We start from the raw sequence: 72,089 nt of genomic DNA, 5'->3' as shown, positions 1-72,089 counted from the left end.
ACAACATCTAGACTGACACTCCAGTGCAGTACTGGGGGAGAGGAGGTGCCGTCTTTCGAATGAGACGTTAAACCGAGGCCCTGTCTGCCCTCTAAGGTGGACATAAAAGATCTCAGGGCACCATTTCAAGGAAGAGCAGGGGAGTTCTCCTTGTGTGCGGGTCAACATTCATCCCTCAGCCAACATCACTAAAAAAAACCTGATGATCTGGTCATTATCACATTGCTGTTTGTGGAATCTTGCTGTGCGCGTCTTGGCTGTCATGTTTCCTTCAGGAGAACAGTGACTACACTTCAACACGTACTTAATTGGGTGTACTCTTCTGGTTTTGGGTGATTAAACAAATGGACTGTAACGAACAAAACTTTAAAAGAACCTTAACAAATTAAATTAAAATTCCATTGGCCAGGGTGATGATGCACTCCAGTCCCTGCGGCGCCCAATGGTCGCGGAAGGCCTCAAGCGTGCCGGCGGACACCGCGTGCTCCATCTCCAGGGCCACCCGGGCGCGAACATGGCCGCGGAAAAGAGGCAGACAGTCGGGCTGAACGACCCCTTAATTGGGTGTAAAGTGCCTTAGGATGTCCTTTTATCCATTCTTTCTTTATGATTTGAACCAGCTACTGCTCTCACCAGATACAAAAAACTATTTCTAACTTTCAGTAGATAAAAAGCACACCTGAGGAAAGGAGCAGAGATTGAGGGTGCCCAAAACCCCAGCATTCAATTCAGAAGAAACCCATGAACCCTTAGCACAGAACACATATTCCAGGATTATTCTGTATCTCCTCTGTATTCCCCTTACTATCAGACCACAGACGGGGCAGCTCTTGGTTCAGTCTAGCAGGCTATCCCCAGGCTTGGTTTCCCTCACTGATTGCCTCAGGGACAATCAATCTTGGCGAGGGAGCCTCAAACAAGCATTAGGCTCCTTATTTTTATATGCAAAAGGCTTAATGCCAGTTTCAGGTGTAGGGAATGGACGCATATTTTTTTGTCCTTACCCAATACTTCTGGCTGGAAATGTGCACACGCTGCCTGCCTGCCATTCTGATGCCGTATAGTCTAAGTAGTGTCTGAAAAAGGGACCAATTTCTAGGCCTATGGCTTTATATTACGAGTTCGAGACTGAGACCAGTAAATATAGATAGTGGTGCACACAGACCAGAGTTCTACTTCATTGCTAAAAGACATGGAGATGGACAATTCTTGTTTAATGTAAAAATTTGCTGACGACGCAAATTATACAGTCATTTATAGAATCCAGGGGAACTTGACCAACTAAATAACATATGAATTTTAAATATGAATAGAAGTAAGTTTATGCACATTGGAAAAAGAAATGGTTAGGGGGATTAAATACGTGGGGTTACGGGGTTACGGGGATAGGGCTTGGGTGGGATGGCTGTTGGTGTAGGGACCGGGTGCTAGGGTTTGGATGATCAGCCATGATCTCGTTGAATGGCGGAGCAGGCTCGAAGGGCCGAATGGCCTACTCCTGCTCCTATCTTCTATGTTTCTATGTTTGACTGCAAGGATGTTCGTTATTAAGATAGAGTAAGTTGACCCTGATTATTTAGCCATTCACTGAAAATATCCAAACAAAATAAAATTGGTTATCAAGGCTGAAGGATCTCAAGGACATTTAATTATGGGCTAAAAGTAATTTACACTAAACTTGAATAGAGCAATGGTGAGACCTCATTGGGAGCATTGGGGTGGAGTTCAGTAGCGTTTTACCCAATTTTCAGGTGCCAAATGGATGTTCCACATGCAAATTTCATGATGGGATGTCCTTATTGGTTAAAATGCTCCTTAGGTGTCCCTTGCTGCCACCTGAAATGAACCCTGAGCTCATTAAAATATTTAAATAGGCGTCCTGCATTTGTATTAGGATTCATTGTGAAATTGGTGCCTGGGGCATTTGGTTCGATCATTCTTACCCCTGCCCAGCAAATCATGGCGGGAACATTCAGGAAGCAGGCTGCAGCAGTGGTATTTAAATGTGTGCCTCACAACTCTTGACCATTGTCCTTCATACTCTGCAGTTATAATTCTCAGAGCAGTAGTACAGAATAACTGCACCCTAACTGTATATCTAATTAAGTAGGTATGAGAGGTGAGTTGGCTAAGGTAGATTGGGAAACTACATTAAAAGGTATGACGGTAGACAAGCTGTGGCTAGCATTTAAAGAATTAATACATAATTTACAACAAATATACATTCCTTTAAGGCACAAAAACCCCACAGGGAAAGTGGTCCAACCGTGGCTAATGAGAAGTTAAAGATAGTATTAGATCAAAGGAAGAGGCGTATAATGTTACCAAAAAGAGTAGTAAAGCCTGAGGATTGGGAGAATTTCAGAATTCAGCAAAGGAGGACCAAGAAATTGATAAAGAAAGGGTAAATAGAATATGAGAGTAAACTAACTAGAGACATAAAAACAGACCGCAAAAGCTTCTATAGGTATATAAAAAGGAAAAGATTAGCGAAAGTAAATGTGGGTCCCATATAGGCAGAGACAGGAGAAATTATAATGGTGATTAAAGAAATGGCAGAGAAATTAAACAAATACTTTGTGTCTGTCTTCATGGAAGAAGATGCAAAAAACCTCCCGGAAACAGTGAAGAGCCAAGGGTCTGGCGAGAATGAGGAATTAGTATTAGTAAAAAAATAGTACTGGAAAAATTAATGGGACTGAAAGCCGATAAATCCCCTAGACCTGATGGCCTACATCCTAGGGTTTTGAAAGAGGTGGCTATAGAGATAGTGGATGCATTGGTTGTCATCTTCCAAAATTCCACAGATTCTAGAACGGTTCCTGTGGATTGGAAGATAGCAAATGTAACCCCACTATTTAAGAAAAGAGGGAGAGAGAAAATGGGGAACTACAGACTAGTTAGCCTGACCTCAGTAGTAGGGGAAATGCTAGAATCTATTATTAAGGACGTGGTAACAGGGCACTTAGAAAAGAATAATAGGATTGGGTAGAGTCAACATGGATTTATGAAAGGGAAATCATGTTTGACGAATTTGTTAGAGTTTTTTGAGGTTGTAATGAGCAGAATAGATCAGGGGGAACCAGTGGATGTGGTGTATTTGGATTTTCAGAAGGCATTCGATAAGGTGCCACACAAGAGGTTATTAAACAAAATTAGGGCTCATGGGATTGGGGGTAATATACTAGCATGGATTGAGGGTTGGTTGACGGACAGAAAACAGATAGTAGGAATAAACAGGTCATTTTCGGGTTGGCAGGCTGTAACTAGTGGGGTACCACAGGGATCAATGCTTGGGCCTCAGCTATTCACAATCTATATCAATGATTTGGATGAGGGGACCAAATGTAATATATCCAAGTTTGCTGATTATACAAAGCTAGGTGGGAATGTAAGTTGTGAGGAGGATGCAAAGAGGCTTCAAGGGGATATAGACAGGCTAAGTGACTGGGCAAGAACATGGCAAATGGAATATAATGTGGAGAACTGTGGAGTTATCCACTTTGGTAGGAAAAATAGAAAAGCAGAGTATTTTTTAAATGGAGAGAGATTGGGAAATGTTGGGGTTCAGAGGGACCTGGGTGTCCTTGTACACAAATCACTGAAAGTTAACAAGCCAGGTTTAGAGAGTGTTCAGGAATTCCTCCAACTCCTGGGAGAACAGCATTTCCAGCCAGGGCGGTACCGCCTGACTAGAACCCATTCTCAGAGCAGGCACTGCAGTAAAAATGCTGTTAAATTACACCAAACATTTCCATCCCTCAAATCCAACTACATGCTGGCCTAAGAAGACCCTAGAAGGGTGTGGATGCTCAGTCATTGAGTATATTCAAGGCAGAGATCGATAGATCTTTGGACATTAATGGAATCAAGGAATATGGGGATAGTGCAGGAAAGTGGAGTTGAGGTAGAAGATCAACCATGATCTTATTGAGTGGCTGAGCAGGCTCGAGGGGCCGAATGGCCTACTGTTGCTCCTATTTCTTATGTTTTTATGTTCTAAGGGGGCGAAATTCCCCTCATTAGCGTCTCCGATGGGAGGTGCTAACGAGGTGCAAATGGCTTTGCTCCACCCCAAGGCGATAACAGCGCCTCCAGCGAAATTCGGTGGGAGATTAGTGGTAGCGCTACTGATTTTCGGCTCGATCTTCTGCGCCCGGAGATCATGAGGTCATATTTGCGCTTCTCATGCAAAATTCCCCTTTTTCGCCTGCCTGTGCGCCTCTGTTTTTTAGTGACGGGTTTGGGAGGCGTTTTCCAGTCGGGAGGCCTGTGGAAAAGCGCTACTTAAAGGTGTCCACTTCCGGTTGTTGTTTATGTTGGCCAGGACATCGAACATCTTGCTGCTCAAAAGCAAAGAGCCCTTTTGATTATTGGAAGCATTTTTGAGATTTCAGAGTTTGCTGCTGAATAAGGAATCTTCATTTGCATTAGGGCGTGATTTGAGATTTCTATATTTCAATCTTTTGGTGGGGGCTGTACTGGCTCTGGACCTCACCCTCCGGCACCACTGTAGGAGGCATCTGAGGCACACAGAGAGAGTACAAAATGTGGCCAGAGGTAGGAAGGCCAACAGGGCTGTCATCAGGAGGCCTTAGCCACCCAGAGTGTACCGTCAGCAGTTCTCATACTTGAACTTCAGTAAGGAGCAGTGTCTTAGAAGGCTGCGCTTCAGTAAGGACGTGGTCACAGAGTTCTGCAACCTCCTGCAGCCAGACCTCAAGCCTCACAGCAGTATCAGCACGGCTCTCTCAGTGGCAGTCAAGGTCACCATCGTGCTAAACGTCTACGCCGGCTGATCATTCCAATCTTCCACAGGCAACATCTCCAACATCTCACAGTCTGCTCCATCCGCCAGGTAACAGATGCTCCGTATAGAAGGCGAAGGGTGTACATATCATTTCCCATGAGCAGAGAGAAACAGCCGGTGCGTGCATGTGGTTTTGCTAGGATAGCAAGGTTCCCCATGGCGCAGGGTGCCACTGACTGCATCCACATCGCTTTGCAGGCACCTCATGACCACCCTGAGATCTTCCGTAACCGCAAAAGATTCCACTCACTTAACGTACAGTTGGTATGTGACCATACACATCGAATCCTGACCGTCAATGCCCACCATCCTGGCAGCAGCCACAATGCCTTCATCCTACGCCAGACCGGTGTGCCAGATCTGTTCAAGCCATCACATAATGCTACTGGCTGGCTGCTGGGAGACAAGGGCTATGCGCTCTCCACCTGGCTCATGACTCCCCTCCGCAACCCCAACACTCCTGCCTAGCACTCATATAATGAGAGCCATGCTGCCACCAGTAACATAATTGAACAGATAATCGGGGTGCTCAAACAATGGTTCCGCTGCCTTGACTGCTTGGGAGGAGTCCTCCAGTACTCAGCTCAATGGGTGTTACTGTTCTTGGTCGTCCACTGCAGGCTGCACAACCTGGCAATCATGAGGGCGCAGGCCTTGCCACCAGGTATGACCGCACCACCTCGGGGAGGAGGACGAGGATCAAGAAGAGGAGCAGGAGGACCAGGAAGAGCAGCAGTGTGGACGGAGGAGGCACACACTCCATCCTCCATCTGGAAGGGAGGCCCATGACTGACTTATTTGAGATTGCTTCCAGTAATTTCCAGTCATCTTGCCGGTTGCTGAGCACATCGCCATCATGCCAACAGTTTGTCAATCCATTGCTGACCCCAAAACTGAAATGAGAAACTGCACCAAATGTGCAACAATACAATAATAAATTTACCATAATTCCATCTACACATACATACATCATCACCACTGACTACTCACCCTTGTGCAAACACTTACCTCCCCTCTTTACTGTCCCTTTAACTAGTCTAGTGTTCCTGCGTTGTGCCTCCCCAGTGGCTGCAGAATGGCTGGTGTAAGGCTCTGAGTGTCGGTGACAGATGCTACAGATGGCCGTGCTGGATGTCCTACACCAGCATTGTGCGTGGAAGGCCTGGCTGTACACTGCACAAACTCAGGCTGGGCAGTGCCAGTCAGGGCTGGCTGGATGATAGGCATCGCCAAGTGCAATGGCGGAGTGGCTGTGGTGGGATCAGAAATGCTGACATCCTGAGAGAGGACAGCAGCTTCCTGCTCCACTGACCCACTGGCATTCTTCCGGGGCAGCAGCTCAGGATCCCCACCAATCTGCTGGACCACAGATTGGTGGGCTGCTGTGACACTGTGATGGACTGTGGTGGACCCAGCTATGATGGTAGCAGTCAGAACTTGTGTGGCATCCAGCTGAGAGTGCATGAGAGCAGTCTGAGATTGGATACCAGCAACCAATGTCTCCATCGCAATGTTGGTAAAGCATGTAGCTCTCTCTCTATCTGTGGCTTGAGCCATAGATGGTGTTGGTTATTAGGCAATTCTTCTCAGAGCAATGAAAAGGGTCTGTGGAATGTGTCTGTTCTCCTCAAAGCAAGCAAAGCTGCAAATGAGCATCTGGTGAATGATCAAACCTCCCCTTTAAGAGCTGGAAAGAAGCAGCGTGAGCGATCAAATCTGTTTGGAACTCACCTGAAATTTGGCAGCTTTCTGGTGTTAGGGCCCCTGTAGCGCCCCACTGAGTACATTAGCACTTGATTTAGTGCCCCTCTCCCTTCCTGGGGCGATGTCAGGGAATTTAGGTGAGGTTCAGAATCATTAGCGCCAGGCGCTAACTTTTCAAACTTTTTGCAGTTAGCGCCCCAAATGGCCCTCTAGGGGAATTTCGCCCCCCTAAGTGTTTCTCTGTCCGTGTATAAGGAGGCATTTGTGTCTTTGTATCCGACCATGTGTGTGTGTGTGTGTGCGCGCGCATATGTCTGTGTGTGTGAGAGATTCTGATTGTGTAGGAATATTAGGATTATAAAGGACTCGAAAAGACCTTTGTACGCCACCTGCTCCATCCAAGGTTCAAAAATGTCATACTGTGCTCTAGCATTTATACCCCTCAGTCACCTGTTCTGGCAACATGTTTTCATATTCCCTCTTGAAATGATGAACACAATTTACCATTATTGTATGTATGTCTGTCTGAATCAGTATGTGTTCAAGTATATGTGCATCAATGTGTATGGATGTGTGTGAACATGAACATATATGTTGTTTATATCTGAGTCAGGTATTTCCTCTGTGTGGGGAAATCTGTTTATATAATTATATCTGCAGGTGTGAGAATATTTGTGTGTGTGTGTGTTCATGTGTTTATGCATATATATGTACAAGTGTAAGTTTGTATATATGTTTCTGTGGTTGTTAGCTGATTGGGTACCGTGTCTTGTCTTTAACTATAATTTGGGTTCAGGCCACTCAAATCAGACATGAATATACACATATACATATATATGAAAATCAATTTGATCTTTATTTAACACAAGTTCAAGATCCAGCCAAACATGCAATTTTTATTATAACAGCACGAGCACGTGCCACTGTGGGCAACCCTACATTTCAGGACAGTAGATATGTGTCCTGGGAGCATGACCATCATCTTGTTTGCTCTGATAATTCACAGTAGCTTCCCGCCTAGGTGCAGACCCTCTCATCACTACTACATGGCACCTTTACATGAATTTTATTACCTTTATCTGAGTAGATGGCAACAATTTTCTGAATTAACACTCACGTGTCCTCGCAATTAGCACCACTACCTTCTCACCCAGCTCATTCTTTCCATCTCTGATGACTATTTGCCCTTTGGCAGTCTGCTGTCGATTCCCAGGTCTACAGATCCCTATAGTCTTCCCAAGCTCAACACTTGCCACAAGGACATTAGTACACTCTCTTGTTTATTCTCACAGAGTTCACTTCCTTAGTCATTTCCCATGGAGGGCCATTTGCTCAAAAATACGGAAGAGTCCAGACATTGATTAGCTATTTCAAAATATTGTGGCTTTTAACTATATTATTATGCTTCTCAGGTGAAACATTCAAATTTTGCATAACTACAATATGCTCAGTATTCTTATATAATAAAACCAAGGAAAGCAAAACTAAACTAACAGATTCCACGGAAATAGTGGGAAGACCGAAGCCATTGTCTTCGGTCCCCGCCACAAACTCCGTTCCCTAGCCACCAACTCCGTCCCTCTCCCTAGCATCTGTCTGAGGCTGAATCAGATTGTTCGCAACCTTGGCGTCATATTTGACCCTGAAATGAGCTTCCGACCACATATCTGTGCCATAACTAAGACCGCCTCTTTCCACCTCCGTAACATCGCCTGTCTTCGCCCTTGCCTCAGCTCATCCGCTGTTGAAACCCTATGCCTTTGTTACCTCTAGACTTGACTATTCCAATGCACTCCTGGCTGGCCTCCCATGTTCTAATCTATGTAACCTTGAGGAAATCTCGGCTGCCCACGTCTTAACTCGCACCGAGTCCTGTTCACCCATCACCCCTGTGCTCGCTGACCTACATTGGCTCCTGGTTAAGCAATGCCTCGATTTTAAAATGATCACCCTTGTTTTCAAATCTCTCAATGGCCTCGCCCCTCCCTATCCCTGTAATCTCCTCCAGCCCCACAACCGCCCGAGATATCTGCGCTCCTCTAATTCTGGCCTCTTGAGCATCCCTGATTTTAATAGCTCAATCATTGCTGGCCGTGCCTTCAGCTGCCTAGGACCTAAACTGTGAAATTCTCTCCCTAAACCTCTCTGCCTCGCCTTCCTCCTTTAAGGTGCTCCTTAAGACCTACCTGTTTGACCAAGCTTTTGGTCTTCTGTCCTAATTTCTCCTTTTGTGGCTCGGTGTCAGATTTTTGTTTTCTAATACTCCTGTGAAGCCCCTTGGAATGTTTTACTATGTTGAAGGCGCTATATAAATACAAGTTGTTGCTGTTGTTGTGAATCAATCAGGCTGGCAGCTACTTGCCATTCTGATCTATTACCTTCACCCAAAGCTATTGTCCATTAGGTAGTATGTAGGCATATTTGTGTAAGTATGTGGGTGTATGTGTGTGAGAGAAATTGTGTATTTGCAAAAGCATATACATATATGTTTACAAGAGTACACTACGTGAGAATATAGGTCTGTGCATGTGTGTGCTTGGCGTGTGTATGATTGTGTACATGAGTGTGTTTGTTTGTATCTTAGAATGTGTGTATAAACATCTGTACATTTGTATCTGTGCCACAGTGTGCACTCCTGAAACTGATCATCCTACACCAGACATGAGTGCACCGACATCAGACCACACCCTGTTATCACTTACTTACTGTGCAAGTTCTCTTCCAAATTCTATAAATTCAATGAACCACACAGCTATCTAATTTTTCATGGCAGTAGCTGGTACCCCTGTCTGTGCCTCAAATTCAAGTTTGGATCAGTAATTCTTTGCTTTGTGTCCACTTTGTTGCATCTATAACGTTTGATTTCCCATGAATTATGCCTCTATAATCTGCTAGGTCACATCATCACAAGATCATAGAGTACTTACTTATACATATATAATAGGTTTGAGTGTTATGAAGATAGGTACAAATAGAGATTATTAAATACAATGATTCCTGAGCCACTGAAGTAGTGGGAATGTCATGCCGCGAGAGAATTAAACTCTCCTCAGGAGATGAAATGGGTTATGTAAAGTCTGTGATAGTGCATATTGTGCTCAGTTTGTCGAAAGAAGAAAGAAAAGAAAGATTGTATTTTATATAGTGCCTTTCATGACATCAGGTTGTCCCAAAGTACTTAACGGCCATTAAAGTACTTTTGAGTTTTAGTCACCGTAGTAGGAAATGTGGTAGTCAATTTGTGCACAGCAAGATCCCACAAACAGCAATTAGTTAATAACCAGATAATCTGTTTAATGATGTTGGTTGCAGGATAAATATTGTGGCGATAGGCTGTGGATTTTTGTCCCAAGCTTTCTTAGAGCATAACTAGAGACCATCAATATAAGATAGTCACCAAGAAATCAAATACGGAATTTAGAAGAATCTTCTTTACCCAAAGAGTGGTGAGAATGTGGACTTCACTACCACAGGGATTGGTTGAAGCAAATAGTATAGGTGCATTTAAGGGGCGGTTAGATAAGCATATGAGGGAGGAGGGAATAGAGGGCAATGCTGATAGAGTTAGATGAGGAAAGACGGGAGGAGGCTAAACGCTGGCATAGACCGGTTGGGCCGAATGGCCTGTTTCTGTGGTGTGTATCCTGTGTAATCCTATGCTATGTTCTGAGCAGCATTAATGGAATCAAACTAGCAGGCATTGTATGTGAAATCTCAAACATTCCTGACAACAGTGGTGAAACAACAAGTGAAGAAAGATTCTTCATTCAAACAGTTGAAGTGAGTGTTTATTGCATTTGTTTGAATATTTGTTACAGATGAAAACATAATCTGCACAATTAATTTACATGTCTGATTGATTCAGGATAGATGCTAAACCAAATTGAGGTAATTATGGCCGGATTTATAATTTGGAGGCGGGTAACCCGGGAGAATGGGTTTTCCGTAGGCTCTGTGAATTTAACGACAGGGCCAGATTAACCTTTCAAATCACTGATTCTCACCCACAGCCAGCCAAATGGAGAGGCTGGCTGGCTGCTGGCTGGTAGGCCTGGGGCATCAGGCTGCAGAGGGGAGGGAGGGAGGGATTGGTGGAGGGGGAATCGGAGGCTGGAGCGGGATCGAGGACTGGAAGAGGTCAGGTCAGAAGATGATCGGTGTGGTAAACCACTGTTACCGTTCACAACCGTTCACTATTGTTACACTTGTGGCGGTACCACCGGTTGTCCCTTACATATAGATATATATACATAATTCCCTTTAACTTACCTAACTGTATGTACTTAACTTACTTATGTATGTATAACTTACCAGTTGGGGCCGTTGCCCCTTTAACTTACCTGTTGGGCCGTTGCCCCTTTAAGAGGCGACCTAACGCGCTGACGTCACGCATCACGTGACGCACACGCGCCGGCGGCTGGCCCGACTCGGTCTTCCAAGACGGCCGCCGGCACAGCCCGGCATACCGCAACTTCGGCCGCATCGGCCAGCCGACGGGAGCGACGCGATCTCCCGCTCCCGCGGCAAGCACCGGCACAGCCTGGCTTCGCGACCTCGGCCTCAACGGCCAGCCTCCGTACCGGGGAGATGCACCGAAGCAATGGCGCAGGTCACGGGACCGCCTAAGCACACGCGAACGTGCTGACATCACGACGCGGTCACGTGACGCCCAAAGCGCGGGAACACACAGCAGAGCGTGATGATGTCATCACGCTCTCCACAGTGCTCCTACAGTTAGTCCTCATGGAGTCCCCGCTGGGACAAGACCTATACCACGGTGCTCCTACAGTCAGCCATCTTACCTGCCATCTTACCTGATGTAATTAGTCTGTTCCTGTAAATAAACAACTTGTTAATAGTTCGTCGAAGTCAAACTCTCTTATTTAGTGGCGATCCACTCGAACCGCTACACACTGTTGTTATCACTGTTTACACTGTTGTTATCACTACACAAGGTTACCTCTTGCCACGCACGCTGTTATACCTAGGCATACCTCAGCTGACTCCAGCCATGGCTCCGCCTGCTTGCCCAGGTATAAAGGTGACCGCTTGGCTAGTATTCTTCCTTGTTGGAACCGATCACCCACGAGGGTGGGCTCTGTTATTTAGCCAATAAAAACCTATAGTTACTATCTTAACTCGTCGCTTTTCATGGAATGAATTGATAGGTATATCAATTTTATTGGCTAAATTTTGAAATGAGTGGATCAGAGCAGCCAAACGACCAGCCAAACGGCCAGCTACAACAGCCACAGCAGCCGGCCTGGCTGCGAGCCCTCCGACCGCCGTACCTGGATCTAAACCCACAGGCAGCGAACTCAGCCCTCGACTTCGAACACTGGCTGAGCTGTTTCGAATCCTACCTGGGAGAATCTGGCGTGCCTCCGGGATCCAAACTAAGAGTTCTGACCGCCCAGGTGAGCCCTAAAGTATTTGCATTCATCCGGGACCTTGCTACATACGAGGACGCCCTCAACCTGCTAAAAGAGCAGTACCGGAGCCCTGTAAATTCTATGTATGCCAGACATCTCCTAAGATCCCGCTCGCAACAGCCAGGAGAGTCTGTAGATGAATTTTTACGGGTGCTACAAACACTCGGCAGGGACTGTGACTTTAAAGCTGTAACGGCTGCAGAAAATACTGAAGGAAATATCCGCGATGCCTTCGTGAAAGGCCTTCGGTCCGACTACTCACGGCAAAGGCTGCTCGAATCAAAGGACCTCGACTTGAATACAACTGCAGCCCTCGCTCGCTCCCTGGAAGTGGCCCATCGGGACCTCAAGGCGTACTCCAGGTACTGTGCTGCGCGACCCTGGGACTCGGGCCCGACTCCGGCCGCAATTCCCCTCGCACCGCCGCCCCTGGGACCCACCACGGCGTCGGTGTCCCGGAATCGATTGGGACCGCCACCCCCAGGACCCGCTGTGGCAGCGGACCTCCGCGATCGGGCCGCCAGCTGCTTCTTCTGTGGCCAGGCGAGACATCAAAGGGTGCGCTGCTCTGCAAGGAACGCGACCTGCTCCGGCTGCAAAAAGAAAGGCCACTTTGTAAACGCCTGCAGGGGGAAAGCCACAGACGCCAGCATTGCCTCATGTGAGTTGTGGGGGCGGCCATCTTTGATCAAGGCCACAGACACCAGCATTGCCTCAGGTGAGTCGTGGGGGCAGCCATCTTTGATCAAGGCCACAGACGCCAGCAGTGCCTCATGTGAGTTGTGGGGGCGGCCACCTTCTCCGCCATTTTGTCCAACTTCGTGGGGACCCGCGTCATGGGCGCCGCCATTTTGTTTGCCGCACTCGGCCACCGTTTTGTGTCCAGACCCGACCACCGCATCGCCTGCAGACTACAGCAGCTCGCTCAGCCATACACTGGCCTCTGTCACGCTTGACCAAGCTCTCCCGCATCATCTGTCCAAGTCCATGATGGACATCGAAGTAAACGGCCACGCCACGTCCTGCCTGTTCGACAGCGGAAGCACGGAGAGTTTTATTCATCCAGACACGGCGAGCTGCTACTCCCTCACTGTCCGGCCAGCGCGCCATCGGATCTCGATGGCGGCGAAGTCCCATTCAACAGACATTAGCGGCTACTGTGTAGTGACCCTGTTGGTTAGGGGCACGGAATATAAAAATTTTAAACTTCTCGTCCTGCCCCAGCTCTGCGCTGCCGTCCTACTAGGGCTGGATTTCCAATGCCACCTTCAAAGTGTCACCTTGGCTTACGGTGGACCCCTCCCCCCACTCACAGTCTACAACCAGCAAATTTTAAACCGCCCACCGCGTACCACCTGCGGCCTCTCCACCCTCAAAGTCCCGCCCCCCTCCTTGTTCGCTAACCTCACCCGTGACTGTAAACCCGTCGCTACCAAGAGCAGGCGGTACAGCGCCGGGGACAGAGCTTTTATTAGCTCTGAGGTGCAGCGACTCCTGAAGGAGGGCATCATCGAGGGGAGCACCAGCCCCTGGCGTGCCCAGGTCGTAGTCGTTAAGACCGGCGATAAACACCGCCTGGTCATCGACTACAGCCAAACCATAAACCGGTACACCCAGCTGGACGCATACCCCCTTCCCCGCATATCTGATATGGTCAACCAGATTGCACAGTACCGGGTATTCTCCACCATCGACCTCAAGTCAGCCTATCACCAACTCCCTATCCACCCAGGGGACCGCCAGTATACCGCCTTCGAGGCGAACGGCCGCCTCTACCACTTCCTTAGGGTTCCCTTCAGCGTCACCAACGGAGTCTCGGTCTTCCAAAGGGAGATGGACCGGATGGTCGACCAGAACGCGCTTCAGACCACGTTCCCGTATCTAGATAACGTCACCATCTGCGGCCGCGACCAGCAGGACCATGATGTTAATCTGGAGAAATTCCTCCGTATGGCCCAACGGCTGAATCTCACTTACAATAAGGATAAATGTGTGTTTAATACCTCGCGCCTGGCCATCCTCGGCTGCGTAGTAGAGAACGGAGTCATCGGTCCCGACCCCGAAAGAATGCGCCCCCTCATGGAGCTTCCCCTCCCCCACTGTCCAAAGGCGCTGAAGAGAACCCTGGGGCTCTTTGCTTACTATGCCCAATGGGTGCCGAATTATGCGGACAAAGCCAGACCCCTCATGAAGTCCACCTCCTTCCCCCTGACAGCAGAAGCAGGCGCAGCCTTCTCCCTCATAAAAGGAGACATTGCAAAGGCCACAATGCACGCAGTGGATGAGTCCATCCCTTTCCAAGTGGAGAGCGATGCCTCCGACTTCGCCCTAGCGGCAACCCTTAACCAGGCGGGGAGACCTGTGGCCTTCTTCTCAAGGACCCTCCAGGGCCCTGAGATCCGACACTCGTCTGTCGAGAAGGAGGCCCAGGCGATTGTGGAGGCGGTACGACGCTGGAGGCATTACCTGGCAGGCAAACGATTTACCCTCCTCACCGACCAGCGTTCGCTTGCTTTTATGTTTAATAACAAGCTGAAGGGCAAAATCAAGAACGACAAGATCTTGAGGTGGAGAATTGAGCTCTCCACCTACGATTACGATATCTTGTACCGGTCTGGTAAACTCAACGACCCCCCGGATGCTCTATCACGAAGTACTTGCGCAAACGCGCAAGTTGATAGACTACGGACCCTCCACAACGACCTCTGCCACCCCGGGGTCACCAGACTTTACCACTTCATTAAGGCCCGCAACCTGCCCTACTCCATCGAGGAGGTCAGGACCATGACCAGGAACTGCCAAACCTGTGCCGAATGCAAACCGCATTTCTATAGGCCGGACAGAGCAAGCCTGATCAAGGCCACCCGCCCCTTCGAGCGCTTGAGCATCGATTTTAAGGGGCCCCTCCTGTCCTCTGACCGTAATGTGTACTTCCTCAACATTATTGACGAGTACTCCCATTTCCCCTTTGCCATCCCCTGCCCAGACATGACCAGTACCACGGTCATCAAATGCCTGAACGACCTGTTCGCCTTGTTCGGGTTCCCGAACTATATACATAGCGACCGGGGCGCATCCTTCATGAGCGAGGAACTTCGCCAGTTCCTGCTCGCGAGAGGTATTGCTGTGAGCAGGACCACCAGCTACAACCCCCGGGGGAACGGCCAGGTGGAAAGAGAAAACGCGACAGTTTGGAAGGCTGTCCTCTTAGCCCTAAAGTCTAAGGGCCTCCCAATCTCCCGCTGGCAGGAAGTCCTCCCGGCAGCACTCCATTCCATCCGGTCACTGCTTTGCACTGCCATTAACGCCACCCCCCATGAACGAATGTTTGTTTTCCCCAGGAAGTTGACTACGGGAACCTCGCTACCAACATGGCTGACTTCTCCGGGGCCCGTCTTGCTGCGGAAGCACGTGAGGGCCCATAAAATGGACCCCCTGGTCGAGAGGGTGGACCTCCTGCACGCCAACCCCCAGTACGCCTATGTGGCATACCCAGACGGGCGGGAGGACACTGTCTCCTTGCGAGACCTCGCACCCTCGGGCACCCCTGAGACACCACCGTTACCCCCCACCACTCCCCCAAATCCAGCTCCTGTAGACGGCATGCTGGAACCCCAGGAGCCTTCGTCGACCACGCAGACACCAGCATTAACATCGGATACTGCACCACCGCCGCCGCTGCTGCGCCGATCAGAAAGGCTTACGAGGCCTCCTGAGAGACTGACATACACGAACTGGTAGTACACTTCACCCCGCCGGACTCAATTTTAAACAAGGGGTGAATGTGGTAAACCACTGTTACCGTTCACAACCGTTCACTATTGTTACACTGTTGTTATCACTGTTTACACTGTTGTTATCATTACACAAGGTTACCTCTTGCCACGCACACTGTTATACCTAGGCATACCTCAGCTGACTCCGCCCATGGCTCCGCCTGCTTGCCCAGGTATAAAGGTGACCGCTTGGCTAGTATTCTTCCTTGTTGGAACCGATCACCCACGAGGGTGGGCTCTGTTATTTAGCCAATAAAAACCTATAGTTACTATCTTAACTCGTCGCTTTTCATGGAATGAATTGATAGGTATATCAATCGGGACCAGAGGGGGAGGTTGGAAGGGGGATCAGGGGCTGGAGCAAGGAGGTCAGAAGGCCGGATGGGGGATCAAGTGCCAGAGTGGGACGGTCGGAAGGCTAGAGGGTGAATTGGGGACTGGAGGGAGGAGATTGGAGGCCAAGGGGGATATCGGAAGGGTCCGGGGGTGTCAGATCGAGGGGGTTTGGTGAGGCAGGGATTCTGGATCCAGCAGGTAAGTGGAAAGGCACTTACCTCCTGGATCCAGCAGTCCTCGCCTCCCTTTAACTGACGGTTTCCCGAGGCCCAGGAAACCCGACCAGCCAGAGTTAAATTTAAAATGGTGATCACCATGAGGCACAGAGCCTCATTAATAATATTTCAAGTGCCAACCCGACTCCTGGGAGCGGGTTGGCTGCCCGCCCCTTGTCCCGCCTCTGTTAAAACCGGAGCTGGGCGGGTTGGGGGGTTGAGATTCAGATTTTTAACTCTTTCACCTCCCACCTGACCCCCAATCCACCCATTTTGGGGGATTTCAGAAAGCCTAAAAGGTTAAAGGAAGTTGTAAAGATTCTTGGAAGCAAATCTTCAAAAGTTGAAAAAGTGTTGAGTGCAAATTGGAAGGGTACAACAAGTTGTATTTAATTGAACAGAAGTAAACTACAAAGTGAGTCACAACTTTTAGTTAACAGTTTAAATATCTGAGCACAGACATGATAATACAGAGAAATAATGTATTCTCACTTGACATTCTGCTATACTTTAAAGAGGTACTACCTGTTAGATAACCTAACTTTCCACAAGGACTTTCGTTGATCAGATGAAAATCCAAGCAAAAATCCAAGCGCCTGCCTTATGCACAATGGACCTGGTTTCAGTTAATAGCCACAGCCCCACGTTGGGCGCCAATCTGTAGCTTTTAAAAGCTCTTTAAAATAATTTGTCCGTGACTACACAAACCACTCTGGGTCCAGGTATATTGTGTATAAATAAAACAGGTTTATTAATCATTAAACATCCAGTACAAAGAAGTAATACTTAACAAGAAGATAGTCGCAGTCTGTTCATTGAACCCCGGCGTTCCTTCCGAGTGACTGTTGTGCGGTCTCTTTATTCTCTTGCTGTGTTCTGTTGACTGAAGCTTCTCACCCTCTGGTTTCGCGCTGCCTTCAGTGTTCAATAGCTGTTCCTTTATACCTTTTTTTCCCTTCAAAATACATAGCAACTTGCAGCTACTTGGGCTATCTCACCATTCTGACCTTCACAAGTACGGTCTATGATTCCCTCCCCTTTTCTGCTGTGAGCTTTACTATGAGAAATTTTACATAGCCAGACTTCCCATGAATTACGACAGGTCTTTTGCCTTTCCCATAGCCCATTATCTAGACTGGTCTGAAACTTCAGCGACAAGGGGTGTTAGGTATTGAAAACCCTCTATCTTACTTTGAGACTTAATTAATGTTTTGTCCTTCACTGGCTTCTTGTTTTTAATATAACAGAAAATCTACACTACCTCAGCACTATTCTCGCAGTTAACTTAATGTTGGCTTAATTTTACCACCATGCTTTGCTTCTCAGCCATTCACCATTGTATACAGGCTTTTTAGGTTTTTAATATAATGAGCCAGAACTTTGGATCCCCACGGGTGAGTACGCGCTGGGTACTCACGCGTAGGCCCAACAAAAGTGCTGGCTTCGTGCATGCACTGCGCATGCACGGGAAACCGGAACTTCCGTTCCCTTAAAGGAAGGGGATCACAGGTTGAACGCGTGCGCCGGAGAGGCAGCGCGCACGCCTAGAACTTCCTTTTTTTTGCAGGTTTCTCTGGGAAGGTAAGTCTCCAGGAGCTACGCTTCTAAAAAGCAGTCGCAAGCAATGCTTTTAACAAGGTAAGTGGTGAATTAAGTAAAATTAAAACATTTTTTCCACAGGTTTATTATTTTTAAATACTTTAAAGAAAGGTAAGTTTATTTTTAGCACCGTTAGAAACTGTAATTAATTTTTTCAAAAATTTAAATTATTATTTAAAATAGTTAATTTATGTAATTTATAGTTATTTTAAAAATGTGATTTAAAAAAAATGTATTTGAAGTTTTAGTTATGTTTTGGGGCTGAATTGTATTCATAGATTTGACAGCTCTTCCTGTCAATTTTATGAATGGGCATTTCCCTGCTATCATTGGCTCTCCATGGCCCACGTGATCCCAGGGGACGCTTCGAACTAACTGCACCCCTGGGATACGCAAGCACTGCGCACCAGCAGTTGGAGGAGGCCCAGGATCGGAATTCCACGGGGGCCCACAGCTCAACGGCCGGCGCGCTGGGTAAGTGCAGGTCGGGGTCTCGCACAACGGGAAGCCCCCGACCCGAATTTCTGGGCCACTATTTCACATATTATAGTTATTCAATAATGGTTACAAAATCTTAACAATGTTTACTAAATCCTATAGGTACACCCTATCCTACATAATGTGCATAAGGTAGTTAAGCTGGCATGAGTAGAAAGTAACCGAAGGATGATGACGATGACCATGGATAATGACTTGCTGCAGGCCTCCCCAGAGGTGAAGCCCAAGCATCCCCGAGGCAGGCATAATTGACAACACCACAGCAGACAAACTACTAGAAAGGATGAGGCTATATATAACGGGCCTGAATTTGTGGTCGGAGGCTTCCCGCGGGCGGATGCCTCCGAACCCCAATAAAACTACGAACCTACCTGATGGTCTTGGATCCACAGAGACTTGCGCTCCTGGACCTCTACGTGTAGGCCTGCGTAGAGGCCCACGTATCCCGGGGCACATGCAGTTCGCAAGCATCTCTGGGATCACGTGGGCCGGCCCAACCATTGAGGAAGAGGATTCCCATTATGCTTATGGGGATTCTATTTACGTACGGAATCCCCATAAGCTTAATAGGAATCACCCAAAAAATACATTTTAATAACACTGAAATTTAAAAAAAAAATCATTACATCTTTAAAATTAATTAAAATACAATTTAATTAAACATTTAAAACAAAAATTTAATTTTTTGAAAAATAAATTTAAATATTTTTCAAGGGGCCCAAAATAACACACATTTATTTTACAGGTTTTTGAATGTTAAAATGATTCAAAAAATGTATTTTAATATTTATTTTAACCCTTACACTGGTAAAAGAAGGCCTTACGCCTGCTTTTACCAGGTGTAAGAGTTTCATGGGCATTCACTAGGCAGTAGTTGGGCAAATAGCCCAACTCTCCACCAGCGAATGTCCATTTCCCGGGGATTCGAAGGATCTGTCAAGAAGATTCTTGGCAGATCGCAAGTTCTGGGTTTTCAAACATGTGTAAACCCAGAATTTGCGAGGCACTTACGGCCGCGTACGCACCACGTACATAGTCATAGGCCCCGGAAAATCCACGCCCTTATGCTCACATCATAGAGGGATACCCTGAATACTGGGACACCACTGTGATATATTAAATTCAGACTGTAAGCATGGCCTTCCTAAGCTGTACTGTAATCTTCAAAATTGAATATTACTCTGTTACTCTCATATTGAGTAAAACCAGCCAATACTGAAATATTGCAATACCCCCTCCCTAACTAACAGGGTTCTGCCTAGTTCTACGTGCTTAGATAAAGCTTGGCAATACAGTGACATCAGATTCTGTGTTGTTCAGTGATGGGTTTGCTTCTTGGAATTATTGCTGAAGAATTCTCATGGGCCATAACACAAAGTAGGTCAGAGGTCAAGTCACTCACAATCAGTACAAAACAAATTATTTTCTAGAAGTTGAAATTTACTGGATAAAGGCTACTGAGACCATATTAGAGCATAGGATTATAAAGGACTGGGAAAGACCTATGTACTCCACCTGCTCCATCCCAAAGTCCAAAAATATCATGCTTTGCTCTAACATTTATGACCCTCAATCACCTGTTTTGGCAAAATATTTTCCTATTCCCTCTTGAATTTACTAACATTGTCTACCATTAATTGTATGCATGTTTGCCTAAGTCAGCAAGTCTTTATGTATATGTGTATCAATATGTTTGAGTATGTGTGGTTTAAGTCTGAGTCATAGAAATTCGGTATTGCGCCGGTTGGGGAGCTAAATTTTAAAAAGTTGGAGAATTAGCACCAGGCACTAATCCTTCTGACCTCCTGCTAAATTGATTGTTAGTGTTCCAAGAGACAATTGATCATCATCAACTTTATTGTCATTGTTAGTGCACAAGTGCAGTACAACGAAATGTAGGCTTGCGGCTCCCGAGAGTGTACATTTAGATTAAGACATTTAAACATTCAACATTCATTTGTCTTGTAATACATTAACATAAACATAACCATAATAAAGTGCATTGGCAGATGTGCAGGCTTTAGAGTTTATTTGTGGAGTTCAGTAGGATGACAGCCCTGGGAAAGAAGCTGCTCCTAAATCTGGTCGTTCGGGTGCAAATGCATCTGTAGCGTCTCCCAGATGGCAGGAGGGCGAACAGACTGTGGCTGGGGTGGGTAGGGTCTTTGATGATGGTCCGTGACCTCCGTAAACAGCGTTTCTGGTATATGTGCTCTATGGTCGGTAGCCGGGTGCCGGTAATGCGTTGGGCAGTTTTGCCTACCCGATGCAGGGCTTTCCAGTCATAGTAGCTACAGTAGGTCCAGCATCTCGTGAAGTGGTGCGCCGATAACAACCTGGCCCTTGACATCAAGAAAACCAAAGAAATCATTGTGGACTTCAGGAAGTCTAAAGGCGGAAGTCACACCCCCATCCACATCAATGGGGCTGTGGTGGAAAGGGTGGACACCTTTAAGTTCCTCGGAGTCCACATCACGGAAGACCTCTCCTGGTCCCTCAATACCTCCTCTCTGGTGAAGAAGGCCCAGCAGCGCCTATATTTCCTAAGGAGGCTGAAGGGATGTAACCTGTCACCCCTGATCCTCTCTAACTTTTACCGCTGCACAATAGAGAGCATCCTGACGAACTGTATCACAGTATGGTATGGCAGCTGCAGCTACTATGACCGGAAAGCCCTGCAGCGGGTAGTCAAAACTGCCCAACGCATTACCGGCACCCGGCTACCGACCATAGAGCACATATACCAGAAACGCTGTTTACGGAGGTCACGGTCCATCATCAAAGACCCTACCCACCCCAGCCACAGTCTGTTCGCCCTACTGCCATCTGGGAGACACTACAGATGCATTCGCACCCGTACGACCAGATTTAGGAACAGCTTCTTTCCCAGGGCTGTCATCTGAACTCCACAAATAAACTCTAAAGCCTGCACATCTGCCAATGCACTTTATTATGGTTATGTTTATGGTTATGTTTATGTTAATGTATTACAAGCCAAATGTATGTTGAATGTTTAAATGTCTTAATCTAAATGTACACTCTCGGGAGCTGCAAGCCTACATTTCGTTGTACTGCACTTGTGCACTAACAATGACAATAAAAGTTGATTTGATTTGATACTGTGATACAGTTCATCAGGATGCTCTCTATTGTGCAGCGGTAAAAGTTAGAGAGGATCAGGGGTGACAGGTTACATCCCTTCAGCCTCCTTAGGAAATATAGGCGCTGCTGGGCCTTCTTCACCAGAGAGGAGGTATTGAGGGACCAGGAGAGGTCTTCCGTGATGTGGACTCCGAGGAACTTAAAGCTATCCACCCTTTCCACCACAGCCCCATGGATGTGGATGGGGGTGTGACTTCCGCCTTTAGACTTCCTGAAGTCCACAATGATTTCTTTGGTTTTCTTGATGTTAAGGGCCAGGTTGTTATCGGCGCACCACGTCACGAGATGCTGGACCTCCTCCCTGTAGGCTGACTCATCGTTGTTGGTGATCTGGCCTACTACCGTGGTATCATCCGCAAACTTGATGATGGAGTGCTAAATCAAGCACTAATCACCTAACTTAGGGCGCTACACACAGAGAGTGGGGCACAACCCGCAGAGCGATAACCAATTTCAGGTGCAGTCCAATCAGGACTCATCATTCACACTGGCTCCTTCCAGTTCTTAAAGGGGAGGTTGAATCATTCTGCACAACCTCAATCTCAACATTGCTGGCTCTGAAGGCGAGCGCCAATCAACTCAACAGCTACACTTCTTATCCTCATGGCTGATCCGAGTCCCAGGGAGAGAGCTCGCCGTTTCAGCGGCCAGGCATTGGAGGTATTGGTTGCGCCAGTCGAAAGAAGGAGGACAGTGCTGTTCCTGGCCACTGGCAGGAGGCCATCACCCCATGTCTTCAGGGCAATGTGGAGGGCAGTGGCCCAGGATGTCTTGGCCAGCAGTGTGGTCATCAGGACCCTCACACAGTGCCGTAAAAAATTCAACGACCTCACTCGGGTGTTCAGGGTGAGTACCTGCTTCAACAAGTCCTACATACCATCATCTGAACCTCAGTCTGTACACACTGCAGAAACCACCATACCCCCACCACTCACCCACCAAGCATCTCCACCTACTAAAAGTCACATTCACATCTCACGCCTTGCCGACAATCACAGCTATTCAACTATGGCAGGCACATCCCCCAAACACATAGCTGTACACACACTCACACACTTTCCTTTTTCTTGCAGGCCAAGCTAGCAGCAATGAACAGGCAGGGATGAAGCAGACATCCAACAGCTTCCAGACCTGGAGGAGTGAGTGTTGAGAATTATTGGGCGCCAGGTGGTGGGCACTGTGGCCATGGCCGTCACCCCCCAGGTGCTAATGGGAGGTGCTAACATGCCGAATTTCTCCCCCTGTGTATTTGCAAAAGCATATATGCATGTATCTATGTGTGTATTGCACTACATGAGATAGTGTGTGCTTGGTGTGCATATTATTGTATGCATGAATGTGTTTGTTTGTACCTTAGAATGTGTGTATAAACATCTGTATATTTGTATCTGATTGGCAGTGTGCACTGCGAAAACTGATCATTCTACACTAGACGAGGGTGCACCAGTATCAGACCACACCCCATATCACAATAGTTTTATATTTGCTGCTTACTTACAGTGATCAAGTGTAAATTCTCTTCAAAATTCATGAAATTCAAAGATCCACACAGCAATCTAAATTTTCATGGCAGCATTTGGTATCCCTGCCTGCACCCCAAGTTTGGTTCAGTAACTGTTTGCTTTTTTGTTCATCTTATTGCATCTATAACATTTGATTTCCCTTGAGTTGTGCCTCGATATGTGTGTGTATATCAGTGAACTGAAGAGTTGGTGCAGGAGGGAGGGCTTTAGTTTCCTGGATCACTGGGTCTGCCTCTGGGGAAGGTGGGACCTGTACAAGTCGGACGGGTTGCACCTGAACTGGAAAGGAGCCAACATCCTTGTGGGGAGGTTTGCTAGTACTGTTGGGGGGGGGGGGGGTTAAACTAACTTGGCAGGGGGATGCAGTATGGAGTGGAGCTATAGTAGGGGGTGATGCACAGCCAAATATAGAGGAAAAAACAAGTCAGCCTGGAAGGCAGAGCAAATATGTAATGGCACAAGGGAGTATGGCAAGGTTGGATGGCATTTATTTTAATGCAAGGAGCCTTGCGAGTAAGGCAGATGAATTGAAGGTGTTGATGAACACATGGGAGTAATGATATTGTTGCTATCACAGAGACATGGTTGAGGGAGAGGCAGGACTGGCAGCTGAATATTGAATCTTCAGGCGAGACAGAGGGGGTTGTAAAAGAAGAGGGGGTGTCGCAATATTAATCAAGGAGTCAATTACTGGTGTAAGGAGGGATGATATCTTAGCAGGTTCCTCTAATGAGGCCATATGGGTAGAACTTAAAAACAAAAAGGGGGCAAGCACTTTGCTGGGAGTGTAATATAGGCCCCCAAACACTCAGGGGGAGATAGAGGAACAAATATGTAGGCAAATCTCAGAGAAGTGTAGAAATAATAGGGTAATAATAGTATTGGATTTCAACTTCCCCAATAGTAACTGGGATAGTCAGAGTGTGAAAGGCTTAGAGGGTGCGGATTCTTAAAGTGCATCCAGGAGAGCTTTTTGAGCCAGCATGTAGAAAGCCCTACAAGAGAGGGGGTGGTACTGGACCTAATTCTAGGGAATGTAGCCGGGCAAGTGGTAGAAGTGTCAGTAGGAGAGCATTTTGGTGACAGTGACCATAATTCGGTGAGATTTAAGGTGGTCATGGAAAAGGACAAAGATGGACCGGAAATAAAGGTTCTAAGTTGGGGGAAGGCCGATTTTAATATAAGGCAGGATCTGGCCAAAGTGGACTGGGATCAGCTACTTGTAGGAAAATCCACATCAGAGCAGCGGGAGTCTTTCAGAAAGGAAATAAAGGGAGTACAACGCCAACATGTTCCCATAAAGGTCAAAGGTGGGACCAAGAAGCCCAGGGAACCCTGGATGTCAAGGGATATACAAGAATGGATTAGGAAAAAAGGGAGGCTTTTAGCAGATACAAAGGACTAAAATCAGTGGAAGCCCTAGAGGAGTATAGAAAGTGCAGTGCGGTAATTAAAAAAAGAAATTAGGAGAGCAAAGAGGGGGCATGAAAAAACATTGGCGGGCAAAATAAAGGAAACTCGCAAGGTGTTTTATAAGTATACTAGCTGGGGGGACCCGGTGTTGCCAAGGCTTTTTTGTAAAACGGCAGTTTACAGGGCCGCGCGGTTTACGACTGGCCGCTGCCGCTCCCCCGCTCTGTGTCTCGGGTCGAGCGGTTGTGAGGCCCGGCCCGAGTGACCCCAACTCACCTCCCGCTCCGGCGGCCCGGGAGCGGGATACTGTGCCGGAGCCGCACTGTGGGGGTTTGTTTTGCTGGTGCTGTTGCTGTTGGTATTAAAAAAATGGCGGCGACGTTTCAGGAGGCTGCAGGATTAGGCCCGCCCACGCATGGAATGAAACAGCCCCTGTGATGCAAGAGAGAGAGAGAGACTGGGGGGAGAAGAGAGAGAGAGAGAGGGAAGGAGAGAGAGGGAAGGAGAGAGACAGAGAGAGGGAAGGAGAGAGAGACAGACAGAGGGAAGGAGAGAGAGACAGAGTGAGAGAGGGAAGGAGAGAGCGACAGAGAGAGGGAAGGAGAGAGAGAGAGAGGGAAGGAGAGAGAGACAGACAGAGACAGAGAGGGAAGGAGAGAGAGAGAGACTGGGGGGAGAGAGAGAGAGATGGGCAGAGAGAAAGATTAGAGACTGGGGGGGAGAGGGAGAGAGAGAGAGACAGGGAGATAGATAGAGAGAGAGAGAGAGACTGGGCAGATAGAGAGAGAGACTGAGGGGAGAGAGAGAGACTGGGGTGGGGAGAGAGAGAGACTGGGGTAGAGAGAGAGAGACAGGGGAGAGAGAGAGAGTAGAGAGACTGGGGGGAGAGTGAGGAGAGAGACTGGGGAGAGAGAGACGGGGGAGAGAGAGAGAGAGACCAGGGGGGGAGAGAGAGAGAGACTGGAGGAGAGAGAGAGCGACTGAGGGGGGAGAGAGAGAGAGAGAGACGGGGGGAGAGAGAGAGAGAGCAACTGAGGGGGAGAGAGAGAGACTGGGGGAGAGAGAGAGAGACGGGGGAGAGAGAGAGAGAATGGGGGGATAGAGAGAGAGAGAGAGAGAGACTGGGGGAGAGAGAGAGAGACTGGGGGAGAGAGACAAGGAGAGAGACGGGAGAGAGAGAGAGAGACTGGGGGAGAGAGAGAGAGAGAGAGATGGGGGAAGGGAGAGAGAGACTGGGGAGAGAGAGAGACTGGGGAGATAGAGAGAGGGAGTGAGAGAGAGCGAGAGAGATACTGGGGGAGAGAGAGCGAGAGAGAGACTGGGGGGGAGGGAGAGAGAGAGAGACTGAGGGGAGAGAGAGAGTGATGGGGAGAGTGAGAGAGAGGCTTGGGGGGAGAGGGAGAGAGTGGAGGGAGAGGGAGAGAGTGGGGGAGAGAGAGAGACTGGGGGGAGAGGGGGAGAGTGGGGGAGTGAGAGAGAGAGACTGGGGGGAGAGAGAGACTGGGGAGAGAGAGACTGGAGGGGAGAGAGAGAGAGAGAGACTGGGGGGGGGGAGACTGGGGGAGAGAGAGACTGGAGGAACTCTGCTCCAACTTGATGTTCTGAACTCCCTTTGCTGCAAGGGACTCTGTTGCTCTGCTAGGCCTGCATTAGAAATTGCTGACTAGCCACAGATGTGACACAGATGTGACTACAGCAACACCGTTTTAGCCACATACACGAGTTTTTGTAAAAATGCCTTACACACACTAACAATATAGGTAAACGTACTTCACATGTGTATATTTACTTAACAAACATCTACCACTATTCAGTAACCAAGAAAATAAAGCCATCACAATGTTCAAAAAACACGTGCACACTCTGCTTTTCGTCTTACCGTTTTATCAACAAACGCACATGCCATGTAAATATGCATTTTTGGATCACTTGCCCACCGACCGTGGCTATTGCTCATTTTTATTTACTAATCAGAAATGCAATTAGCCACATGTGGCTAGTGGCTGTTGTATTGGACATCACTGTGCTGGACTACCTGGGACTCCGCTGCTGTCGAGACTTTGTTACTGGCCAGGAGTCTCTGCTTGCCACAAAAAATATCTCAAACTTATTTGACCTTCCTTATAGGTGTCAGACTCTTCGATCCTCTCTCCAAACCCAGACATTTCTGACCTTCCTTATAGGTGTCAGACTCTTCGATCCTCTCTCCAAACCCAGACATTTCTGACCTTCCTTATAGGTGTCAGACTCTTCGATCCTCTCTCCAAACCCAGACATTTCTGACCTTCCTTATAGGTGTCAGACTCTTCGATCCTCTCTCCAAACCCAGACATTTCTGACCTTCCTTATAGGTGTCAGACTCTTCGATCCTCTCTCCAAACCCAGACATTTCTGACCTTCCTTATAGGTGTCAGACTCTTCGATCCTCTCTCCAAACCCAGACATTTCTGACCTTCCTTGCAAATGTTGGACTTCTCCGATACGCCTCTCACGTTCTGGACTTTTCTGTGCTTCCATGCAGAACCTGGTCTTCTACTGTTTCTTCACTGGTTCCACCATCCTCTGAGCCACCCCATGGATTCTTGACCAATCTCACCTCCTTTGAATTCTGTAGATGTCACCATCCTCCTTGCACACTCTCGGTTTCACCAACTTCCCTTGCTAATTCTGATAAATCCCAGTGTTGGTTAACTCCATTCATCAGTCCTTCCTTTATATATTTCCTTGTTATGCTTAACTCTTTGCCTCTTGTTTGTGTAATCTAAGGTTTTTGCTCTCTCTGCCTAATGAGCCCCTGGCCTCCTTCTGCTACCCCCTTGGTATTCTCTATAATCCCATCATTGCATCCAATGCTGGTTCTTCCAGCAGAGCACCCCAATATGCCTCATGCCCTTGTCACAGTGATCGCCTCGTCTGTCACATTCCCTGGGATTAACCTCTCGCACCTCCTTCCCATCTTTCAGCGGTCTCAGCCCTCGTAGAGGAGTTTGAGGATGGAAATCCATTTGGGATTTCCTCCCCAAACCCGTCCACTTCTGTGCCTCCCTTCCCCTCCGTTAAAAATATTCTAAAAACGCATCTCTTAGACCACGCTTCTCCCAACCCCATCCAAAGGCTCGCCGCCCACTCCTTGTTCTATGATATGCTTTGGGAAATGTCTCCACATTAAGTTGCTATATAAACGTTCGCTGTTGCGTTTGTAAGCATGCTTTTAATCTTTACAAATCTTTATTCTGATTCACGCGATAACACAAAACCTTCAATTCTGTCCTTTACCTGGTTCTGATTAATTTATTTATAACGGGGATAAATTCATTACCATTAGTTTGATTTCGAAGCTGTTATATTTAAATGAACAAATGAGGCTCGCGGGAACCTTGCTCACTGTGCAAGTATAAAGAAGCAGTGTGAAAATACTTTGAATGTCCAAATGTTTATTTTAGTCTGGTGTTGCAACAAGATGACGACGGAGAAGCAAATACATTTTGGTACAGAAGGAAGCCATTCGATATAAGGAGAGGATATACTTTGATTCACCAACTATTTACAAATATAAAGAAAAGTATGTCACAGCCAGCAATGATGGTTAACAAAGATCTCGCCAGATGAGATAATTGTCACAGCTCACCGCCAGCAGTATTCTTCTGCTACAATTTTGAAATATAGTTGGCCTTGAAATTAATCTGTGCCAATATCAGCATACGGATGATTAACGTGTTAACTTTAAACGGGGTAACATATCTGTTAAAATAGCATATCAATGAATTTCATATAAATACGCAAATATTCACAGAGCATAACCTCAATGCTCTAAATTGTAAACAACTCGATGTCTCTAAGTGTCGAAATATAGCAATTACCGCGATATGTCTGAACCCAGCTCTTTGGTGGGATGTCCTGAGGTTGTGGAGCTACACTGTTTATTTGGCCATGTGCTGAGAGAAACATTTCTCCCAATGCTTTCCTTGCAACTTTCAAACCTCTCTCTGATTCGTTATTATGAAAGATCCTTATTACCTGCACATACTGTACTTCCGTCCAATATATACAACGAATACAGGTAAATTAATTATCTACAATACAGTAAAATACACCTTAGTAATAGCAGGCAAATATGGTTAAGATGTCAATATGTCATGCATAGCTCGTCATTACTTTTACTAACTGGCACTAATAATTTATTAATTATGATAAACTGCACCAGTTGTTTAAGTGAAATCTTAAATGCACGAATCCAATGGGATGGATAATCCGTGTTGCGGCTATGTGCTGCTTACAACGTGTGACCTGCTTCTGCAAATATTGCTCTGGTTTTATGAGCACATGTTACCCCTCGCTATGAACGTGCCAATGATGTGTTCTTGTTTACAGCCCACTCCTGGTGTTTGATGATGTTTGAAAGTGGATGTGAGGCGGCTGCCGCAGCCTCTTTCCCACGCGTTGGAGATTAGCAAAGGTCGAGTCTAACAGCTGCACCGTCAGTACAAAAGCACCGCACTTAGATGGAGTTGAAAGGCACTGACACACTCTGATATATATGATTAGAGTTTCGTAAAAGCGTCAGTGCTGCATTTGGTAAACATCTGGGAAATATACTGTCCACGCCATCTTACACCAGGGACTTACAGCTATCCTCTCTCTCTCTATGCAATGGATAACGAATAGTTCTTACAGTGAATCCCTAACAAATGATGTCCAATGCCTTTGAATTTCTATTGAATTGACAAAGATAGTTATCAGTTTCCCACACAACAGCATGTTAGAAAACTTGAGAGTATTGCAGTTTACTACTGCTTAAAGTTGGTCACATAGGTGGTAATAGTAGAATGTTAAATGTACGTGGACGGGTATTATTTGATGGTATACAGTCAATACATATCTTGCTTATTTGAGACAGTGTGTAGTTTATTGTGTCCCGGTGGGTTGTCCAACATACTGATAAATTAAACACAATCGATATTCGCTACTAAATCTAATATAAAAATATTGAAATAGAAGCCAGGGGTGAAGAGTACTCGGGGATTCACATTTTTTTCCCAGGCGTCAGTCAATTGTTCCTGAAAGTTTCCCACGTGTCGACTTGAGGGTACAAAGTGTGACGGGTCAATGGTACAATGCAAAGCACAATACCCAAGCATTACTTGGAAACAGCTGTCCCTGCTTGTGCTCCTGCCGTTCACCAAGCTTGTCTGACTCATTTTCCTCGCAAGAATTTAAATTGCTAAACATCTGGAAGACAAGTCGTTGTGATGACACATCTGTTACCACTTCAGAAATAGGTGACTCCAGAGAGAAAATCCCGCGCGTTGTGATTATTATTTAGACTATCCCTTGAAGTAGTGTCATCATAACACAAGGGAGCGAGGGTGACATACCTAAATCTGAATGTAATAAAAGGCACGAGAGAAGCATCAAAGGAATAAGTAATTACATATAATCATTTGGTGATTATATCGCGATATGTTAATAATCAATATATCGTCATATTTTCATGTTTAATTTACATCGCAGATCTATTTATATTGTCAATCAGGGGAAAATAGCCAAATATTTTTGAATTGTGTTTGTAAAAAAATAGTTAACACGGTACTTCTCGTGAAGGTGCATTTTCTTTTGTCATATATTCTGTCTCAATAATAATTCTGGTGCAGTTCATTATTTAAAGTAAGAATGGGTATTTAAGTCTGTTTTAAAACACATTACTTAAGTTAGATGTCAAGGTGGCATTTTGCAGTGTAATATGATTCTCTGTCAGGAAACATGAAATCAACTTTCTCAGATTCTCATAACTCGAGACGTGACTAATTGCCCCCGGGTTTGCTCTGTCACACGGACTGTCCAGATGGTCCTCAGAGATTCCCACGCAAAGCAATGTCAAAGCCCATCATTAGTTTGGCATTTACAAGGCAGCGATTCGGCTATTGTCCTCCTGAAAGCGCTCGTTGGGCAGAGAGTGTGGGAAACCTCATGAAACAACGACTCACGCTTTTCTCATGTAAATTCAGCGGTATAAATAGAGGAGGGAGCGGGTTCCCGCCTGCAGTATCGCACCAGACGCCAATTCCGCTTCAGCCTGTTTCAGTTGTCAAGCATGGCTCCTACTAATGCTGCCGGCGTTATTACCAGGGAATACTCGGAGGAAAAGTTCACAGCCAAACAGAAAAGCAAAGCAAGCGTAAAGACGAGCTAAAAAAAAGAATTTGCGTTAAATAGAGCGGTTACTTAGCAAACTCAGTGTTTACCGTCATATCAAAATTCTTAATTCGTCTTATTTTCAGATAATGAAGATAACGATAGAGAAAAGGCGCCGAGATCGGATAAACAGCAGCATCAACCAGCTGAAGACTTTACTGGGGAGGGAGTTTCAAACGGAAGAACCGAACATGAAACTGGAGAAAGCGGACATCCTGAAAATGACAGTCAACTACCTGAAGTATCACAACCAGCAGCTCCGAGGCGAGGGTTGTGCTCTTTGACATGGTTTGCTTTACTTTGGCGAGGTTACAGGTCGTTCCCGGTAAATCTAACCTGCATTTTCCTCTCTTTTGCAGCAAGCTGCCCGACCGGCAGTCCGGAGCGTGACTACAACGAAGGATACTCCCGGTGCTTGCAGGAGGCTCTGCGCTTTTTCTCTGCCCAAGAAGGCAAGAACGACATCCAGAAGAAGCTGGTGACCCGTTTCCAAAGAACACAGCAACAGTGTCCGGCCAAGGGTCTGCCTTATTCCGTATCTCTTCCGTACTCTGCTTCCTGTCAGACCGGCAACGAGCACACAGCTCAGCCCAACCCTGCAGCACTCTGGAGACCCTGGTAGTGGTGGAACTACAGCGTGTGTGAGAGACTCTTCCTCGTTTACAGGGTGTTGGTGAAGACGATGTAGGAGAATCGTTCTCCAGTGTCAGTAATAACGATTTCCTGATAAGATTGGAACTGTAGTAAGTTTTTCTTCATATTGAAGAAGGTGTATTTCCCTGAATTAGGGAGCGCGTCGTTTTGCAAACACTATCCTGACTTTACCTTATCAGTAGATTAGCCAGACTTTTTATTGCAATCATTTTCATCAACTTAATTATAATTAAAAAGTGACTTGTGTAGGAGGAATGTTTCTCCGCTCTATTCTCGCAGATCCTAAATAGGGATCATATTTTTCTTCATGGTGAAGAGATGCTGCAATCCTTGGGGTAAATTGTACGAGGATTGGCGGGCGGGACCCTGAGGAGATGCTTGCTGTCAGATTACTTATGAATCAGCGACAAGACCAGGGTAGATTACTTCTTCATCTCTTTCGCCATACTCACCCCTTGCCCCCCTTTGACACTCTCTTTGCCCCCGCCCACTCCCTGAGGTTGGGGAGGGGCGGCCTTCCCCGCACTCTCTCACCAGTGCCCTCTACAGGTCCTATGCCCCTCTCCTCTGGACCACCTGCTCAGTAACTGCTTTCCCTCTATCTCCCATGTTTTCACTGTCACCTGGTCCAGGGTGATGTCCTATCCCCGCCACTTCCCTGGTACAACCACCAGAACCAAGTCTCATGTCAGTTAGACGGAGACTGGAGTCATGGCATTCGACTGACCTGACTGTCCATCAACAGATCTGGATTGACCACCTTAATTAATACCTCCCTTTCCACAGTCCCATCCCCATATTAGACCGGGATAATCTTCCCCATAGTACAGTTCCGTGACACTGTGCTCTCGTGGTTCCACTCCTACCTGCTCCCAACGGATTCAGGACATATCCGCAAATGATATCCCTTTTTGTGCCCTTACAGCTATCTCGGGCGTATCCCATTTCTCCATCCTTGGTCTCTACTCTTGATTATTTACAATCTATCCCTCAGTGACTTCTTCTACTCCCATAGGGTCGGCTCCGCGTGTAGTCAATGACACCTAATTGTGCCTCTCCACCACCAGCATTCACTGTTGCTGTATTATCTGACTACCTGCCGAGTGTTGAGTCTGGATGAGTCATAACTTCCTACAGAGCAATGTGGCAAAGCTGAAGCCATCATGTTGGACTTTCACCAGTAGTTAGGTATCTCTGGTGCAGGCTTCACCAACTTCCTTGGCTTCTTGCTCAGGCTGGTCCAAGTGGTCAGAAACCTTTGTGTTCTGTTCGATCTTGAGCTCAGCCTTTACCCCCTAATTAGTCCATTACCAAGAGCGCCTTCTTACACCTCTGGAATATACTTTGCCTTTTCATTCGCACCCTTCCTAAATTCCTTTAGTACACGTTGGGCGCCCACCTTTGCTCCCTGTAAATGGCTCTGAGACGTTTACTTTTCTTTATGTAAAGAAAGCTATATAAACGCAGTTTTTGAATGGAAGATGTTGATGTTATTCAGTTAAGTGGTGCAGTGTCAACATAAATACCTTGAATGTACACGAAGCCTTGTATTATATACATGCAACAGTGAATAAAAATCGATTAAAGCGATATTAACATTGGAAGAGTGTTTACAGTTTTTTTTGTAAAACTGATTTTGCAAATTGTTTGTGTAATGTATCTAAATGGAACTGGCGTAAATCGTCATTCTGACCCGAATAACTGCTTGTTACGTTGATATAATTATCACTCTTTCTTCTTTACCCATGTGAACACGGTTCTATTGTAAACTAATATCTGGGATTAAAATTGCAACCTTCTAATAGCTAGACGCTGATAAACTTGTGCAAACCCCGGCAAGTCGTTTAAAAAAGACAACCTTTTTTTAATCTGTAAAAGGGAACTGGAATAGACTGAAATCGATTGGTCTGCACTATCACAGCGACTTGCAAACAGTGCAAAACTGGAAGGACCTTTTCAGGATCATCATTCATTGGCGTATGTATAAATGAGTAATGGAAAGTTAAGTGTCGATAAACAAGAAACTACAAGATTAATAAAAAGTAAAATAGTGTATATATTTAGAATATTTGAACCTTAGACCATTTCGTAACTGCAACGGATTCCAATCAAGAAACATTGTTACAAAAAACACCAGGCACTCCCTTAATGTCCGACAATTTTACTTGCAATGCACCCCCTGTTTTAGATGAACTACTGCATAGCGATTATTGACAACATTCAATGTGTTTGGTTATTAAGACAGGAGTTAAGGGTTGTTGGAACAGACACAAAGCAACAGAGAAGTTCCCTCTTGCCATTTGGTGAACGAGTCCAATTCCTTTAACCCGGCCATGCTGTATCCCTACCAATCACTAGATGCGAAAATCAAAGTCACGATGAATCTGTGCCTCTGACTGATGTCCCAGGTTCCACTTATAGATAGTGGCGATGTAATGAGAGTATATACACAATCCAGCTTTATGTTATTCACTAGTCTATTCAATGAGAACTGATATACACAGATCTATTGAGTGGGAAGTAATCTATACAATGTCAGCTACTATGAAGTGATTTGACCCATTTAATCATAGTCAGTCAATGGGAAGTGATTGAATCCTTTGTAATTCTGTTTAACCGAGTGATTGAGAGGAGGGTTCTATATTGCGCTAGACTTCTATGTAACTGGAATATTGAGAACTTGATTGCGAATAATTTAATGCCATTCTATACACTTTGAGTTATTGGGTCGTTGCACAGTATTGTCACCCTGGATGAATGCAGTGAATGTCAGGAGATAGGCAGGAAGTTATAATTCCAAAATGCATAAGCAGTCTGATTCTACTCGGGTTCTCACCCCAGTGCCGTGCCAGCCCGAATTTTAAAAAAATGCTCTGTGTCTCCACTCGGCCTGTTTGGCTCTTTTTAAACGTACTTGGCGTTGATTGAAATACTTGGAGCGCTTGAACACTGGCGCGTATGACGTCAATACATTTAAAATGTAAGAACGAGGACAGGAGCTCTCTATATGTCTGTAAACACAAACACAGAGTACTCTGTAGGGCGGGACAATCCCTGTCAGAGGCAGACAGTAGAAAGCGAGTGCCCCCTGGCTGAGACCAATACTGCAGTTACCAGTACTCTTGGATTGGGTACGGCAAACTGAGAGCGAGTTACTCCGGAGTTCACCACGGATAGGGAGAGCCAATTTGCACCTTCAAGCTCATTTTAAATTGCTCATTGCTGAATTTAATCAACAGAAACGTCACAATGGCCACGACGTCATGACGTAGAGTGACTGCACGTAAACGGAAATATGTCGGTCTCTGAAATACTCAAGCAATTCAAGTTGGAAACCCTCAGCTGCGGGGGATTTCAGTTTTGAATTCCCAAAGCGACAGGGAAGCAGATCACCGATCCAATTCCGTGTTTACACTCCAAGTTTAGTATCTCAGCAAAACAGACGCCTCACCGCTGCAAAGCTCAATTAGTGTGTAAATGGAGTCTGGAACATCCACAATTCCAGGAGATTTTGAAGTGAATATAGCAGAGGTACTAAATAAGTTAAAGGACCTTACACGAACAAATCTCCCGGGATAGATACAACATATCCTGGGATTTTGAAGGAAACTAGGAAGGAAAGCTGCATGGCAACAACTTGTATTTATATAGCGCCTTTAAGATAATGGCTTCAGTCTTCCCAATATTTAATTGGAGAACATTTCTGCTCATCCAGTACCGGATGTCGGACAAGCAGTCTGACAATTTAGAGACAGTGGAGGGGTCCAGAGAAGTGGTGGTGAGGTAGAGCTGGGTGTTGTCAGCGTACATGTGGAACCTGACGCCATGTTTTCGGATGATGTCGCCAAGGGGCAGCATGCAGATGAGAAATAGGAGGAGGCCTAAAGGAATCATTCAACGCTGGTGAGGTTTTGCCGGATTGGGAGCAAACGAGTGTAGTACCAATACGTAAACAGGGTCACCAATCTAACCCAGGCAACTACAAGCCAATGCCTAAATATGAATAACAGGTAAAATAATATAACCTATTGTATTGAATAGGCTGGTTGAGTAACTGCGTACCAGTAACTGAGTAAGAAACAGCTAGCATGTATTCAAAGAAGGGGATATCACGCCTGGCAAACCTATTTGGTTTCTTTGGGGACGTTCTGGATAAAGTAGATAGTTTATTTGAACGTTCAGACAACGTTTGACGGAAGGCCACAACAGCGACACCTGGTTTTCAGATCGTGCCTTTAAGGTGGAAAAAGCCCCAAGGTGCTTCACAGAGGGGAAGCAAATGCGAAGTAGCAGTGGAAGAGTCAGGAGAGATGACAAAGTATGGTTAAAAAGATAGTTTTTGAGGAGGCATTTACAACCTTTTGGTGACATTCGAAACATAGCCGGGCGCTATAATGGGAGAATCGGGGAGTTGATGTCGGTCGGTGTATGCGCTGCATTTGAAAAGTACATTTATTTCCCCTTATATTATTATTTCCAATTCATTGCCAGCGGGCCGGTTGGCAGTTTCCTGACTAAAATGTATTGATTACCGAAGAGGCCAGCTCGCGATTTTTGAGGCTGAGAAAGTGGTTTCTGTGAGTCTTTCCAGAGATCTCGTGAAGCCAATCAGTAAAAGAAAAACAGAAGTGTATTGCACGCTTCTTTGGAAAGCACGGAGAGACTGGGTGGGGGCAATAGATGAGAATAACAGGTTACAATGACAGACGATGCAGTGGGTGGGTGGGCGGGGGGGGGAGTCATTGCGCATTTATTCGGCATAACACGGAGAGGACTTGTCACGGGCAGTATTGCGAGGTATAAAGTGAGGGATACCCTTCAGACAACTCAAAAGTTCTTAAGTAGCTTTTGAGTTTTGATATGTGGCCTGAGTGGATATACCATTATTATGTCACTTTTGGTCACCACTTACTGCATTAATATCCAACATTTCCACCGTGTTTACAATTTGTGCTTGAAATGGTCAACAGAAGAAATTACATAGAATTACATAGAATGTACAGCACAGAACCAGGCCATTCGACCCAACTGGTCCATGCCGGCTCCACACGAGCCTCCTCCCGCCCTCTTCATCGAACTCTATCAGCATATCCTTCGATTCCTTTCTCCCTCATGTATTTATCTCGCTTCCCCTTAAATGCATCGATGTTATTTGCCTCAACTGCTCCCTGTGATAGCGAGTTCCACATTCCCACCACTCTCTGGGTAAAGAAGCTTCTCCTGAATTCCCTATTGGATTTATTAGTGACTATCTTATATTTATGGCCCCTGGCTTTGGACTCCCCCACAAGTAAAACATTTTCTCTACATCTACCCTATCAAACCCTTTTATAAACTTAAAGACCTCTATCAGGTCACCCCTCAGCCTTCTCTTTTCTAGAGAAAATACCCCAGCTTGTTCAATCTTTCCTGATAGGTATAACCTCTCAGTTCTGGCATCATCCTTGTAAATCATGTTTGCACTTTCTCAGGTCCCTCTATATTCTTTTTGTAATATAAAGACCAGAACAGTGCACAGTACTTGCCTAGCTAATGTTCTATACAAGTTTAACATAAATTCTCTGCTTCTCAATTCTATATCTCCACAAATAAAACCCAGTGCTTTGTTTGTTTTTTCATGGCCTTATTGACCCACATCACTACTTTTAGTGATTTGTGTATCTGTACCTCGAGATCACTTTGCTCCACCACCTGTTTAGAGTTACTTTCGAAGGTGACCTAACTCGCACCAAGTCCCATTCGCCCATCACCCCGGTGCTCGCTGACCTACATTGGCTCCTAGTTAAGCAATGCCTTGATTTCAAAATTCTCATCCTTGCCTTCAAATCCCTCCACAGCCTCACCCCTACCTACCTCTGTAATCTCCTTCAGCCCCACAACCACCCCCCCCCCCAGATATCTGTGCTCCTCTGATTCTGCCCTCTTTAGCATCCCTGATTATAATCACTCAACCTTTGGTGGCCGTGCCTTCTATTGCCTAGGCCCTAAGCTCTGGAATTCCCTGCCTAAACCTCTCCACCTTGCTACCTCTCTTTCCTCCTTTAAGACGCTCCTTAAAACCTACCTCTTTGACCAAACGTTTGGTCACCTGCCCTAATTTCTCCTTATATGGCTCGGTGTCACTTTTTTGTCTTCCAATACTCCTGTGCAGCACCTTGGGACATTTAACTCATCATCATCATCGGCGACCACTCGAATTCGAGTATGGTATGTCCTTCATCAGTCATCTACTTGTGGGTCTTCAGGTGGCTGTGGAGGCCAATCCGAGATCCACAGACTCTACTACAGTGTGGGCATGTAAGACTATTGGTAGTGACTGGAGTATGGGTCTTCTTAAGTTGTTGTCTCTCCTTACGGCGCTGGCGTTTATCCTCAGCGGCACGCTGGAGATTCTTTTCATGTAGTGCGGCACCGTTGTGGATGCATTTTCTCCAATTGTCTCTGTCCAGTGCAATTCCCTCCCAGTTATTAATATCGATATGGAACTTTTTAAGGATTACTTTGATGTTATCTTTGTAACGCTTCTTTTGACCACCAGGAGACCTCTGCCCTTCCTTCAACTGGGAGTACAGAACCTGTTTTGGGAGACGTGAGTCTGACATGCGAATGACATGTCCAATCCATCGGAGTTGATGCTGCATGATGAGCGTAGCGATGCTGTAGATATTGGCCTCTTCAAGTATACTCCAGTTGGTACGCTTGTCCTCCCAGCTGACCCTCAAGATTTTGCGTAGAGAGCGTTGGTGGTATTGCTCTAAGGCTTTGAGATGTCTACTGTATGTAGTCCAGGTTTCAGCTCCATATAACAGGGTGGGAAGGATGAGGGCTTTGTATACAAGAATTTTAGTTTGGACTTGGAGGTCATGATTTTCAAAGACTCTCCTCCTCAGTTTAGAAAAGGCTGCACTTGCACAACTCAGGCGGTGATGGATTTCAGAATCAATGTCAGCTTTGGAGGATAAATGGCTACCAAGATATGGAAAGGTGTTGACATTTTCAAGGGTGTTATTATCAATCTTTATAGAGGGAGGAGTTGCAAGCTGATTAGGTGATGGCTGGTGGAGCACCTGGGTTTTCTTTATATTCATGGTGAAGCCCAGAAGTTTGTAGGCTCTGGAAAAAGCATTCAAGGTGTTTTCATAATCATAATCATAATCATAATCAACTTTATTGTCATTGTTAGTGCATAAGTGCAGTACAACGAAATGTAGGCTTGCGGCTCCCGAGAGTGTACATTTAGATTAAGACATTTAAACATTCAACATTCATTTGGCTTGTAATACATTAACATAAACATAACCGTAATAAAGTGCATTGGCAGATGTGCAGACTTTAGAGTTTATTTGTGGAGTTCAGTAGGATGACAGCCCTGGGAAAGAAGCTGTTCCTAAATCTGGTCGTTCGGGTGCGAATGCATCTGTAGCGTCTCCCAGATGGCAGGAGGGTGAACAGACTGTGACTGTGGCTGGGGTGCTCGGAAAGAGCTGTGATGGCGTTATCATCTGCATACTGTAACTCCATAATGGTAGTGATGGAGACTTTGCTCTGCGCTTAAGCCTGTTGAGACTGAAAAGTCGGCCATCAGTACGGTAAAGGATTTGAATTCCGGTGGGCAGATCATTGCCGATGAGATGGAAGATAACTGAGATGAACACTGCAAAAAGAGTTGGAGCAATGATGCAGCCCTGTTTTACTCCTGTCTCAACTGTAAAGGGCTCTGAAATAGAACCGCTGCTGCTGAGAACTGCTGCGGACATGTTGTCATGTAGCAGCCTCAGAACTAAGATGAATTTATCGGGGCAACCAAGCTTAGACAAGATATGCCATAAAGTCTGGCGGTGGACGGTGTCAAAAGCTTTGTCATTGTATGGACAAGGGATCGTCGTGATGTTCTGGTCACTAGGGCCATGTTCAGCACAGATGACTGCTGGACAGATCATCGCCTTATCCGAGCAACTATGTCCCTCAAACTAAAGCCCAAGATACGTGCTCAGAAGAAGCAGTTCCGGCCAAAATTAAACATTGAATGTCTTGAGGACACTGCCATACAGCAGTGCTTTCAGGATTCCATCAGGCAAAGTACCCACATGATACTGGAGAACATTGGGAACTGCTGAAAGCCACTACCCTCAACACCTCCCAGAACATACTCGGTTTCAAGTCCAGAAAACATCAGGACTGGTTTGATGAGAACGACTCAGAAATTGAGCAGCTCATAGAAAGGAAAAGGAAAGCTTTCTGCGCCTGGCAAAACAACATCAGCAGCAAGGCCAAAAGAGAGGCTCATGCTAGAGTTAAGGCAGATGTCCAGCAGAGAATAAGGAAGATGAAGAACAACTGGTGGTCTCAAAAGTCCCTAGAAATACAACGTATGGCTGATACTGGGGACTCCAGAGGCTTCTTCAGTGCCACCAAGGCAGTTTTCGGACCAAGCTACCGTGGCTCAAACCCCTTACGCTCTAAGAACGGTTTAACTCTGCTCAAGGACAAGGAGGCAATTGACACAAGATGGAGGGAGCATTTTCAAGAACTGCTCAACCGACATGAATGTACTTTCAACATTGCAACACACAACCGCCAGAGCAATTATTCCTCATCCCTCAGTTTATGTCGTTTCTCCGGGGATTCAATCGAAGTTACGATAGGAAACCAGAAGATTCTCGAAGATTCCAGACACAGGTGTATTCGGAATATGATATTAATTAGAACACAGAAATGCAATATGAAACATTTATTAGGGCTGATACATAAACACAGTCAAGTTGATGTTGTAAACATCGTTGTAGTAAATGGTGTTAATGTTGCCCGCTGGGAATAGCGGAATATGTTGATTTTATTTACGAGTTGGCGACTGAGTTGGGAGATTTCAGAAAGGCGCTCCACAGTGCCTCCTACTGGCCACGGCCCGCGACTACACCCACCGTTACCTGACTATTACTGGATTTTCATTCTAAATGTTTACACGGGCGGATTCAATTTTAAATCTTTACACGAACGACACCAACTATCCTGGCATCAAGTAGTTGGAAAATAAACGTCTATATACAAGGTCTTTTAAAATAATAGAGATAACTTTTACTTAATTCTTTCATCATTTTATATTGGACAATTCTACAAACTGTTCACTGAGCAGGAGTAGAATTGAACCCATCCGACACCTTCTTTACAACGAACATTAAATATATATCGACCGTACTTAGTTCCTGAAAACACAACGATCACCAAAACGTTTTCTACTCTCAATTGTTATCGGCAGGAGTTGAATAGAATTGTGGTCGAGAGTATCAGTCTACACTGTGAGAATCCTGGGAAGTCTCTATCTTGATATTCTCTTACTAGCTAACCTGAACTAAATCAATTGATTCTATTATTAATTGTAGTTTAATGATTTCTTTATGTTATTGCTGCACTTATCGTCATACTAGAATCCCCGGTTGTAATATGTCCTGGGTGGACCCGGTTAGATTTTAAAATGGAAGAAACCGAGGCGTTGGGCCTCTCTTGACTAAATTTCAAAAGTGCTTCTCAACAAACTTATTGATAAGAGCAGACAAGATGTCTGTGAGAACAGCTGAAAGAATTAATGGAATTCCAGGGACTGAGATAAAAGGCAAAGGGACTGTGAGATTATCGTGGTTAGTTGATTTTTAGAATACTTGTTTTGATATCTTATAACCATTAATATCTTAGAATCATCAGTAAGGGATTTATTATCATGCATAAGAATTAAATGTACAAGTCTGTAATCATCAATTGTATGCAATGATAACCTGCGTTATATGTGACATGTAACCCTTTTCCTTATAATTAAAAATCTGTGAGTAATCTGTAACCAGGCGGCCTGGGGTGAGAAAGAGAATTGCCATGGTCGAATAGGCTGCAGTTAACCTGCGAAGCAAGGTAAGGTGCAGCTGCCACTGTGTTGGAATGTTATAATATAGGCCTTTCGCAGCGAAAAGCAGGGATCCATATCTCTACAATGGAGACATGTTCCTTTTGTATTGTTATGACTACCCCAGATATGAGTCTTGGTGGTCAAGAACAGATGATGCAAGCGTGTCATAAGACTAGAACCTGTGTAAACCAAGGTGCTGTGGACGTGGCACCTTTATGATTTGATTTTGGGATGTAGGCCAGTGATTGGCTCAGGAGGACTCCATAGGTTTTGATTGACAGTAAGGGTATAAGAAGGGGTCTCTCACACACTTGGGTTGTAGAGGCATTCGGCAGACTATTTGATTATAATCAGAATCGATGATTTAACTGTTTTCCAAAACGGTTACAAGCTCTAGTTCTGAACCCTTTGATAGAAAAGCACAGTGGAAAACTCTTTGAACTGGCTTTGATTGATCGAACTCCGCTATCTCCCAAACTGGGTCCACCCCACATGTATTCAGATTGCCGTGAGCTGGACTGTCGCATGCCGGTCAGGTAAAGTTAGGACAGCGAAGCATTTTAGGGGAAGGTTTCCTCTGTGCCTTACGTGAAGGCACACAGAAAACCTCCCTTCAATGTCTCAGTAGGTGTTTACTCAATGAATGCTGAAAATGGACCGTTTCTGAGCTTCCGTTCTGCACTTTAAAACCTTTAACGAAATTATACCAACCACCTTCAACACGACGAGGAATCATTTCAATCCCTGACACGCTTCTGCGCTTTGCAATTACTATCCCAAACACCTGTGCCTCCCTACACCTCTCTATTCCTCTTCTCGATAGTCACATAAGAATGCATTGCATTGATTTATTTTATACAATGTGTGTTGTCGAAGATAGGCAGTACTTACTGAGTTATTATTTATTAAGTCTTTCACAGAAAATACAAATCATCTTCAACAAGAAGACAAATCACTTTCCATCCCTGACACACTTTAACAGGGTTTAATATGGAGAGAAATCTCCTACACAACTGTTTAATTATTCCAGCTACTGTACATATTCACTGTGAATATACAGATATAGTACTGAGAAACTACAAATATTGTAGAACACGGGTCACACATTGTGACATCATACAAGCAAGGATCTGAATATCCTTTTAACAAACTACTCAACCCCTTCAGTATGAAGACATGTGACTATAATAATTAGCGGGTTTCTGTTAACCCTTTCAATACCACAGTGACGTGATCACACCACTGATACAGAGAAATGCAGCCTTTAGGACCCACTTACACAAAAGGTGAAAAGAAGCGAAACACCAATAATCTATTTATAAAACTGATCAGTAGGAGATTTCTGTTTAAAAAAAAATCTGTTGTACTGGGTTTGTTTGTTATAACGTTACAAAATACAGTGCTCAGTTACTGATATCCTTTTCTACCAAAAATACAAATTGTACTTATCAAGGCAAATCACATTCCATCTCTGATACACTTTACCAGGAATCGATATGGAGACCTTTCTCCTACACAATTGTTTGCCGTTATTTCAACTACTGCACATATTCACTGTGAATATACAGATTGAGTAACTCTACAAATATTGTAGAACACGGGTCACGTATTATGACATTATACAGATAAGGATCAGAAATAATCCTTTAACAAACTGTCCATCTCCTTCAATGTGAAGGTTTTAATGACACTGCTTCCATTTTGGAATACTGTTATGCGCCAGAGCACATCTCCAGTTTTGTATGTCTAGTTTTAAGTCAGTATCGTTCCCTCAGTTCTATAAAATGTCCAAGTGTTTCAGCTCTGCCAGGGTGCCCGGATTTGCGGTGCTGTTGGGCTGAACTGTCTGCTTGGTTCGGTCTGACAGGATGGAAAATGCAAAGGCGTTTCCGGAAAACATGACGCCTTGGCTGGACTTGGAGATCTGGGCACCTGTTTCAGGAGGTTACGTTGAAAACCGTTCTTGTGCAGCGAGCAAGCGCCGCGCCCCCCGAGTATCCTCCGCTGTAATCTCTAATGCAGAATTACTGGGATATCAGCTGAAATACAAGAAAAAACAGGAGTCATAAATATCCTGCCTGGGAACAAGGAACTGTTTTAAAAGGTATCCTTTATAACTGTTGTGTGCCAGGGACTCGATGGCTTACCGGGATCCTGCTCCTGACGCTAAGGGTTCAGGTCACGATGACCTCTCATTTCCAGCACGGCGCTGTGTAAAGGCTTGAATCTGTGGTTGTTCCTGAATCGGTCTCCAGTCCAGTCTGTAGACAGGTGTTGCGGGCCCCTTTCGATCTCGGCATCTTCTCTCTATGGTTGTTGTCAACAACTAAAAAATAACAAACATTTTAGTAATTCAGAAAACTTCCAGAAGATTAATATCACACATCAATATTGTATTGCACAATCAATGCTAAATATATACAGTTAATGCTAATCCAACATGTTTTAGATATTTCTCACTCACGCTGTGTTGTTCTTTGGGTGGGATTCTATTACCCAATATTGTCTTCAAACGCTAGCGATATTCTTACAGCCACTCCCTGGACCCTCTGCAGTGGAGCCTTAAACAAGTGCCCGACAGGCCCTGTCTGCTGCGGCTCTGTCCAACGGCTCCTGTATTTATAGGTCCGAATGGACAGGGACAAGCGTGAGCCCGGGGTTCTTTGCGTTTCCCACACTCAACAGCCGATCGCTGCTGTCAGAGGGACAATGGCCGAAGTGCTTCTTTCTGAATGAGGAATTATCCACACTGTTGGCGTTGTTTTGCAGTCAATTCATGAGACCATCTGGAGAGCTGGTATGAGCCAGTAATCCCGGGTCGCAGATTATGAGAAACTGAGACAAATTCTCCCACGTGCCACCCAGCGCAGGAATCAACAATAAGAACATCTGTCTCATCTTTAGCCTTCTGCCTCAAAGAATGTTCAAGAAACTTTATTAAAAATAAAATAAATTCCATTAAAGATTATAGACGGATGCCTGATCCATTAAATAGTTGATAGTTCTTTGTAGCAACAATTTGAATGATGAAAGATTTTAGAACATAGAAACATTTCGAAGTCAAATGTTGAAAGGTGTGTCCTGAAATATATACTGATTTGAGTATAAACTTTTTAGCCGAATGTTACCGAAGGTTTGGTTCAATATAGACCTTGTGGAACAATCCCGAGTTTAAGTGTGATGGAAAATTTGTAACTAAATAGCTGACGGGAATATTTTCCGAGTGTTTCTCGTATAATCCACACCTGGGAAATACTCCTTTGAAGTTCCACTTCTTAGCCCTTCTGCTGCTGTTGTGTTCAGACAAGTGAACTCATTCACTTCTCATTTGGATGCAACAGTTGGAGACATGGAACACAGGAGCAGCTCGGCGTGGGACCTGAACTCTGAGCCAGAGATTCACTACGTTTATGTACCCGTTATATTTACTGAATTTTCAATTTCCATGAATCCTTCACCTTTAAGTGATACACCTCCGACTCTTCCATTTGCTTCTATCTCCTCAACAACAACTTATTATACTTATATAGCGCATTTAACTTAATAAAACGTCCCAATCTCTGGCAATGAGATTCCCAAGGACATCTATTGCAGGCCCACAAACTCGCATGCCTATCTGGGGTGTGTTTTTCCATCTGCTTTCTCTAAAGAGTCCACCGATTTCCTCCAGTTTCCCGAGTTCCCTGGTATCTGGCCACCACAATAAGGGCACCGGCGCTTTTCAAATTTCCTTTTTCTTCATCCCATGCTTCTTCTCTGTTGTAATCAACAGAAACACTGGCTGCGTTCATTCTATTACTCTCGCCTCTACTCAGACTCCCTCTCTCCTTTCTCCTTTCACAACAATGGGGGGTCCCTTTTTCCTCACCTTCCAACCACCAGCCTTCATATTTGCCGGATTGTACCCCGTCATTTCTGCACCTACAATGTATATCTTTTCCCAGCACTTACGACTTGGCCCATCCCTCCTCTGCAGTCAGAGTGGCCCTTTTCTATGGGAATCACTTATTCATTCTTTCACCACCACGACATCCAGCTGTCGTTTCCCCACCACTTTCCCGTGCAAATGTAGCCGGTACAATACCTATTCGGTCCCCTCTTCCCCGCCATTATCCCTGGTCCCCGAGTACCCCTTCCATACGAGAAAACTATTCACAGGTACTCTTCCTCCAATCTAGTATACTTTATGCACAGCGTATCTTCTCTATGTTGAGGAGACCAAACGCAGATCGAGTGGTTCCAAACACTTCTGAATACCACCATTCTATCTATAATATGACCCTGATCTCCCTGTGACTCGCCGCTTCAACCTCCCCTCTCAGTCCCACCGTGGCCTCACTATATAAGTTGTTCTGCTCCGCTCCAACCAAACTGAAGTCTGGGGAAAAGTTATTAACTTTTAACCCACAGCACTCTAGTAGGAACACTGACTAACAATTTCAGACTTGGCTACCTTCACTTTTCGTTAGAGATGGGGATATTGAGGAAGCACACTGGATTGTCATCCACACTAGTTTATGGTTAGACTCCTTGGATAGTTGACAAGTTAACAGCTTCGAAGAACAAGTCTATGGATACATTAAAAGCCTAGTTTGCTTCTAGTCATTTGCTTTAAACTTTAAGCAACCTGTTTAGTCTGTGAGTGATATTTATCTCACTTTAGCTGCCGGCAGTTGTTAATATTTGGGCTTTCTCCCATTGCGTTCACTGCAAACAATCAGTTTCTACAAGTGGACCAAATTACCTGTGACCCAAAACCTGCATCCTGTACCGAGGGTTTCTGAATCACAATGTCCATACACAACAACAACGCTTTTATTGTGTGATTGGCCACCAGAGATCATGGGGTTAACCACCATGCTCGCTTGTCTTCAAAAGGTAGAAAAACATACGTCAGACCAAAGTATCTAGTTCAAAAGGAATAGTCAGATTTATTTGTAAATGGAATATACAGAAGCAGTAAAGCAGAGCAGGAAACTAAAAGTGCAAAACAGACAGGAAAAGTTCGTCTAAAATCCTTGTAGTGTACCATAGCTTTTGACTGCATTTGTGATGTAAGTTACCTGGGATATGACCCTCACACAACCCCTCCTTAACCCCTGCATCTAGTAGAAGCAGTGAGAATCTGGAAATATCCTTTTATTATGCGGGTATCTCGCTTTTGATGTTAAAGCGGGTCCATTTTATGATCAACCGATTTTCTTCCCAATGATCAGAAAACAGAAATGTTAACCATTTTAACATTAAAATAAAGTATGAACTATTTACCCTTCTACTAATGTGCTTGTTGTGGTATCTGTCAGTAATTGATACCTAAAGTTTGGCCGATTTGTACGAGCTGGTGTTAACATATATAAAATATGCCTTTCCAAAGGACCAATAATTTGATGAGCTTCGCTTCAAAGGCTACTGGAACTTGCCCCCAGATAGCTCATCTGAGTATTCCATTTTGAACTTGGATAAAAGAAGACAGCTTTCAATTTAACGCTAAAAATATTGCAATAAATAAATTATGTATATTTCCTTAAAAAATCATTTTCAGGGTGTGGGTTGTGCAGGCAAGACTGGCATTTATGCCCCATCGCTAGTTGCCCTGAGAAGGTGGCGGTACAACGGAATGGCTTGCTGGACCATTTCAGAGGGCAGTTGAGAGCGAGCCAGGTTGGTGAGACTGTCTGATACAGGTCAGACCGGGTAAGGACGGCAGGTTTCCTTCCTAAAGGACATTAGTGAACCACTTGGGGTTTTACGACAATCCAACAGTCTCGTGGTCGCTTTTACTGATACCAGAATTCTTAAAGTGAATTCAAATACTCCAGCTACCATGGTAGGATTTGAACTGGATATTTGTCCAGATCTCTAGATTATTAGTTTAGTAACATAACTACTACACTGTCGTGCATAGGTATTCTGCAGCGTTCCAATGCGCCAGACTTCATTTTGAATGCTATGTTTCTTCACCACCATAAAATTACATACTTGCATTAGAACGAGGACAGCAATGAGAAATTAAACAGATCACAAGGATCTATAAGGAAATGTTAGAGAAGCGCAAGCTTCGCAGTTCAGAAGGGACCGTATGAAATGTATAAAATACTAAATTGTAAATTTGAATAAACTCAGAGCAGTACTGGATTACTATTGCGAATTCGCGAGTAGTAAATTTGGAACAGATAACAGGAAAACAATCTATGCTGGAAGAGCATAACTTTTTGAGTAATCCAGATTACAAGGTAATAGAGCCCAAACACTGGGGATATTCAAAATACAATTAGATGAGAGTGGATGAGCTTCAGTGGGCTGACGTTTCTTATGTTCTTATGGTGAACGTGTGGAAGAGCAGAGATTAACCCATTACTCTATGTTTAGATCAAGCCAATATTGTGAGGCAGGATGTACGGATATAACTTTACCCAAGGGAGGTAATGACGTGGTGCATCTCTAGCCGAAGTATGAGTATATACTGCGCTGTGTGCAGTGAACTAATGAATACAAACATGTTGGTACAGTAATCGGTCATAACATTTTTTATTAGAAATTTGCAATGCTATAATGCGGAACACATACTTTCCAAGACAAGCGCGCATTGCACTCAACTGTAAATCTTTTACTCTGAATGTTCCCCAATGTGGGCCATTTAATGCTGCACTGAATTACTGGTCCGATTCACTGGATAATCCATAAAGGATTTCTGTTAAACCGTTCATCACAAAGACCAGGTGACCACAGATAAACAACAAAATACTACAGTCTTCATATTTCATTCACAGAATGCTAAGACTGGGCCGAAGTTCCATTTTACTATTTCTATTCAACAGTAAGATAGCAACCATCTTCAACAAGAACACATAATCTCAGAGAATACAATCTCCTCCACCCGACTGTCGAGAACTATTATCCGACACCTCGTTACTTTTCATCTTTATAATATTTAACATTACATGCTTACACAAGAATTATTTATATCAATTCATTTTACACGCTGAGTTTATTGTGGAAGATACACAGTACTCACTGAGTTATTAATTAGTTAAATCTTTCACAGAAATATACAAACCATCTTCAACATGAAGACAAATCATGCAGGTACAGCAAGCAATTAGGAAAGCAAATGGTATGTTGGCCTTTATTACAAGAGGATTTGAGTATAAGAGTAAAGACGTCTTACTGCAATTATATAGGGCCCTGGTGAGACCACAGCTGGAGCATTGTGTACAGTTTTGGTCTCCTTACCTAAGGAAGGATATACTTGCCATATAGGGAGTGCAATGAAGGTTCACCAGACTGATTCATGGGATGGGGCGATTGTCCTATGAGGAGAGATTGAGGAGACTAGGCCTATATTCTCTAGAGTTTAGAAGAATGAGAGGTGATTTCATTGAAACATACAACATTCTTACAGGACTTGACAGGGTAGATGCAGGGAGGGTGTTTCCCTTGGCTGGGGAGTCTAGAACCAGGGGCCACAGTCTCAGAATAAGGGGTTTAGGACTAAGATGAGGAGAAATTCTCTACCCCAGAGGGCTGTGGAGGCTCAGTTGTTGAGATCGATAGATTTTTGGATATTAAGGGAATTAAGGGATATGGGGATAGTGCAGGAAAGTGGAGTTGAGGTAGAAGATCAGCCATGATCTTATTGAATGGCGGGGCAGGCTCGAGTGGCCAAATGGCCTACTCCTGCTCCTCGTAGTTATGTTCTTACGTTCTCATCACTTTTCATCCCTAACACACTTCAACAGGGATCAATATGGAGAGATTTCTCCTACACAATTGTTTCAGTCATTCTAACTACTGCATATATTCACTGGGAATATACAAATATATGATCGAGAAACTCTACAAATATTATAGAACACAGGTCACATATTATGACATCACACATGTAAGGATAAGAAATATCCCTTTAACACACTGTCCATCTCCTTCAATGTGAAGGTGTCAATGACACTGCTTCCATTATGGAATATTGTTTTATACGAGTTATGAACAGCGTCTCCATCAGTTTTTGGAACCGTCCAAAATGTTTCAGCCGTACCACGCTCTCCAGAGCGCTGTGCTCGGCGTCACTGTGACAGGAAGGGAATATATCGCTCAAGCAGTTGGTTCAGTCTGAGCTCTCTGCAGAAGTTTGAGGATTTACTTCTGGGTGTCGTTCCTGGCGCTTTATCCACACTGAAGGTGTGGAGTCTGTTGTGAACAAAAATTGAAACAATCCGATTTAGAACGTTGCTTACAGGAGAATAGTAATAACAAGAATAATAATGAGAAAGTCTGACACTTCATATTCACATGCGCAGCGTTGCACCCAAACTCACCGGTGAAGGGTATGCGGTTGTTTCAGGTAATTGACGATCACTCTGAGGGTGACAGTTGGCTCTAGTTTCATGTTTATTTCATTCTGAGATTCTTTCCCTGAAAACCCCCACTTGGTTGTTGCTCCAGTTCATCCGCCGCTCTCTGCACCTTTTCTCTAAAACTGATTTCGTCAACTGAAAAAGAAAAGAGAATCGAATTATGAAAACCTCGATTATCCACCGGGTGTTGAAGATTTAGTTAACTCTGCAATTGTTCAGGGTTCGCTGCTGTCCGATTGTGTGAGCACCGGAGCCGAGATCAGTTTCCACGCACAGTGCAATGTATAAAAGACCGAAGTCACTTACTGTGGAGGTTCCCTGGGACTGCTCCTCCCAGTACATCAGCCTCATCGCCTGCAGAGGGTCCTTGCTTCAGGCTGTGCAGAGTCACCGAGACTGACGGTGACTGTCCCAGAGCCACAGGTTGTAGCTCGGCAGTCCCTCTATTTATTGTACGGGAGATGTTCGGCTCCGGGTTTCTCGGGGTTTCCCACACTCAGGGTCCAATCCGCTCCCCCGGGTGAACAATAGCAGCAACGACTCTTTGTAAACGGCGGAGCGGAGCTGTACAGGGGAACATCTGGCCAGCACAGATGATACTTTAGCCCCGCCGTATTCAGTTCCATCTGAGGTTAGGAGATCCCGGGAATGTCCCGCCCATCGTCATCCAGACAACCCTGTTACTGAGTAAAAGCTGCTTTCGGCGTCTGGTTAACAGGAATTTCAAAATATCAGCATATTTATTTCCTAAAGTTCAGGTCACTGTTACTGAGATGTAAGTGACGACGTGAATCTGAAACATCAAACCTAGTTACTTAACTCTTGTAATTCGTCAGGCTTTTCTCCCGGTACATTGACGGTGGGACTGAACCCCTTCCAGTTATTAATAATAATTTAATACAACGTGTCTGTGGGACTGAAACCATTCCAGTTATTAATAGCAGTACAATGTATTGCCCCCTCTGGATGCTGATGCGCACAGAGTAATGAATTCTATCAGTCTTAGAAACGCAAGGTTTTATTGGTGTGATGTTATATCCTGTAGATTCTTTCCCACGCGCTAAGGGGCAGGTTTAACCGCACCGTGGTGCGAAAGGACTGAATAAGTTCGCGTAGAAACAATGAAGATTGACATGCTGAGGCTGAGGGGTCGCTTTCAATCAAGGCGTCTCTGTCCGCACTGATGCAAAATTATTCATAGATTATACCCTTTATTTATGCAATTTAAATATACTTCACTCAATATGAGAAATCCTTTATAAATGTAAACCAGTTTGTTGCGGGCTTTTTGGTGCATTGCATTTCAAAGTTAAGTTTGCCATCATATCTGTCGCCATTTGAAGTGGTTTTAGCTGCGCGTCACTGCAAACACAGCAAGGCAATTCAGGAGACAACCCAGCACACTAAACACCCCGGAGGTCCGACACTTCTCCAGGACATCCCACCCCATTCATTTACAGTCTCAAAGAATGTAGTATAAATCCAGCATATTAACAGACCAGAAGGAGAGAGTTTCGCTTACGTTCATATAGGGCCCTCAAATTCTCAGACCGTTTACAAGGGGGAGGCGTGGACACCTGGGGGGGGGGGGGGGGAATGAAAGGAATTCGGTACCAGCCCCAAGGCACTGAGGGAGAGATAGATTTTCCAGGAGCGATGTAGTAAGGGAAGGTGGTTTTATATAGGATAATTCCAGAGTAAGGGGTGGGGGGGGGGGGTGAGGAGGATGAGCAGTGGCTGAAAGTTCGGCTCCCGATTGTGGGGCAGAGGAAGCGGGGACAAGCAGCAACCGAGAGTGAGAGGAATGGTGAGTGTGGGTTGGAGGAGAATCCCCAGGAGGGGTGCAAGGAGGTTCTCCAAGGATTTGCGGCCAAGCAGCAAGTTGATTGGTTGGGGCACGGGAAGCCAGTGGAGCGTGACAAGACGGGGTGCTGGAGGTGCAGGACTTTGTCCAAAGAGAACTCGGGCTTCAGTGTATTAGTAACACTTCGTGAGTTATATGTGACTGGGCAGTTAATAATGCTAGTTATGATGATTGATTAAACTGAAATCTGATCACCAGCAAAGCTGGTGTTGGGTCACAGTGCAAAGTGATTGGCACCTTCAGTACCGGGTGTGAGGGAGCGGTCGTTCAGAGTTTTCCACCTGTTGTTAATACAAAGAGGTCAGAGGTGACCGCTCGCATATGAATTAAACGCACTGAATCAAACAACCTGTCAGAACAACACCAAGTGCTGATCAGTGACAGATTTACCGCTTACACCGGGTTCAGCAAATCAGCTCCACCGAGGCCCCGCCTGGCCTCTCAGATGGACGTAAAAGATCCCGTGGCACTGTTCCAAGTAGAACAGGTGAAATCTCCCCGTGTCCTTGACAATATTTATCTCTCAACCAACATCACCAATATAATCTCAGCTATTTGTGGAACCTTGCTGTTCGCTAATTGGCTGCCACGTGTCCCTACATTACAACAGCGACTAACTTCAAAAAACTTCAAAGGCTATGAAGGGCTTTGGTACAGAGGTTGTGAAAGGCGCGATATAAATGCACGTTCTTTGCTTCTTTCACGTGGCTTCGGAAAATGCAACTATAAATTGAGACACGACTGCAACTGCAGTTCTGTTTTATAGATTTCAGCAGCGCGTCAATAGACATCGCTTACTTTACAATACTATTACACTTGTACACGCAGAGAACACGTAGTGAAAGTCTTTCTTGTGGGTGCAATCGAACAGTGATAAAGATATCCCTAAAGTGAATAGAAGGGGATCCATGTGGTCAGTATCTGATTCTTATCTATATATAGTATTCAATATAACTTAACAGTCTCAATCATAATTAAGCTAAAAGCGGATGAGAGAAACAGTGTGAGTGTCGCTCCACGACCCGGAGCTGGGATCACCGATCATTCCAGTGCTGGGAGTTATTGCTCGTGTTTCCCACGTGTCGCAGACAACTGGATTTGGCCATTTGTTGTGTTTCAGTGAGCAGTGAGTGAGCTCATTCTTCTGAGCACAGCAACAACCTGCGGGGACAGGAGGTGAGCAACTATTGAAGGTACATCCCTTTCCCCAATCTGGCAAATCTGCATCGGATGGGAAGCGTTTCCCTATCAGCAATCAGCTACAAGCTTCACATTACAGACTGTCCCAGCAAGTCCAGATTGATTTTAACTTTCATCCGATTCCGCTGCTCTATTAATGTGTTTACTTTGAAATTTTTCCCGATCTGTAAATCACTCGCCACACGAACCATTCGTAAAGCGAACGAGCAGAATGAGACAGATGTTCGCACTGTTGTCCTGTACCCGGTGCCATGGGTGGTGGGTTGGGGGGGGGGCGTAGGGAGGGGCTACTCTCCGGTTCCCACAACCTTACACGAGCCCCGCTGGCCCGGGATTACTGGCTCATTCCAGCTCTCCAGATGGTGTCCTGAGTCTCGGCCCCAACAGTAAGTCAAACAGTGTGGATAATTCCTCATTCAGAGAGGCCATTGTCCCCCTGACAGCAGCGATCGGCTGGTGAGTGTGGGAAACGCAAAGAAACCCGGGCTCACGCTTGTCCCTGTCCATTCGGAGCTATAAATACAGGAGCGGTTGGACAGAGCCGCGGCAGACAGGGCCTGTCGGGCACTTGTTTAAGGCTCCACTGCAGAGGGTCCAGGGAGTGGCTGTAAGAATATCGCTGGCGCTCGAAGACATTTATTCGGAAATAGAATCCCACTCAAAGAACAGCAAAGGGTGCGTGAAATTATATTTAAAACACGATGGATTAACATTAGCTGTGTAATATTAATAATATATTAACCGACTGGTGTTTTTGTGAGTTACTAAAATACGTATTTGTGATTTTCAGTTGTTGGAAACACCGATGGAGAAGGTGCAGAGATCGGATGGGACCCGAAACACCCGTCTACTGGAGGCAGATTCAGGAACATCCACAGATTCAAGTCTTTAGATAGCGCCGTGCTGGAATGAGAGACGATTACCCGAAACATTAGAATCGACAGCACATCTCCGGTAAGGCACCCAGTCCCTTACACACAACAATTGTAAAGACAACCGTTGAATCAGTTTCTTGTTCCCAAATCAGGATATTTCTGACCCGTGCCTTTCTTGTATTTCAGCTGAATTCCCAGTGACTCGGCCCCTCGATTACAATGGAGGATACTCGAGGCGGCCTAAACAAGGGGCAGCGCCTTTTGTTCGCTCCACGCACCGTGAACAATCTTAGGAAAGAAACCCACAAACATGTTCACAGAGCTCAAAATCCAGATAATGTTCTCTGGGGGAGGCTGGTGGAGCTGAAACTTTTGGGACATTTGCAAGAACTGAGGATCTGATAGTTCCACAATACAAAGCACTGGAGCGGTATCCTGGTGTCGAACAGTATTCCGGAATGGAAGCCGAGTCATTAATACCTTCACATTGAAGGGGATGGACAGTTTACCTGTGTAATGTCATAAAATGTGACCCCGTGTTCTACAATATTTGTCGAGTTTCTCAGCACTGCACTTGTATATTCACAGTGACTAGAGACAGTAGTTGGAGTGACAGCAGATAACTGTCGGCTTGGCTGAGATGGGAGCATTCTCACCTCTCAAACCAAGGGACATGATTTCAAGTCTGACTTGAGCACATACTCTAGGCTGACACTTCCGTGTAGCACTGACGGAGTGCTGCATTGTTGGAGGCGCTGCCTTTTATTTATTTTTTTGCTCGCGTGAAGGTTAAAGGACAACACAGACAGGATTGACGAACGCCCTATTTCGGTGTTGTAACTTTTACGAAGTTGTATATGTGTAGGAGAAATCTCTGCATATTGACGCTGTTGATGTGTCAGAGATTGAAAGTGATTGTCTTGATAAGAAGAGTGTGTTTTTGGTAGAAAAGGGTATCCAGTAAACTGAGCACTGCATATTGCAACGTGACAAGGCAGACCGAGTACAACCGATTTGTTTTGATAATCAGAGATATATTAATAATCAGTTTTATAAATTGATAATTGGAGTTTTGCTCCATCTTACCATTTTTGTGAATGGGTCCTAAAGGCTGTAGTTCTAAGGAACAGCGTTGTGATCACGTCTCAGTGGTATTGAATGGGTTAACACCAACCCGTTAATGATTATAGTCACATGCCTTCATATTGAAGAAGCTGGGTAGTTTGTTAAAGGGATATTCAGATGTGTGTAATGTCTGTGTAATGTCATAAAATGTGACCCCGTGTTCGACAATATTTGTCGAGTTTCTCAGCACTGCACTTGTATATTCACAGTGAATAGAGACAGTAGTTGGAGTGACAACAGATAACTGTCAGCTTGGCTCAGTTGGTAGTATTCTCACCTCTGTAAGCCAAGGGTCATCATTTCAAGTCTCATTATAGACTTGAGCACCTAACCTAGGCTGACACTTCAGTGTAGCACTGAGGGAATGCTGCATTGTTGGCGGTTCTGTCTTTCCCCGCTTTTATTTACTCATGTGGAGGCTAAACACCAACACGGATTAGATGGGCCGAACCGCCTGTTTCGTTGTTGTAACTTCGACGAAGGTACCTGTGTAACAGAAATCTCTGCGCGTTGAGGCTGTTGATGTGTGACAGAGATGGAAAGTGATTTGCCTTGATAGGTACGGTTTGTATTTTTGATGGAGAATTTATCCAGTAAACTGAGCACTGTATTTTGTAATCTGATAAGTCAGACCGAGGATAACAGATTTTTTGATTAACTGAAATATCTTGATCAGTTTTATAAATTGATTATTAGTCTTTCGCTTCTGCCCAGTATTTTCGTGAGAGAATCGTAAAAGCTGTAGTTCTATGTAACAGTGCTGTGATCACATGGCTGTGGTATTGAAAGGGTTAACAGAAACCCCTTAATCATTACAGTCACATGCCTTCATATTGAAGGAGATGAACAGTGTGGTAAAGGGATATTTAGATCCTTACCTGTGTAATGTCATAATATGTGGCCGTGTTGTATAATATTTGTAGAATTTATCCATAATATATCTGTATATTCAAGGCGAATAAAAGTAGTAGTTGGAATAACGGCAAACAGTGTAGGAGGAAACTCTCCCTATTGTTCCATGTGGAAGCCTGTCAGGATGTAAAGTGATTTGCCTTCTTGTTGAAGATGGTTTGTGTTTTTCTGTGAAGGATTTAACTAATTAAGAACTCCATGAGTACCGCGTGCTTTCCGTAATACACATTGTATAAAATAATGTAATGCAGGCCATTCTCGTGTAAGTATTCAAATAGAAATAAGGAAATGCTTCAGGACACTTGTTCTAAAGTACTCTGTACAGGATACCCTGCCCCATCCCTGGTCAGGAATGGAAATTGTGGGTCTCCTTGTTGAAGATGGTTGTTTTTATTTTGTAAAAGGTTAAAAATTGCAAAATAGAAAGACAATTGTGTGACCACTGGTGTTTTTGTCCATACTCAACATTCTATGAATGTACTATAAAATGACTATTACTGCCTTCCTGAGGTCGCCATGCAGTGGTGCTGAAGGGGTTAACGGTTCTTTTTGACTATACTGTGAATCCAGTTAATCAAATGCACATGTGCTGTTGTAAAGTACACTTGCAGTTAATATATGCGTGATAGTTTCTTTGCAACCTTCTAATAAAATATTTTACACTCCATCGCCATTTGCATTAGTCTTGTTTTAGTTTACTTCACATTCTATTTGTGTTTCATTTATACATAAACCACACCAGTGCCTCTCTTGGGTAAAGGTATATCTGTAGGGAATTAGATCGCACCAGAGAACATTGGCTGGATCTAACTGTGGGCGAATGGCTCACTAAATGAGTATTCGCCAGCTGTGGATACCACCATGAAGTAATATTCAGATGTATGTGTTCCAGGTCAGTTTCAGCAAATTATTAAATATTGAATAGTTTACCGGAATGAAATATTGATTACTTCAAACCTATCCAGGTGACATATCTATGAACTCCCACCTGCTCTGAGTTAGGTTTCAGGAGCCTAAATAATGTTTAAATTAACCCGACAGTATTACATTCCCTATAGTGACTGTGCAAGTGAGAGGAAATACAGTTATCGAGCAGTTTAAGTTCTTGCTTTGTTATTCTGAGTGTTAATATATTAATTATATTAACGTTGGCAATAACACTTTGTCAGGGAGATTTGTAATATGGTCTGTTATTAACAACAGGCGCAACATCCATTGCAGGGATACTTTATTCCAAACGGAAGTTTTTTTGCACAGGATGTAATAGATATATCTCACTTGATTTCTCGGAAATGGACAGAGAAAACATTTTTACTGTCACTATATCTGCACAGACGGGAGAGAGTGGTCGTCTGTTTTCAGTTCTCTATGTGCGGGACGGCTTCTGTCGATACTTTCCTATCAGTAACCAGCATTGTCCACACTCGTGGATTCGTTAACGATTGAGTGATTGAGCGAGTGAGCCTTTCTTTCTATTGTCCCATTGGTTATTAGTTCCTCTTGCTTCGCTCAGTGTTGCCAGTTTTTATAACCAAGGTTCATATTTCCCAGCTAGCTTAGTTGGAGGTATCGAGAAAATCAATTCACCAAAGACAGAGGTTGTCAGCAATATTAATTTCCCGCACGCCCGCCTCACCAGGATGATCCCAGCACCTCCTGAAGCGAATGTGTAAAATAGGCACTTTGAGCAGATTGAAAGCCAAGTGTCATTAGGGCGGCAGTTGTTAATTAATTTGGTTGGGATCAAATTTCTTGGTAAAGCGACAATTTCAGAATGAACCAATCAATTCACAAATGAAATGAAACTGCACTCACAGAATATATCTACATAAATGTCACTTTTCCAATGTCAGTTTCGATCTTAAGTTACCGATTATTTCAGATAAAGTGCGGGGATAGTGGTCCCAGTTCACGGAGGATTCCTTTCTTGGAATGGGGCGATTATTGCTGAAAATTCCCACCTGCCATTAACACAAAACAGGTCAAAGGTTAATACGATAGCAAAATACTGCGGATGCTGGAAATCCGAAACAACAGAAAACGCTGGAAAAACTCAGCAGGCCAGGGCAGCATCCGTAGAGAGAGAAACTGAGTTAACGTTTCAGGTCGAAGACCCTTCGTCAGAACTGGAAAAAAGCAGGAAACGGGATACATTTTAAAGCAAGTGGGGGCTGGGGAAAGGGGGAGGAGATGAAAGAACAAAAGGAAAGGTCAGCGACAGGATAGAAAGCAGGAGAGATTAAGAGGCATTGAGAGATATTCAAGGAGCAAAGGATGTCTCCAGATAAAGTGTGAATGGCCCTGGCAGAATGAAGGACAGCTGCCACGTGGGAGGAATGAAAAAAACCCAGACAAAAGTATGGGTAAAAAAAGAAAGGGAATATATATATGTGATAGGGGCCGAGGTTATGATCTGAAATTGTTGAACTCTATGTTGAGTCCAGAAGGCTGTAAAGTGCCTAATCGAAAGATGAGGTGCTGTTCCTCGAGCTTACGGTGAGCTTCATTGGAACAATGCAAGAGGCCGAGGACAGTGGGGTCTGAGTGGGAATGGGGCGGTGAATTAAAGTGACAGGCCACTGGGAGCTCGGGGTCCCCCTTACGGACTGAATGGAGGTGTTCCACAAAGCGGTCACCCAATCTGCATTTGGTCTCCCCAATGTAGAGGAGACCACATCGTGAGCAGCGAATACAGTATACCAGATTGCAAGAAGTACAAGTAAATCGCTGTTTCACCTGGAAGGGGTGTTTGGGGCCCTGGACAGTGGGAAGGGGGGAGGTATAAGGGCATGTGTTGCATCTTCTGCGATTGCACGGGAAGGTGCCGGGCTAAGGGGAAGGGGTGTTGGGGGTGGTAGAGGAGTGGACTAGGGTGTCGCGGAGGGAGCGGTCCCTATGGATTGCTGAAAGGGGAGGTGAGGGGAAGATGCCTTTGGTGGTGGGATCACACTGGAGGTGGCGGAAATGGCAGAGGATGATCCGTTGAATGTGGAGGCTGGTGGGGTGAAAGGTGAGGACAAGTGGAACTCTATCGTGGTTCCGGAAGGGAGGGGCAGGGGCGAGGGCAGAAGTGCAGGAGATAGAACGTACACGGTCAAGGGCCATGTCAACCACAGTAGAGGGGAATCCTCGGTTGAGGAAAAAGGAAGACATGTCGGATGCACTGGTATGGAAGGTGACATCGTCAGAGCAGATGCAGTGGAGATGGAGAAACTGGGAGAATGGAATAGAGTCCTTACAGGAGGCGGGGTGGGAGGAAGTGTAGTCCAGGTAGCTGTGGGAGTCAGTGGGCTTGTAGTGAATGTTTGTCAATAATCTATCCCCAGAGATGGAGATGGAGTAGTTGAGGGAGGGAAGGGAAGAGTCAGAGATGGACCATGTGAAGGTGAGGGAAGGGTGGAAATGGAAGCAAAGTGAATGAAATTTTCCAGCTCAGGGTGAGAGCAGGAAACGGCACTGATACAGTCATCAATGTATCGGAAAAAGAGGTGAGGGAGGGGACCCGAGTAGGACTGGAACAAAGAGTGTTCCACATATCCCACGCAAAGGCAGACATAGCTAGGACCCATGCGGGTACCCATACCAACAGCTTTGATTTGGAGGAAATGAGTGGAGTCAAAGGAGAAGTTGTTCAATGTGAGAACAAGTTCAGCCAGGCGGAGGAGGGTGGTGGTGGATGGGGACTGGTTAGGCCTCTGTTCAAGGAAGAAGCGGAGCGCCCTCAGGCCATCCTGGTGGGGGATGGAGGTGTAGAGGGATTGTACGTCCATAGTGAAAAGGAGGCGGTTGGGGCCGGGAAACTGGAAACTGTTAAAGTGGCGGAGGGCATCGGAAGAGTCGCGGATGTAGGTGGGAAGAGACTGGACAAGGGGAGAAAAAAGTCGAGATAGGAAGAGATAAGTTCCGTGGGGCAAGAACAGGCTGAAACGATGGGTCTACCAGGGCAGTCCTGTTTGTGGATCTTGGGACGGAGGTAGAAGCGGGCTGTGTGGGGCTGGAGAACTATGAGGTTGGTGGCCGTGAGGGGAAGATATCCAGAGGAGATGAGGTCAGTGACAGTCTTGGAAACGGTGGCTTGATGTTCGGTAGTGGGGTCATAGTCCAGGTGGAGGTAGGAGGAAGTGTCGGAGAGTTGGCGTGCAGCTTCCGCTTGGTAGAGATCGGTTCGCCAAACAACAACAGCACCACCCTTGTCAGCAGGTTTAATGACAATGTCAGGGTTGGATCTGAGAGAATGGAGTGCTGCAAGTTCAGAGGGAGGGAGGTTGTAGTGAGTGAGGGAGCAGAGAAATGGAGACGGCCAATGTCACGGCGGCAGTTTGCAATGAAAAGATCTAGAGAGGGTAAGAGGCCAGAGGGAGGGGTCCAGGTAGAACGGGAATTCAGAAAGCGGGAGAAAGGGTCAGCCATGCGGGGGGAAGACTCCTGGCCAAAGAAGTGGGCACGGAGGCGAAGGCTGCAGAAAAAGAGCTCAGCATCATGCCTGTTGTGTATGTACCTTTAAGAGAATAACTGGTCTCAGACTGCAGTACCGGCAGTGACCACCCCTGTATAAAAGGCGCTAGAGAGCCTCTGTTTTGTTAGATTCGTTTATGCCTTTCACCAGTAAAGTTCTGTTTGTTTCTCTCCTGCTAGTCCGTGTCTCAATCATTCACGGACTTAACACTGGCGACGAGTTAGAAACGAACTTACCTGCAACTCAGCAGCAGCTCAGACGACGTGTTGAAGGTCGGAGCCAGAAGAAAGAAAAAAAAAATTTAAAAAAAAAGTAGGCCATTGAAACTCGAGAAACGGGCGTCGACCGTCAATCATCGATTTCAAAACTTGCAGGAGAGACTGTCCAGAACCAGGCTGGGTTCCTCGGTCCGTGGTTTCCCAGCTAATCGGGCTGGTGGCAGGTAGTGCTCTGATCCTTCCTGGGCTGCAACGGGGCCGGGCAGCGAGTCGGGAAGCAAGGAGAGAGAGAGAGAGGGTGGAGCATACAGGGCGCGGCCGGTGTTTCAAAGCTGGGCAGCGTTCGGACCTCAGAAGAGGGAGGGAAGTGTCCCAGAGGGTCCGCTCCACGACGGGAAGATAATAAAAGAAAACGAATTAATATTTAACGCGCAGGAAACCGTGGAAAGCAGCGCTAACAACAGCAGGGAAGAAGGAAAAGCGCGGGAGGCGCCATTTTGTTAAATCGGAGAAAAAGGCAAAGCGCGGGAGGCGCCATTTTAGATTTGCAAGATGCCGAAGACTGGCTGTATCACTGCTTTTGATAATACAATAGAGGGCTGGACCACGTATGTGGAAAGAGTCGAGGTATATTTCGAGGCAAACGATATAGCGAAGGGGAAAAAGGCATCGGTATTGTTAAACTTAATGGGCGCTAGAACATACGGCCTATTGCGGGACCTGATTACTCCAGCCAAACCGAAGGCGAAGAGTTTTAACGAAATTGTTGCTGTTCTACAGGAGCACTTAAACCCTGCACCACCGTTGATAGCAGAAAGATTTAAATTCCACAGGAGAACTCAGCACAAAGATGAGAGCAATGCTGAGTATCTTACGGAACTACGCAAGCTATCAAAGCACTGCCAGTTCGGAGCAGGACTGGCAGATACCCTACGGGACAAATTTGTCTGTGGACTCCTGAGTGAAGGAACACAGAAGAAGTTACTCGCAGAAAAAGAGCTGACGCTAGATAAGGCTTTCAGCGTGGCAATATCGTATGAAGCAGCAGCCAGGGGAGCTGCAGAAATTCAACAAAAACCACAGGAATACGGCACCCACGAAATGACACGGGGATTTGCAAAATGTTATAGCTGCGGCAGAACTAACCATGACCAGAAGGACTGCTGGTCCAAAGACAAAATATGCAGACAATGCGGAAAGATTGGACACATTGCATGAGTTTGTAGGTCTGGGAAGAAGACCAGCGACAACAAAAAGGCTACTAAGGAACCGTACAAGAAAGTACAAAAGATGACGGACAGTAGTTCCGAAGACCAGATGAGCGATAGTGAATCCGGAAACAGAAGACTAAGCTGTCTCAAACTTCACAATGTAATCGCAAAAGAGGTTTACCGAACCATTTGGGTCACTCCCACGATAGCAGGGTCCCAAGTTAAAATGGAATTGGATACAGGATCAGCGCTAACCGTCATGAATCGATGAGACTACGAGCGGCTATTTTCACATACCCTTGAGAGAGACATCCATCGTCTTGACGACGTATACGGGGCAAAAAGTATACCCCAGAGGAAAAATAAGGGTATCTGTCAAATACAATGGCAAGAAAATATGGAAATTGTATCTCTACATACCACCGTTATTGGGACGGGAATGGATCAGGAAGATAAACTTAGATTGGCATTCCATTCATGCAATGACGGTGGACGGTAAAAAAGGTGAAGACGTCACTCCTGGACGATTGTCAACAATCTTAGCTAACGACAAAGAGGTATTTCAACAAGAACTGGGCACGCTTAAAGGCATAACCGCCTCGATAAAAATAGAAGAGAATGCAGTTCCCAAGTTTTTCAAAGCGAGACCGGTACCATATGCAATTCGCCCAGCCGTCGAGGCAGCGCTGGAGAATCTGGAGAAGGCGGGCGTGTTGTCTAAGGTCGACTGGAGCAAGTGGGCGACACCCATCGTTCCTGTCATGAAGAAAATGTTAACCAATAAGTCCGGAGAGCCAAGGAAGATTCGCATCTGTGGGGATTTCAAGGTGACGGTGAACCCTGTCCTTCGCACAGTACAATATCCTCTTCCAAGGATAGAAGACATCTTCGCCTCGCTGTCTGGAGGGAAGCGTTTTACAAAAATTGACCTAGCACAAGCATATTTGCAGATGGAGGTTGAAGAGTCCTCTAGGAAGTATCTCACGATAAACACTCACAAAGGTCTTTACCAGTATCATTGATTGGTATTCGGAGTAGCATCGGCTCCGGCGATATGGCAAAGAGTGATGGAACAAGTCCTGCAAGGGATTCCGGGGACTCAGTGTTACTTGGACAACATCCTTGTAACAGGTGAAGATGACAGTGAACACCTTAACAACCTAGAACAGGTGCTCACTAGACTACGGGAACATGGGCTGCGAGCCAACCGCCCCAAGTGCGAATTTTTTGAGAGATATCGTATTGTGGCCACGTGATTGATGAAGAGGGGTTACATAAGTCCCCTGACAAAATTGAAGCGGTTGTTAAGGCCCCAGCGCCTGAAAATGTGTCGCAGCTGAGGTCATTCCTCGGGTTGGTGAATTACTATCATAAGTTTTTGCCGAATTTGTTGACAATTCTGCACCCACTGAACGCCCTGCTACGAACGGGGGTAGCATGGAAATGGAGCGATGATTGTAAGCGTGCTTTTCAGTAAAGGACTTAATCACTTCAAAGGAAGTATTGGCTCACTACAACCCGGCACTGCCAATCAGGCTGGTGTGTGATGCGTCTCCCTACGGCATTGGGGCGGTACTGTCACATAAATTCCTTGATGGTTCGGAGAGGCCGATAGCTTTTGCGTCACGCTCGTTAACTTCTGCCGAGCGTAACTATGCCCAGATTGACAGAGAGGCCCTCAGCCTAGTGTGGGGGGTGAAAAAGTTCAATCACTATCTGCACGGTCAAAAATTTACTCTACTAACCGATCATCAACCTCTTGTCTCCATTTTCAACCCTCTGAAGGGCGTACCGATAATGACAGCACAACGGCTGCAGAGATGGTCCCTTTTCCTAGGGGCACACCAATATGACCGAGTACAAAGGAACTAAACAGCATGGAAATGCTGATGGATTGTCACGTCTACCGTTGCCGACGGTGGAAGAAGAAGACCTTGCAGTGGATCCAATGGAGTTATTCCACTCGACCATAGTCGAATGTCTCCCTGTGACTAATGCAAACATAGAAAAGGAAACACGGAATGACCCGACACTATCACGGGTCTATGATTTAACGGCGAAGGGATGGCCAGCACATGGCGAACCACTGCTGCCAGCATTCTCGCCGAGAAGAGAACAGCTGTCAGTGTGCAGAGGAACCTTGATGTGTGGATCCAGAGTAGTAATTCCACCTAAGTTGACGGATAGAGTGCTCAATGAGCTTCATGAGGATCATCTGGGTGGGGTAAAAATGAAGAGCTTAGCCAGAGCGTTTGTGTGGTGGCCGGGAATCGATAGAGAAATTGAAGAGATGACCAAGAGCTGTGCAGGATGCCAGAAGGTCCAAAACGCCCCACCACAAGCTCCTCTGCATCCATGGGAGTGGCCCTCATCTCCATGGCAAAGGGTGCACATTGATTTTGCTGGTCCCTTCATGGACTCGATGTTTTTAATTGTGGTGGATGCACATTCAAAGTGGCCAGAGGTAGTAAAAATGTCCTCAACCACCACGGAAAAAACTATCAGTTTTACGAACCATATTCGCCAGAAATGGGCTGCCTGAACAGATTTGCTCTGACAATGGACCACAGTTTGTGTCTGAAGAGTTCCGGAGGTTCTTAAAGAACAATGGTGTTAAGCATTACACATCTGCCCCATATCATCCAGCCACTAATGGATTGGCTGAGAGGTTTGTCCAAACATTCAAGAAGGCTATCAAGGCAATGTGTAATGAAGATATACCCCTACAACACAAGGTGGACAACTTCTTGTTTGCTTACCGGAATGCGACACATGCGGTTACCAACCAAACTCCAGCCATGATGTTCTTCAATCGAAGACTACGATGCCGCTTGGATTTGGTTAAGCCAAATGTCCGAAGAGATGTGGAGAACAGGCAGTTTCAGAATATGAATGAAAGGCCGACCAGGAGTTTTAAGATAGGTCAACCAGTTTTGGCCCGGGACTACCGCACTGAGAAATGGCAGCCAGGAACGATTTGTACACGACAAGGACCTCTCATGTATACCGTGGACGTTGGGGAGAGCATTGTAAGACGACATGCTGACCAGATTCTAGAGTCACTGGAAAACGTCAACTCCACACCACGATCTGATACACCTGGTAATGAAATCGACGTTCCAATTGCAGCTACCGCAGACCCGGTAATATTGGAAGCAGACGAACCAAACAATGACATTGATTCCGACTCAACATTGCCAGAAGAACCCGATACCCCAAAGAGGCGTTATCCAGACAGAATCAGGAAGTCTCCTCAAAGACTGAACTTATAATTGCTTAAACTTAACCAATGTATCTAGCAACAGTAATTGTGATTGTAATTCGTTATCATTAGTTGTTAAATGAATGTTATGTACTGTTTATCTAAAAGGGGAGGAATTGTTGTGGATGTACCTTTAAGAGAATAACTGGTCTCAGACTGCAGTACCGGCAGTGACCACCCCTGTATAAAAGGCACTAGAGAGCCTCTGTTTTGTTAGATTCGTTTATGCCTTTCACCAGTAAAGTTCTGTTTGTTTCTCTCCTGCTAGTCCGTGTCTCAATCATTCACGGACTTAACAATGCCGAGCTCGAAATTCATTGAGGTGGGGGCGTAAGGGGATGAAACTCAGGCCTTTGCTGAGTACTGATCGTTCGGGATCAGAGAGGGGAAGGTCAGAAGGGATAGTGAAAATGCGGCAGGGGGTAAGATGGGGAGAAGGGGGGGTCAGAGGAAAGTGAAGGGGAAGAAGATTCTGGAGGGGCGTTGGTGTTCAAGAGTTGATGAAGCTTGCGATCCTTGACATCAGAAAGGAAGAAAAAAAGTTTTTTGTTGAAGCGTCGGATGAGTTGAAGGATGAAATGGAGCTGTGGAACCGGACAGCTTTGAGATAGAGTGAGTTGGTGCTACTGAAGAGAGAGGTCGAGAGTGTTCATGTGGCGCCGCATGGCATTGAGCGTGGATCTCAAGATGATGCGAGAGCAGTAGTTTGAGGAACGATGAATATCATGGAGATATTTTTAATCCTGGGTGGATCCGAAACATGAAGGGCGGAAGTTTAGTTGGAATCCACGTGGAATAAGTCAGAACCGGAGACAGTTGCTGAGGAAAGAGGTGTGGCTGTGTAACCAAGACTTGGCAGATACCTGATCAAACCTGATCAAAGGTTAAAACTGCCTGGAAACCCCATACACAGTCCTCGGGGAAAAAATGGAATTGTAATGGACAGATACTATGGCCAGATACTATGGCGATCATAGGGACTGGAGAGAACGCTACAAAAGAAGGGACGTGTCCTAGTTTAATGCAACAGTAAGGTGCGTCAAAATTAACCTGAAATTCGATTGTAACAAAAGGTTAGCGATTCCAATTTATTAATGAAATAACCATCAGTTGCAACGGCTCCAGTTCATTCATTTGAAACGTATTTCTGCAATTTATTTTGGGGCAACTCTGGGCTTGAATATAAACCAAATGTTTGTGTCACGGCACAAAGCGATTGACACCTTCACGCCGAGGACTGAATGAGATGTTGCTCAGTTCCCCATCTAATATTAATACTAACACATTCACGAATCAGCCGTACCGCACCAATGCAATGCAGTTGGATCTTAGAATCTGACCTTAGCTGTCACAGTGCGGGTCAGCCAGACCTTACGCCAAGAATCATGAAATCAAATCGGAATCCGCGGAAAGAAGACTATCTGACACTTCGTTATTATGACAACCTTATTTTCTTGTTATTTTCTCCAACAATATTTGGACAGTGTTTGCCTTACAGCAAGAATTGAGGTGTTTCACCGAAATGCTCACTGGCCGCCGTATCACAAGGAAATAAGAGTTTCCGGCAAGAAAAGACGGTCGGTCCATCTAGGGGCCACTCACATCATTCCCGTGGGATGTTTCTAATACCCCTGAATCCCATTTGTTGACAAGAACCTGTCTCGACCCTTCTTGAAACCAATTGCGGTTTCTTGTTCCACCAACCCTGCCGGTAATGTGTATTGCATCATAATCATCCTTGTCAAGTTACTCCTGCATTTCCTAAATTTATACTTGTTCTTAATTTGTAAATATGACCCCCTGTGCTTAAATTCTGTAACGGCAGAAAAGCTTCCTTCGATCTGATTTGTCTAAACCTTCCAAAATTTTAAACATTTCTTTCTTATCTCTGCTGTCTTCTCTTTTCAACTGAGGTATATATCCATCTCAACCAAAAGCAAAATACTGCGGATGCTGGAAATCTGAAATAAAAACAGAAAATGCTGGAAATACTCAGCAGGTCAGGCAGCATCTGTAGAGAGAGAAACAGAGTTAACGTTTCAGCTCGATCAATGTTGAGTCCAGAGGGCTGTAGAGTGCAAAATCAAAAGGTGAGGTGCTGTTCCTCAAGCTTCTTTTGAGCTTCATTAGAACAGTGTATATGAGGACAGAGAGGTCAGAGTGGGAGGGGGACAGAGGATTAAAATGGCAAGCAACCATCAAGGTCACACTTGCAGACTTAACGGAGGTGTTCAGCACAGCAATCACACAATCTGCGTTTGGTCTCCCCAATGTAGAGGAGACCGCATCATTAGCAGTGAATGGAGTCTACTAAATTGAAAGAACTACAATAAATCCATTTCACCTGGAAGGAGTGTTTGGGGCCCTGGGCGGTGGAAAAGGAGGTGAAAGGGCAGGTGCTTGCACAGAAGGTGCCTTGGGAAGGGGAGCGGGTGTTGGGAGTGATTGAAGAATGGACCAGGGTGTCATGGAGGTAACGGTCCCTTTGGAAGGCTGAAAGTGGAGGGGAGGGGAAGATGTGTTTTGTGGTGGTATCATGTTGGAGGTGGCGGAAATGGCCGAGGATGATCTGCTGAATGCGGAGGCTGGTGGGGTGGAAAGTGAGGATAAGGGGAACCAATATCATGGTTCGGGGAGGAGGGGAAGGGTGAGAGCAGAAGTGCGGGAAATGGGACGGACACGGTCGCGAGCCTGGTCAACCATGATGGAGGGGAATCCTTGGTTGAGGAAAAATGAAGACCTATCAGAAGCACTGGTGTGGAAGGTAGCATGTTCAGAGCAGATGCGATGGAGGTGGAGAAACTGGGACATAAGAACAGAAATAGGAGCAGGAGTAGACCATTCGGCCCTTTGAGCCTGCTCCGCCATTCAATGAGATCCTGGCTGATCTTCTGCCTCAATTTCATTCACCGGCCCGATCGCCATATCCCTTGATGCCCTTACTAGTCAGAAATTTATCGACTTCTGTTTTGAATATACCCAATGACTGAGCCTCCACAGCCCTCTGGGGTAGAGAATTCCAAAGATTCACCACCCTCTGAGGGAAGAAATTTCTTCTCATCTCAGTCCTGAATGGCCTACCCTTTATCCTGAGGCTGTGGCCCCTGGTTCTAGACTCCCCAGCCAAGGGAAACATTCTCCCAGCATCCATCCTATCAAGCCCTGTAATAATTTTGTATACTTCAATGAGATCCCCTCTCATTCTTCTGAATTCAAGAGAATACAGGCCTAGTTTACTCAATCTCTTCTCATATGACAGTCCCGCCATCCCAGGAATCAATCTCGTGAACCTTCGTTGCACTCCCTCTATGGCAAGTATATCCTTCCTTAGGTAAGGAGACCAAAATTGTACACAGTACTCCAGGTGTGGTCTCACCAAAGCTCTATATAATTGGAGTAAGACTTCTTTACTCCTGTACTCAAATCCTCTTGTAATTGTAGAAGTGCATTAGCGTAGAAATATATATTCACATATACTCTCTTATATTAAAATGGAGTCTGCAACTTTCAGAAGGTCAAAATGGCTTCACACAGGGAAACAGGCAGGTCCATATTAGGAAGCGGTGGAAGGAAAATGATATGACTGTCTTCAGCTTGCAGGCTAGGCAGTTCCACAAACAAGATAAGCATGGTAGAACAAAAGCATGATTACCGAAGGACATTTACTGTAAACATTGTATGAATGTCCAGAACCAAAATGAGAGACAAACTGTCTCCATTGTGTAAGATTAGTTAACTTTATCCAAAGGTATTCCTGCATCATGACTATTGATTATCTGTTGGCTAACCATATCTTAAGACACTGAGGCTCCGCTGACCCTCTAGTCATCTTCTTGTTGACCTTAAACATTCCTTACTCATTCCTTTCTTAGATGTTTACTTCGTTATTAATTATGTCTCACTACCATGCCATGTGATAGAAGGTTTTGATCTTTGTGTATAAAAAGAGGTGTTATTGTCCATGTATTCGGAGAAGTCACGATAGCCTTTGCCTACGTGAAGCTCCCCTTGCTAGCAAGTAGATTAAATAAAGTCTGCCTTTGACGATCACTTTGTTTCACAGAGTCTTATTGAACAGTCGAAACTTCGACATAATGAAGGCCAGCATACCATTTGCCTTCCTAATGGCTTGCTGCACCTGCGCATTCCACTTTCAATGACTCATGTACAAGGACACCCAGGCCCCTTTGAGCATCTGCATTCCCCAATCTTTCACCATTTAGGAAATACGCTGCCTTTCTGTTTTTTCTACCAAAGTGGATAACTTCACATTTATCCACATTATATTCCATCTGCCATGTTCTCGCCCACTTACTCAGCCTATCGAGATCCCCTTGAAACTTCTTCACATCCTCTTCGCAACTGACACTGCCACCTAGCTTTGTGTCATCAGCAAATTTGGAAATGTTACATTTAGTCCCCTCATCCAAATCATTGATATAGATTGTGAATAACTGGGGCCCAAGCACCGATCCTTGCGGTACCCCATGAGTCACAGCCATCCATCCTGAAAAAGGCCGGTTTATCCCTACTCTTTGTTTTCTGTCTGTTAACCAATTCTCAATCCATGCTAGTATATTACCCCCAATTCCATGTGCCCTAATTTTTTTCACCAGCCTCTTGTGTGGGGCCTTATCGAAGGCCTTCTGAAAATCCAAATACACCACATCTACCGGTTCCCCTTTGTCTACTCCACTAGTTACATCCTCAAAGAACTCCAATAGGTTTGTCAAACAGGATTTCCCTTTCATAAATCCATGTTGACTCTGCCCAATCTTACTATTAGTTTCTAAGTGCCCAGTTATTGCATCCTTTATAATAGATTCCAGCATTTTCCCAACTACTGATGTGAGGGTAACAGGTCTGTAGTTCCTTGTTTTCTCTCTCCCTCCTTTCTTAAATAGCAGGGTTACATTTGCTATCCTCCAATCTGTATGAACCATTCCAGAATCTATAGAATTTTGGAAGATGACAACCAATGCGTCCACTATCCCAATGGCCACCTCTTTCAAAACCCTAGGATGTAGGTCATCCGGTCCTTGGGATTTATCGACTTTTAGTCCCATTAATTTTGCTAGTACTGTTTTTTTACTAATAATAATGTCTTTAAGTTCCTCATTCGCACCACACCCTTGGTTTTCTCATATTTCTGGGAGGTTTTTTGTGTCTTCCTCCATGAAGACAGAAACAAAGTATTTATTTAATTTCTCTGCCATTTCCTCATTCCCCATTATAAATCCTCCCGTCTCTGACTGTAAAGGAGCTACATTTACCTTCGCCAGTCTTTTCCTTTTCACATACCTAGAGAGACTTTTACAATCCTTTTTTATATTTTTCGCTAGTTTGTGCTCATATTCCATTTTCCCTTTCTTTATCAATTTCTTGGTCCCCTTTTGCTGATTTTTAAAAAAGATCCCAATCCTCAGGCTGACTGCTTTTTCTGGCAACTTTATAAGCTTCCTCCTTTGACTTAATACTAGCTTTAATTTCTTTTGTTAGCCATGGTTGGATCACTTTTCCTTTTGGGTTTTTATGCCCTAGAGGAATATACGTTTGTTGCAAATTATGCATTATTTCCTTGAATGTTAGCCATCGTATGTCCACCTTCATACCTTTTAGTGTCGTCTCCCAATCTACCATGGCCAACTTGTCCCTCATACCTTTGTAGTTTTCTCTGCTTAGATTGAAGACCTTAGTTTCAGATTGGACTACATCACTCTCAAGCTTAATATAAAATTCAATCATATTATGGTCACTTATCCCTAAAGGCCCCTTTACCACAAGATTATTGATTAGCCCTTTCTCATTACACAGTGCCAGATCGAGAATAGCCTGCTCCCTGGTTGGTTCCTCCACATACTGATCCAGGAAACCATCTTGCATGCATTCCAAGAATTCGTCCTCCACACCATTAGTGGTAATTTGATTTGCCCAGTCAATATGTAGATTAAAGTCCCCCATGATTACCGTATTGCCCTTGTTACATGCACTTCTAATCTCTTTGATTGATACTGTGCCCTACACTACCACTACTGTTTGGTGGCCTATACACAACTCCCACCAATGTTTTCCACCCTTTGCTGTTTCTTAGCTCCACCCAAACTGATTCCAGTTCAATATCACGATCTGCCAAGCAAAGATCTTTTATCTCTACCGTACCGATCTCATCCTTTATTAACAGCACTATGCCACCTCCTTTTCCTTTTTGTCTGTCCTTCCTAAATGTTGAGTATCCTGGAACATTCAGTTCCCAGCTTTGGTTACCCTGCAACCATGTCTCTGTAATGGCAATTACATCATACCCATTTACTTCTATTAGTGCCATTAATTCATCCACCTTGTTGCGAATGCTACGTGCATTTAGATAAAGTGCCTTCAACTTTGCCTGTTTAATATTTTTCTGCACTTTGACCCTCTTTACTGTTGGCCTTTGTTTCTGCTCCCTACTAGTTTTGCTGACTACTTTTCTAACTTGCACTTCCAGCCTTGTTTCTCTCCATTCTGGGCCCACACTTAGGTTCACAGCCCCCTGAGAAACTAGTTTAAATCCTTCCCAACAGCACTAGCAAACCCCCCTGCGAGGATATTGGTCCCGGTTCTGCCGAGATGTAACCCGTCCAGCTTGTACAGGTCCCACCTTCCCCAGAATCGGTCCCAATGCCTCAGGAATTTAAATCCCTCCCTCCTACACCATCTCTCTGGCCATGCATTCGTCTGGTCTATTCTCCTATTTCTGCTCTCGCTAGCACGTGGCACTGGGAGTATGGACGAAAGTCCTTACAGGAAGCGGGGTGGGAGGAAGTGTAATCAAGGTAGTTGTGGGTGTCAGTGGGCTTATAGTAGATGTTGGTTGACAGCCTGTGCCCAGAAATGGAGACAGAGAAGTTGAGGAAGGGAAGAGTCAGAGATGGACCATGTGAAGGCGAGGGAAGGGGGGGAAATTGGAAACAAAGGTGATGAAATTTTCCATTTCGGGACAAGAGCAGTAAGCGGCACTGATACAGTCATCAATATATCATAAAAAGAGATGAGGGAGGGGATCTGTGTGGGACTGGAACAAAGAATTTTCCACGTATCCCACAAAAAGGCATGCATAGCTAAGACTCATACGGGTTCCTATTGCAACTCTTCTTATTTGGAGGAAGTGACTGGAGTCAAAGGAGAAGTTGTTCAATGCAAATACAAGGGTGGTGGCGGATGGGAATTGGTTGGGCCTCCGTTGAAGGAAGAAGCAGAGGGCCTGCAGGTCATTCTGGTGGTGGATGGAGGAGTAGAGGGAGTGGACATCCATGGTGAAAAGGAGATTGTTAGGGCCAAGAAACAGGAAACTTTTATAGTGGCGGAGGGTGAATCCAGCGATAATCACCTGACAAGCAGTGACCAGTACTCAATTGCAGCCACAG

General features: G+C 45.3%; 1 protein-coding gene and 3 long non-coding RNA genes across 8 annotated transcripts; 2 read left to right on the top strand and 2 right to left on the bottom strand.

Annotated features, from left to right (window-relative positions):
* Positions 1-30,500: 30,500 nt before the first annotated feature.
* LOC147104594 (transcription factor HES-5-like) lies at positions 30,501-32,918 on the top strand. Of its 4 annotated transcripts, none has more exons than XM_085961981.1 (3): positions 30,501-30,637; positions 30,747-30,924; positions 31,020-32,918. In XM_085961981.1, exons 1-3 carry the CDS (start codon positions 30,560-30,562, stop codon positions 31,280-31,282), a joined length of 519 nt encoding a protein of 172 aa, XP_085818107.1. In that variant the 5' UTR covers positions 30,501-30,559; the 3' UTR covers positions 31,283-32,918. The 4 variants fall into 4 exon arrangements, with proteins under 4 accessions (XP_085818107.1, XP_085818106.1, XP_085818105.1 ...); XM_085961980.1 differs by having other exon boundaries at positions 30,747-30,930; XM_085961979.1 differs by having other exon boundaries at positions 30,501-30,643.
* Positions 32,919-42,096: 9,178 nt separating this feature from the next.
* On the bottom strand, positions 42,097-43,837 carry LOC147104593 (uncharacterized). 2 transcript variants are annotated; one of them, XR_015072366.1, is made up of 3 exons: positions 43,674-43,824; positions 43,357-43,535; positions 42,097-43,248 (listed from the first exon to the last, which is right to left on the bottom strand). It is a non-coding gene; the product is annotated as an uncharacterized LOC147104593 (long non-coding RNA). The 2 variants fall into 2 exon arrangements; XR_015072365.1 differs by having other exon boundaries at positions 42,097-43,535; positions 43,674-43,837.
* Positions 43,838-47,720: 3,883 nt separating this feature from the next.
* LOC147104592 (uncharacterized) lies at positions 47,721-53,144 on the bottom strand. Its single transcript, XR_015072364.1, has 3 exons — positions 49,870-53,144; positions 49,525-49,698; positions 47,721-49,396 (listed from the first exon to the last, which is right to left on the bottom strand). It is a non-coding gene; the product is annotated as an uncharacterized LOC147104592 (long non-coding RNA).
* A 41-nt stretch (positions 53,145-53,185) lies between these two features.
* On the top strand, positions 53,186-56,206 carry LOC147104591 (uncharacterized). The gene is made up of 3 exons (XR_015072363.1): positions 53,186-53,302; positions 53,418-53,581; positions 53,689-56,206. It is a non-coding gene; the product is annotated as an uncharacterized LOC147104591 (long non-coding RNA).
* The last annotated feature ends 15,883 nt before the right edge of the window (positions 56,207-72,089 follow it).

This window comes from Somniosus microcephalus, chromosome 19, assembly GCF_052327205.1.
Source record: "Somniosus microcephalus isolate GS21.2 chromosome 19, FLI_Smic_1.0, whole genome shotgun sequence".
NCBI lineage: Eukaryota > Metazoa > Chordata > Chondrichthyes > Squaliformes > Somniosidae > Somniosus > Somniosus microcephalus.
This window is presented reverse-complemented; position numbering and strand designations above follow the sequence as displayed.

Coding starts and splice junctions, on each gene's coding strand:
- LOC147104594 (XM_085961978.1), top strand. CDS start 30,560: ATGGCTCCTACTAATGCTGCCGGCGTTATTACCAGGGAATACTCGGAG. Junction 30,644..30,746: donor AACAGAAAAGCAAAGCAAGC/GTAAAGACGAGC, acceptor TCTTATTTTCAG/ATAATGAAGATAACGATAGA. Junction 30,931..31,019: donor CCAGCAGCTCCGAGGCGAGG/GTTGTGCTCTTT, acceptor TCTCTTTTGCAG/CAAGCTGCCCGACCGGCAGT.